Source organism: Primulina tabacum, chromosome 8, assembly GCF_025594145.1.
Source record: "Primulina tabacum isolate GXHZ01 chromosome 8, ASM2559414v2, whole genome shotgun sequence".
Classification (NCBI taxonomy): Eukaryota; Viridiplantae; Streptophyta; class Magnoliopsida; order Lamiales; family Gesneriaceae; genus Primulina; species Primulina tabacum.
Window position 1 is genome coordinate 70052 of NC_134557.1, and position 71087 is coordinate 141138.

Sequence of the window (71087 nt, forward strand, 5' to 3'; positions counted from 1 at the left end):
TCACTCGCCTTCGTCGGACGTTTGCTTCAATTCCGGCGCCGACACTTCTCTAAAATTCAATTCCTTTGGCCAGAGCTCTAATCAAGGGATGGGCAATCGTTCCATGTTGCCAATTTTGGAAAATTATTCAGAGATCGAAAACGCCCAATTTGGTGTTCTTGGCTCGAGTTCATCACCGATTTCGTCCCGAGTCACAATCGTTCCGGCCGGTTCGGGTAGTGGTATGGCCGGTTCCGGCTTCGCATTCTCCTCTCCGGCATTAGGTGGTGCTCAGTTTGGTGACTCTCCGGTGAACTCGGTCGGCTCTCTGAGTTCACTCGGCCGAGTTGGACCGGCAGTTCCTCCTTCGCGGATTGCTGCCTCGGTTGTTCCATCGGCTGTTTTTGATCGTTCTTCGAAGGTTTCTTGTCCTCCGTCAGTCTCTTTTAAGGATATTTTGAATCGTACGTCTCCGGTTTTGCCGAGTCAGAGTTTTGTTGACATAGTTGACTCGATGGAAGAAGTGCCAGCTCCGATTGTTCGAGATGGGATTCCCGGTATTTTGTTCCCGGATCAGGTTATTTCGTCCCTCTCTGCTTCTTTTAAGTTTGCTTTGGTAGGGCGAATCACTGGGAACCGGGGTTTGACTCCTAATTCTGATATTTTATCTGCTTTGTCTTGTGTTGGTTTGTTGGGTTCTCATACTGTTCGTTTTCTTCCTCGGGGATATATGGTTCTCACCCTTTCCTGTGAGGAGGATTATTTGAGGTTTTGGACTCAGCCTCTTGTTTCGATTCAGTCTGTAGTGATTCGTTTTTCGAAATGGACTCCCGAATTCAAGTTTGAGGCAGATTCTCCTATTGCTCCTGTTTGGGTCAGATTTATTGATTTGCCCTTGCATCTTTATGCTAAACAGAGCTTGTTTCCTATTGCTAAGATTTTAGGTAATCCAGTTAAGATAGATGAGATTACCGCCGATGGGACTAGAGGATCTTTTGCTAGAGTTTGTGTTGAGATTGATGTTCTTCAGGCTCGTCCGGAGCGTATCTGGGTGGGTTGGGGTGATCATAGTCAGGTTGTGGAGGTGGTCTATGAGCAAGTTCCCCATTATTGTTCTCATTGCCAGTTGTTGGGCCATTCACTTGATTTTTGCTCTCGTAATGGAAAGTCTTCTCGCCCGCGCCGGACCCGACCTCATGGTAAGGGTGTTGCATCGGATTCCCCGCTTCCGGCTCCTTCCGAGCAGCCTCAGGGTGTTGCGTCTGATCCGCCACAGTCCGGTGATACTGATTTTATAGGACATGTTTCCAAGCGTCCCCGACGCCGACCTGTTGTGAGGAAAGATCCGGCTCGGCCCATTTCGACGAAGAATTACTATGAGATACTGCAAGATTTACCCACTGCTTCAGGTCCTGGTGAGACTTCGGGTACCGTTAAACCCCGTCCCCAGAGGTTTAAGTCCCTTCTTAGTAAGCTTGCGGCAGAGCAGAATGCTGCGGTGAGTAGTCTGTCTCACGATGATTTGGATCCGATTATCTCGTCTCAGGCCACGGATATCGTTGAGGTGGCATCTACTTCTGGAGCAGTTGTTACTGCACCTGTGGTTATTACTGTTCCGGTTGTTGAGATTGCCCCTGCTGTTCCGGATCCTGTGGGTGATACTCCTGTTTCTACTGCTCTGCCAGAGTTTGAGATGGGTTCAGTGAGTGAAGGATGTTTATCTCTACCACTTCCGGGCCGTACGCGATCTCAGCAGCGGCGTTATTATAGGCAGAAGGCCGCTCAGGCGAGTTTGCCCTATGGGCGACCTCTTGATCCAGGCTGATTTCGTTTTCCGCATTTTTGGCGGTATGTGGTGGGCGTTCACTGCAGAGTTCTCCTTGCTCACCATTTTGTTCTATTTGTGTGATGTATTCCGGGGCACTCGCTGGTTTGTTTGTATTTTGTTGTGCTTTATTTCAGGTTGCCCTGTTGTAGTATGTCTTTATTTCTGTTTTTATGTTATGATTGTGATATAGCCTTTCCGGAGGTCTTGGTCTAGTCCCCCTCCGTTAGGTTTTATTTGTTAATAAATAAACTTTTTAGCTAAAAAAAAAAAAAAAAAAAAAAAAAAAACCCTAAACCCTAAACCCTAAACCCTAAATAAACTTTTTAGCTAAAAAAAAAAAAACCCTAAACCCTAAACCCTAAACCCTAAATAAACTTTTTAGCTAAAAAAAAAAAACCCTAAACCCTAAACCCTAAACCCTAAACCCAAAACCCAAAACCCTAAACCCTAAACCCTAAACCGTAAACCGGAAAAAAAAAAAAACCCTAAACCCTAAACCCTAAACCCTAAACCAAAACCAACCAGTTACAAACGCTCTCAAAAAAAAAAAAAAAAAAAAAAAACCCAAAAATTTCCTAAAATAGTACTATTCACGCTCAACCGCCGCCATGTCACTGCCGCCGGATCCCGGCCGGCCACCTACACCATTAGAACCGTCTTTCCCTGCCGATCATCATACTAAAATTTCAGAGTCATCGGAGTCCGGCAACCTTCCTATTTTACCGACTGAAATCGCGCAATTTCCGTTCAAATTCGCTACTTCGCCGTCCACTGTTCATATCGGCGTCGGGTACCTACCGGTAGATGCGCCTCGACCAGACGAAGAGATTGGTACCAGCCTCACCTCAAACAACTCCGTAGAACCGCCGCAATCGGTGTTCAAAGTGCCGCCTGCACTGTTTTCAAACTCGCCGGAATTTATTTCTTCGATTCCGGCCGATTCGTCCAACATAACTTCAATCCAAGGCCCGATCTGTAATCTACATTCCAAAGCGAGTTCAATGGCACCGGTTTCATCCAAAGTGCCGTTCGTAATCGACGGCAATTTCAGATCTGAGATTTCCGCACCGGCCGACGCTGTTTCGTCACATTCATCTCCGATTTCCGGCGTCGTGCCACCGTCTTTCTTCAATTCCTCTGGCCATTGTGATCGTCCAGTCATGGGTCGGGTTCTACCCTGGTCAATTTCAGGTTTCCGGCCACCGGTCGGAAACCCCCAATTTCTTGAGCCAACTCGGTTTTCTTCATCTTTTGTAGTCCAATCGATCCCTCCATTGCCCGGTTCTAGCTCAATTGGTCCCGGTTCTGGGCTCCCCTCACCGTCGCCGGTCCATGGTGGTGCTCCGGTAGGTGACTCACGAGTCAACTCGGTCGAGTCGAATCACCGTGAAGGACGAGTTGACTCGGCAGTCAACCCTTGTGCTGAAACGGTCAAACCAGGTACGCGTGTTCCTATTCCGCTTACTGTCTCATTTCGTGATATCCTGACTCCACCATCCCCTCGGACGGCCAAAAAAAGCTTTGATGAGTTGCACAACTCTATGAATGACATGCCTGTGCCGACTCTTCGAAATGGAAAACCGGGTATTCTCTTCCCGGATGAGGTTATTTCTACCCTCGCAGAACCTTTCAAATTTGCTTTGGTTGGAAAAATTTCAGGGAATCGATCTCTAGTTCCAAATTCTGGTATTTCTGCGGCTTTTGCTAAATTGGGACTAGTTAGATCTTTTGACTTAAAGTTCATGCCTCGGGGTTTTCTTGTTCTCACACTTGCTTGTGAAGAAGACTATGCGTTCTTTTGGACTAAGGGGGTTATGCAGGTTGGACCTCTGTCGGTCCGCTTCTCTAAGTGGACGCCAGAGTTTAATCTTCAGGAGGAGTCACCCATTGCCCCTGTTTGGATCCGCTTCCAAGGTCTTCCCCTTCATTTGTTTTCTAAGCAAAGTCTCTTTGCTTTGGCCAAAATTGTGGGGAAACCGGTGAAGATGGATGATCATACTGCAGATTCTTCTCGAGGCGCTTTTGCTCGCGTTTGTGTTGAAATTAATGTGCTCGAACCGCCAGTCAAAGAGATTTGGGTGGGTTGGGGTGATCATGCTCAAGAAATTGAAGTCATTTATGAGCGAATCCCCGGGTACTGCATGGATTGCAAAATGCTGGGTCATTCGACCAGTGTTTGTTATTCCCATGGAAAAAATCCCAAACCTGTTCGTCCTAAGCCTGCTGACCGTGCTTCTGGCCAGTCTCCCCCATCTACAGAGTCTGCCCCTCCAGGGGGTGTTAATTCTGGTTTTAATTTGGGGACCCAGCCTCAGCTTCAGAAAACTGGCACGGGTCCCAGACGTAGAGGGAGAAAGAGGCCAGTTCGGCAGGTTCTTCCAAGAAAGAATCCTCTTGAGTTGAATCCTTTTGAGGTGCTCTCGCATGGACAGGATGCGGAGCCTGATCCTGTTGGATTAGATTGTGTTGATATGGACCCTCCATGTGGTAATCTGGAGGATGCCGGTGTTGGGTCTTCTGGAAAGGATCCTTTGGAGTCTGTTCTTGTTGAGGGTGTGATCCTCACTGATGAGGTTATTGATGGAGGGTTACAGTTGGATGATTGTGTGGATGGTATTGGGGTCCCGTCTACTAGTGAGTTGCCTGTGTTTGGTTCTCTGGGGCCTTGTACTTTGAATCACAGTAGTCATTCCATCCCCTCTGTTCCTTTGTCTCCTGATGATGCTTCCTCTACGGTAGAGGAATTGGTTGCTAGGCAGGGTCCTTCTGTCAGTGAGCTGGTCTTCCGGCTGGAATCTGCTGGAGATACTGATCAGGAATTCGATCGGCATTCTGAGTCGGGTGATGGCTGTAGGTCTGAAGGTCGTATTCTGGATGCTGATATGGGGGATATTAAGAAAAGGAAGGAGAATGCTTTTCATAGGTCGCGTAAAAAGCGACAGGGCGGTTCTGGTGCCCATTCTCCATGAATTTTCTCATATGGAATGTCAGGGGGCTCCGGAGCTCGGAGTCTCAACAAAGGCTACATGCCCACGTTAAAGATAAGAGAGTCAAGATCTTGGCTATTTTGGAACCCATGATTGATCTGGATGTTCGTTTTATGACTCGTCGTTTTGGTTTTTCTCGAGTTATATCGAACTCCTCGGGTCATATCTGGGTTTTCTTTGCTGAGGATGTCATGGTTGAGTGTCTTTTTGATCACACTCAATTCCTTCACTTCCGGGTTTCTGCTACTTTTTTGCCGACCACTGTCTTTTGTTCCTTTGTTTATGCTAAGTGTGACTACATTGAGCGCAGACAGCTTTGGACTTCTTTGCTTCAGGTTAAGCCTGCTCAGGGTCCTTGGCTTGTTGGTGGCGACTTTAATGTAGTCAGGAATTCGTCGGAGTGTTTGGGTTCTTCTGGTGGGCGGTTGCTTCCCATGGAAGAATTTAATCACTTTATTTTGGATTCTGGGTTAGTAGATGCTGGTTTTGAGGGGTCTTCGTTCACGTGGACGAACAAGACCATTTGGAAGCGTCTTGATCGGGTTTTTGTGTCTGTTGATTGGGGTGACCATTTTCATTCTATTCGTGTGGAGCACCTCATTCGTACGGTCTCTGACCATTGTCCTCTTTTTGTGTCAGTCCCGGTCTTTGCTAGTGGGCCGAGTTCTTTTCGCTTTCAGAGCATGTGGCTCAGGCACCATGGTTTTTTGCAGACGGTGAGGCTTAATTGGATATTACCGTGTCATTTGAACGGTATGCCCCGTCTTTTTGTGAAATTGAAGCGCCTCAAAAGCCATCTGAAGTGGTGGAATAAGAGTGTTTTTGGTGATCTTTTTGCCAAACTTGCTGAGGCGGAGCAGGCTGTCCGGATTGCTGAGGCAGATTGCGAGGCTGCTCCTTCGGATTTGCATTGGACTAGTTTGTCCAATTGCAATGCAGATCTTGCTAGGGTTACCGCCATGGAGGCGGATTTTTGGCGGCAAAAAGCCGCTTGTAGGTGGTTAGAGGATGGTGAGAGGAACACCAAACTCTTCCACAATATGGTCAAGAAAAAAAGGGTGGCTAATAAAATCTTTCGTATTTGGGATAATGGCTCTTGCATTACTTCCCCTGAGCTTATTCAGCAGTCTGGGGCCGCCTTTTTTCAAAACCTGCTTACTGGGGATCCTTGTGTGCTTTCTTGCCCAGATTTTTCTGATTTCCCCTTGGTGATCTCGGATTTGGAGAACGCAAATATTGCTGCCCCTCCTTCTTTGGAGGAGGTGCGGGCGACTGTTTTCTCCATTCATCGTGATAGTGTGGCGGGGCCTGATGGATTCTCTTCGGCCTTCTTTCAGCATTGCTGGGAGATTGTCCATCAGGATGTTTTTGATGCGGTCCTGGATTTCTTTCGGGGTAGTCCCTTGCCACAGGGGTTTACTGCCACCACGATCACATTGATTCCCAAAGTCATGGGTGCTCAGGCTTGGTCGGACTTTCGTCCTATCAGCTTGTGTAATGTGACTAATAAGATAATTTCCAAACTTTTATATTCTCGGCTGAAGGAGGTGGCGGAGAGGCTGGTTTCGTGGAATCAGAGTGGCTTTGTTCCAGGGCGGGTGATTTCGGATAATATCCTCCTAGCTCAAGAGCTCACTCATAGTCTTTCTCTCCCCACCCGTGGTGGCAATGTTATTTTGAAACTGGATATGGCTAAAGCTTATGATAGGGTCCAATGGTCTTTTCTGTTGGATGTCTTGAGGCATTATGGCTTTTCAGAGCAGGTAGTGTCGATGATATCTGCCTGCATTTCTCATTGCCAATTTTCAGTTAATATCAATGGTTCACTCACTGGATTCTTTGGATCCACTAGGGGTCTCCGGCAGGGCGACCCTTTGTCCCCACTTCTTTTCATTTTGGGGGCAGAGTACCTTTCGCGTGGTCTTGATCGTCTTTATCGTCAGTATCCTGCGATTAGGTACCGATCTGGTTGTGATCTCCTTCTTTCCCACCTGGCCTATGCTGATGATATCATTATTTTTGCCAATGGTGGGACTCGTGAGATGAACAGTCTCATGGATTTTTTGCATCACTATGAAAACTGCTCGGGGCAGTTGGTGAATGCAGTTAAGAGTGTCATTATTTTGCCTCCGAGGTGTTCTGGTCGTACTCGTTCCCGTCTCCTTCGTATCACTGGGTTTGGGGAGGGTTGTTTTCCTATCAAATACCTCGGAGTTCCTTTGTTTCGTGGGAATAGAGTTTGCTCTCTTTTTGATCCCCTTGTGCAGATGGTGAGTAAGAAGTTGGAGGGTTGGGAGCTTAAAACTCTTTCCCCGGGGAGCCGTATGACTCTCCTTAGGAGTGTCCTCCTTTCGGTTCCCATTTACATGTTCCAGGTAGTCCAGCCACCTCTGGCAGTTATGGAGAGGCTTGAGAATGTTTTCAATGGTTTCCTGTGGGGATCCAGATCCTTGGATAAGAAATGGCATTGGGCGAGGTGGTCTCGTGCATGTCTTCCTGTCTCTGAAGGGGATCTTGGATTTCGCAGGCTCAAAGATATTGTGGATAGCTTCTCCATTAAATTATGGTTTCGTTTTCGTCAAGGTTCATCCCTATGGGCCAAATTCATGATGAGAAAATACTGCCAGTTGGTGCATCCAGCTTATGTTTCATCTGCTGGGTTCATTTCTCCCACTTGGCGTCGTTTGCTTAAGATTAGGGCTCGTGCTGAATCTGGCATTCGATGGAGAATTGGGGTGGGAGATGTTGCTTTTTGGGATGACATCTGGTGTGGGGATGTTCCCTTGTCTAGTCAGGTCCTGCTTAGGGGGGATCGGGGTGTCCGTGTTTCTCACTTTCTTTCAGATGGGGCTTGGGATTTTGACCTCCTCTGCTCAGTTGTCCCACCCTCTGTTGCTGAGACTATTACTCTGATCCCTATTGCATCGGGGGAGCCCGATTCGGCTATTTGGGTGCATAGTTCTGACGGTGTTTTTTTCGCTGAAATCCGCATGGGAGCTTGTCCGCTTGAGAGACCAAGTTTCTGATATCTTCACTCCTTGCTGGGGCAGTTGGCTGAGGCCTACTATGTCTTTCTTCCTCTGGAGGTTTTGGCATCAATGGCTTCCAGTTGACGATGTGCTCCAGCGTCGTGGTTTCGAGCTGGCGTCTAAATGTCAGTGTTGTGAGATGCCTGAGACATTCACGCACATTTTCATTGATAGCCCTCTTGCCAGGTCTGTATGGCATTACTTTGGGGCTGTTTTTCATGTCCGTATTCCCCTTACCAGTGATTTCAGACTCTTCCTCAGTGCTTGGAAGAGGCATCCGGGGTGGACTCCTAGGGGCCACGTGAAGGAGTTTTTGCCTTTCATTGTTTTATGGTTTCTCTGGACGGCTCGTAACGATGCGAAACACCGTCATTTGCACATTTCCGCGGAGACTGTTAAGTCTCAGATTTTGTCTTATTTGCGCCTCGCTCACGCTGCGTCTACTGTTAAGCCCATGCACTGGCGGGGTGTTTTGCAGGCTGCGAGGGCTATGGGGATTTTTGTTCAGTTGCGTAGGGCTCGTAAACTGACGATTGTTCGTTGGTTGCGCCCGCCGTTCGGGTGTTTTAAATTGAATGTAGATGGGAGTTCGAGAGGTAGTCCTGGGGCCTCTACTGTTGGTGGGGTTGTTCGTGACTCTTCTGGGCATGTGGTGGTTTCTTTCAGTGAGTTCATTGGAGTTGGGACCAATGTCCGGGCAGAATTATGGGCTATTTGGAGGGGTCTTCTCATTTCTTCTGATCTTCATCTCTTCCCTCTTTGGATTGAGACTGACTCTTGGATTTCCATTCTTTTACTTCGTTCTCGTCGGTGCTGCTGGGATCTTGAACATTTTGTTACACGGATTCTTTTGTTGATGAGGGGGCGATCTGTTCATTTATCGCATATTTACCGGGAAGGGAATTCTGTGGCGGATGCCTTGGCGGCGAGGGCTCATACTTTAAGGCAGTACACCTTAGAGTTAGGTCCTTCCCTACCTCCAGACATCTCCACCCTTGCTAGATCTGATCATTCTGGGCTTCCATACCTCAGAAACAGATCCTCTTAGCCATTTGCAGCCCCTTCTTCTTTTTTGGATCTCTTTCTTTATGGTCTCTGGCTCTATATCTATTTATATCTATATACATATATATATATATATATATTTTATTGCAGGATAGTGTACTTGGAGGTTGTTTTTCACTTCCGTATGGTCTGTGCAAGTGGGTCCAGACACTTGCACATGATGTGTGTATTCTTGTTTGTTCTGAGTGGGTCTCTGCCCTATTTCTGTTGGTGCTTTCCTTTGGCACATTCATGGTTCCTGGAGGGCGTTTACTGCTGGTTCTCCTTGGCCGCCGTATCAGTTATTGCAGAGGTGTTTGCTGGATGTCATGGTGGATTCATGGGGTGCTTTCTAAAGGATCCTCTGCTTCTTATGACATGTTCGTCAGACTCCTACTTCATGGGATCGAGATCTCTGCTCTTTTGATTCAGATGCTAGATATCTTTTGTTCTGGCGGGATTGCGATCTATATATTACTCTGTGATCGCCATTGTATAGTGGCTTCCTGGCCAGATTTTCTTTTGACTAGTGGGTTTGGTACAGTTGACAGCTACCAGATTATATTTATATTGACAGATTGGACTCTCCAGGATGATAGCTCCGGGATGAGAGCTTTTGCACGGACTCTGCGATCATCTCGCCATTATCATTTTGTCTTCCTCAGCATGTGGTTCATAGCGCTTCTCCTTTTTGATTAGTTGTTGCCGCTTATTTGGTAGTCTTCTAGGGTTCGTTTTGCTTTTGTAATTCCTTCCCTAGGTTGCTTTGTATTTATGTTTCTACTGCTTTAGCCTTTTTGAGGAGGTTATGGTTTTATCCACCTCCTCTTTTAGGTTTTTTTCCTGTATTCTGTATTTTGTTACTGTTTATTTTGTGGATATATACAGGTAGGGGTCTGCCTAACCCCCCCGCATCCGGCGGTGTTTTCCGGAAAAAAAAAAAAAAAAAAAACCCTAAACCCTAAACCCTAAACCCTAAACCCTAACCCCTAACCCCTAAACCCTAAACCCTAACCCCTAACCCCTAAACCCTAAACCCTAACCCCTAACCCCTAAACCCTAAACCCTAAACCCTAAACCCTAACCCCCCCGCTTCCGGCGGTGTTTTCCGGAAAAAAAAAACCCTAAACCCTAAACCCTAAACCCGAGAAAAAAAAACCCTAAACCCTAAACCCTAAACCCAACCCCTAAACCCCAACACCTAACCCCTAAACCCTAAAAAAACCCTAAAAACCCTAAACCCTAAACCCTAAACCAAAAAACCATTTGCCCCCAAAAAAATTTCTCTGAAAAAACACACAGTAAAAGGTGAGAAAAAACACACTAAACCCGTCACTATTCACGCCCTACCCACCGTCATGCCACCGCCGCAGAATCCCGGCCGGCCAACCACCCCATCTGAACCGCCACCTCACGGCGACCCTCCCTACAAAATTTCATCTCAAATGGAGTCCGATTACCCACTCATTTCTCCGGTCAAAATCGCGGCGGTTTCTTCCCCTTCGTCGGCGCCGGCAACCGTCGCTCCTCCTGGTACTGGCCATACATCATTCTCTTCGCCTCACCCTCCCCTTTCATTTCCGGCACCTGCGCGACCGTCTAGTTTCCCCGTTCCGGCGTCATCTCCGTTCAAAGCTCCGCAGTCACTGTTCACTGCGCAGCCGTCGCTTGTTTCGTCGATTCCGCCCAACTCCGACATCCAATGTTCCATCCCGACCCCGATCTGTGACCCTCTGGTCCAGACGATTCCAATGGTTCATGAATCACTCCAATCGGAGTTCAAATCAGCCGTGAATTTCAGATCTAAGAACTCGCCGTTGGACGCCTCACTGCCGTCTTTCTCACCGCCGATTTCAGGCACTATTCCGGCTTCTTTCTTCAATTCCTCTTTAGGGGTTGATCCGTCCAGGTATGGGTCGCATTTTGCCATCTTCAATTTCTGGTTTCCGGCCACCGGTCGGAAACGCCCAATTTCTAGGGCAAAATCGAGTTTCTTCAAATACTTTGGTTAAATCGGACCCTCCAATGCCCGAGTCTGCACGAATTGGTCCCGGTTCTGGACTCCCCTCACCGTCGCCGGTCCATGGTGGTGCTCCGGTAGGTGACTCACGAATCAACTCGGTCGAGTCGAATCACCGTGTAGGACGAGTTGACTCGACAGTCAACCCTTGTGCTGAAACGGTCAAACCAGGTACGCGTGTTCCTATTCCGCTTACTGTGTCATTTCGTGATATCCTGACTCCACCGTCCCCTCGGACGGCCAAAAAAAGCTTTGATGAGTTGCACAACTCTATGAATGACATGCCTGTGCCGACTCTTCGAAATGGAAAACCGGGTATTCTCTTCCCGGATGAGGTTATTTCTACCCTCGCAGAACCTTTCAAATTTGCTTTGGTTGGAAAAATTTCAGGGAATCGATCTCTAGTTCCAAATTCTGGTATTTCTGCGGCTTTTGCTAAATTGGGACTAGTTAGATCTTTTGACTTAAAGTTCATGCCTCGGGGTTTTCTTGTTCTCACACTTGCTTGTGAAGAAGACTATGCGTTCTTTTGGACTAAGGGGGTTATGCAGGTTGGTCCTCTGTCGGTCCGCTTCTCTAAGTGGACGCCAGAGTTTAATCTTCAGGAGGAGTCACCCATTGCCCCTGTTTGGATCCGCTTCCAAGGTCTTCCCCTTCATTTGTTTTCTAAGCAAAGTCTCTTTGCTTTGGCCAAAATTGTGGGGAAACCGGTGAAGATGGATGATCATACTGCAGATTCTTCTCGAGGCGCTTTTGCTCGCGTCTGTGTTGAAATTAATGTGCTCGAACCGCCAGTCAAAGAGATTTGGGTGGGTTGGGGTGATGATGCTCAAGAAATTGAAGTCATTTATGAGCGAATCCCCGGGTACTGCATGGATTGCAAAATGCTGGGTCATTCGACCAGTGTTTGTTATTCCCATGGAAAAAATCCCAAACCTGTTCGTCCTAAGCCTGCTGACCGTGCTTCTGGCCAGTCTCCCCCATCTACAGAGTCTTCCCCTCCAGGGGGTGTTAATTCTGGTTTTAATTTGGGGACCCAGCCTCAGCTTCAGAAAACTGGCACGAGTCCCAGACGTAGAGGGAGAAAGAGGCCAGCTCGGCAGGCTCTTCCAAGAAATAATCCTCTTGAGTTGAATCCTTTTGAGGTGCTCTCGCATGGGCAGGATGCGGAGCCTGATCCTGTTGGATTAGATTGTGTTGATATGGACCCTCCATGTGGTAATCTGGAGGATGCCGGTGTTGGGTCTTCTGGAAAGGATCAATTGGAGTCTGTCCTTGTTGAGGGTGTGATCCTCACTGATGAGGTTATTGATGGAGGGTTACAGTTGGATGATTGTGTGGATGGTATTGGGGTCCCGTCTACTAGTGAGTTGCCTGTGTTTGGTTCTCTGGGGCCTTGTACTTTGAATCACAGTAGTCATTCCATCCCCTCTGTTCCTTTGTCTCCTGATGATGCTTCCTCTACGGTAGAGGAATTGGTTGCTAGGCAGGGTCCTTCTGTCAGTGAGCTGGTCTTCCGGCTGGAATCTGCTGGAGATACTGATCAGGAATTCGATCGGCATTCTGAGTCGGGTGATGGCTGTAGGTCTGAAGGTCGTATTCTGGATGCTGATATGGGGGATATTAAGAAAAGGAAGGAGAATGCTTTTCATAGGTCGCGTAAAAAGCGACAGGGCGGTTCTGGTGCCCATTCTCCATGAATTTTCTCATATGGAATGTCAGGGGGCTCCGGAGCTCGGAGTCTCAACAAAGGCTACATGCCCACGTTAAAGATAAGAGAGTCAAGATCTTGGCTATTTTGGAACCCATGATTGATCTGGATGTTCGTTTTATGACTCGTCGTTTTGGTTTTTCTCGAGTTATATCGAACTCCTCGGGTCATATCTGGGTTTTCTTTGCTGAGGATGTCATGGTTGAGTGTCTTTTTGATCACACTCAATTCCTTCACTTCCGGGTTTCTGCTACTTTTTTGCCGACCACTGTCTTTTGTTCCTTTGTTTATGCTAAGTGTGACTACATTGAGCGCAGACAGCTTTGGACTTCTTTGCTTCAGGTTAAGCCTGCTCAGGGTCCTTGGCTTGTTGGTGGCGACTTTAATGTAGTCAGTAATTCGTCGGAGTGTTTGGGTTCTTCTGGTGGGCGGTTGCTTCCCATGGAAGAATTTAATCACTTTATTTTGGATTCTGGGTTAGTGGATGCTGGTTTTGAGGGGTCTTCGTTCACGTGGACGAACAAGACCATTTGGAAGCGTCTTGATCGGGTTTTTGTGTCTGTTGATTGGGGTGACCATTTTCATTCTATTCGTGTGGAGCACCTCATTCGTACGGTCTCTGACCATTGTCCTCTTTTTGTGTCAGTCCCGGTCTTTGCTAGTGGGCCGAGTTCTTTTCGCTTTCAGAGCATGTGGCTCAGGCACCTTGGTTTTTTGAAGACGGTGAGGCTTAATTGGAATTTACCGTGTCATTTGCACGGTATGCACCGTCTTTTTGTGAAATTGAAGCGCCTCAAAAGCCATCTGAAGTGAATAAGAGTGTTTTTGGTGATCTTTTTGCCAAACTTGCTGAGGCGGAGCAGGCTGTCCGGATTGCTGAGGCTGATTGCGAGGCTGCTCCTTCGGATTTGCATTGGACTAGTTTGTCCAATTGCAATGCAGATCTTGCTAGGGTTACCGCCATGGAGGCGGATTTTTGGCGGCAAAAAGCCGCTTGTAGGTGGTTAGAGGATGGTGAGAGGAACACCAAACTCTTCCACAATATGGTCAAGAAAAAAAGGATGGCTAATAAAATCTTCCGTATTTGGGATAATGGCTCTTGCATTACTTCCCCTGAGCTTATTCAGCAGTCTGGGGCCGCCTTTTTTCAAAACCTGCTTACTGGGGATCCTTTTGTGCTTTCTTGCCCAGATTTTTCTGATTTCCCCTTGGTGATCTCGGATTTGGAGAACGCAAATATTGTTGCCCCTCCTTCTTTGGAGGAGGTGCGGGCGACTGTTTTTTCCATTCATCGTGATAGTGTGGCGGGGCCTGATGGATTCTCTTCGGCCTTCTTTCAGCATTGCTGGGAGATTGTCCATCAGGATGTTTTTGATGCGGTCCTGGATTTCTTTCGGGGTAGTCCCTTGCCACAGGGGTTTACTGCCACCACGATCACATTGATTCCCAAAGTCATGGGTGCTTAGGCTTGGTCGGACTTTCGTCCTATCAGCTTGTGTAATGTGACTAATAAGATAATTTCCAAACTTTTATATTCTCGGCTAAAGGAGGTGGCGGAGAGGCTGGTTTCGTGGAATCAGAGTGGCTTTGTTCCAGGGCGGGTGATTTCGGATAATATCCTCCTTGCTCAAGAGCTCACTCAAAGTCTTTCTCTCCCCACCCGTGGTGGCAATGTTATTTTGAAACTGGATATGGCTAAAGCTTATGATAGGGTCCAATGGTCTTTTCTGTTGGATGTCTTGAGGCATTATGGCTTTTCAGAGCAGGTAGTGTCGATGATATCTGCCTGCATTTCTCATTGTCAATTTTCAGTTAATATCAATGGTTCACTCACTGGATTCTTTGGATCCACTAGGGGTCTCCGGCAGGGCGACCCTTTGTCCCCACTTCTTTTCATTTTGGGGGCAGAGTACCTTTCGCGTGGTCTTGATCGTCTTTATAGTCAGTATCCTGCGATTAGGTACCGATCTGGTTGTGATCTCCTTCTTTCCCACCTGGCCTATGCTGATGATATCATTATTTTTGCCAATAGTGGGACTCGTGAGATGAACAGTCTCATGGATTTTTTGCATCACTATGAAAACTGCTCGGGGCAGTTGGTGAATGCAGTTAAGAGTGTCATTATTTTGCCTCCGAGGTGTTCTGGTCGTACTCGTTCCCGTCTCCTTCGTATCACTGGGTTTGGGGAGGGTTGTTTTCCTATCAAATACCTCGGAGTTCCTTTGTTTCGTGGGAATAGAGTTTGCTCTCTTTTTGATCCCCTTGTGCAGATGGTGAGTAAGAAGTTGGAGGGTTGGGAGCTTAAAACTCTTTCCCCGGGGAGCCGTATGACTCTCCTTAGGAGTGTCCTCCTTTCGATTCCCATTTACATGTTCCAGGTAGTCCAGCCACCTCTGGCAGTTATGGAGAGGCTTGAGAATGTTTTCAATGGTTTTCTGTGGGGATCCAGATCCTTGGATAAGAAATGGCATTGGGCGAGGTGGTCTCGTGCATGTCTTCCTGTCTCTGAAGGGGGTCTTGGATTTCGCAGGCTCAAAGATATTGTGGATAGCTTCTCCATTAAATTATGGTTTCGTTTTCGTCAAGGTTCATCCCTATGGGCCAAATTCATGATGAGAAAATACTGCCAGTTGGTGCATCCAGCTTATGTTTCATCTGCTGGGTTCATTTCTCCCACTTGGCGTCATTTGCTTAAGATTAGGGCTCGTGCTGAATCTGGCATTCGATGGAGAATTGGGGTGGGAGATGTTGCTTTTTGGGATGACATCTGGTGTGGGGATGTTCCCTTGTCTAGTCAGGTCCTGCTTAGGGGGGATCGGGGTGTCCGTGTTTCTCACTTTCTTTCAGATGGGGCTTGGGATTTTGACCTCCTCTGCTCAGTTGTCCCACCCTCTGTTGCTGAGACTATTACTCTGATCCCTATTGCATCGGGGGAGCACGATTCGGCTATTTGGGTGCATAGTTCTGACGGTGTTTTTTCGCTGAAATCCGCATGGGAGCTTGTCCGCTTGAGAGACCAGGTTTATGATATCTTCACTCCTTGCTGGGGAAGTTGGCTGAGGCCTACTATGTCTTTCTTCCTCTGGAGGTTTTGGCATCAATGGCTTCCAGTTGACGATGTGCTCCAGCGTCGTGGTTTCGAGCTGGCGTCTAAATGTCAGTGTTGTGAGATGCCTGAGACATTCACGCACATTTTCATTGATAGCCCTCTTGCCAGGTCTGTATGGCATTACTTTGGGGCTGTTTTTCATGTCCGTATTCCCCTTACCAGTGATTTCAGACTCTTCCTCAGTGCTTGGAAGAGGCATCCGGGGTGGACTCCTAGGGGCCACGTGAAGGAGTTTTTGCCTTTCATTGTTTTATGGTTTCTCTGGACGGCTCGTAACGATGCGAAACACCGTCATTTGCACATTTCCGCGGAGACTGTTAAGTCTCAGATTTCGTCTTATTTGCGCCTCGCTCACGCTGCGTCTACTGTTAAGCCCATGCACTGGCGGGGTGTTTTGCAGGCTGCGAGGGCTATGGGGATTTTTGTTCAGTTGCGTAGGGCTCCTAAACTGACGATTGTTCGTTGGTTGCGGCCGCCGTTCGGGTGTTTTAAATTGAATGTAGATGGGAGTTCGAGAGGTAGTCTTGGGGCCTCTACTGTTGGTGGTGTTGTTCGTGACTCTTCTGGGCATGTGGTGGTTTCTTTCAGTGAGTTCATTGGAGTTGGGACCAATGTCCGGGCAGAATTATGGGCTATTTGGAGGGGTCTTCTCATTTCTTCTGATCTTCATCTCTTCCCTCTTTGGATTGAGACTGACTCTTGGATTTCCATTCTTTTACTTCGTTCTCGTCGGTGCTGCTGGGATCTTGAACATTTTGTTACACGGATTCTTTTGTTGATGAGGGGGCGATCTGTTCATTTATCGCATATTTACCGGGAAGGGAATTCTGTGGCGGATGCCTTGGCGGCGAGGGCTCATACTTTTAGGCAGTATACCTTAGAGTTAGGTCCTTCCCTACCTCCAGACATCTCCACCCTTGCTAGATCTGGTCATTCTGGGCTTCCATACCTCAGAAACAGATCCTCTTAGCCATTTGCAGCCACTTCTTCTTTTTTGGATCTCTTTCTTTATGGTCTCTGGCTCTATATCTATTTATATCTATATACATATATATATATATATATATTTTATTGCAGGTTAGTTTACTTGGAGGTTGTTTTTCACTTCCGTATGGTCTGTGCAAGTGGGTCCAGACACTTGCACATGATATGTGTATTCTTGTTTGTTCTGAGTGGGTTTCTGCCCTATTTCTGTTGGTGCTTTCCTTTGGCACATTCATGGTTCCTGGAGGGCGTTTACTGCTGGTTCTCCTTGGCCGCAGTATCAGTTATTGTAGAGGTGTTTGCTGGATGTCATGGTGGATTCATGGGGTGCTTTCTAAAGGATCCTCTGCTTTTTATGACATGTTCGTCAGACTCCTACTTCATGGGATCGAGCTCTCTGCTCTTTTGATTCAGATGCTAGATATCTTTTGTTCTGACGGGATTGCGATCTATATATTGCTCTGTGATCGCCATTGTATAGTGACTTCCTGGCCAGATTTTCTTTTGACTAGTGGGTTTGGTACAGTTGCCAGCTACTAGATTATATTTATATTGACAGATTGGACTCTCCAGGATGATAGCTCCGGGATGAGAGCTTTTGCATGAACTCTGCGATCATCTTGCCGTTATCATTTTGTCTTCCTCAGCATGTGGTTCATAGCGCTTCTCGTTTTTGATTAGTTGTTGCCGCTTATTTGGTAGTCTTCTAGGGTTCGTTTTGCTTTTGTAATTCCTTCCCTAGGTTGCTTTGTATTTATGTTTCTACTGCAAAGTTCCGACTGCACTGTGTATAAATTCGCCGGAGTTGCCGCCTTCGATTCCGGTGGATTCTTGCAATCTCGTTTCAATCCAAGCCCCGATCTGTGATACCCACTCTCAGACGATCCCAATCGTACCGGTTTCGTGCCCAACGCCGTTCACTGTCGCCGGCAATTTCAAATCTAATATTTCAGCGGCGGACGGTACTTTTCCGTCATCTTCTTCGTTAGATTCCGGCGCCGTTCCGGGGTATTTCTTCAATTCCTCTTCACACTATGATCGTCCAGTCATGGGTAGAGTTTTGCCTCCATCAATTTCTGGTTTCCGGCCACCGGTCGGAAACCCCCAATTTTTAGGGCAAACTCGATTTTTTTCTCACTCTTTGGTGCAATCGGCCCCTCTTTTGCCCGGTTCTAGTGGATTGAAGACCGGTTCTGTGATCTCCTCGCCGTCGCCGATCGTGGGTAACTCTACGGTGGTCAACTCGGCGGTCAACTCGGCCGGGTCAACTCAGCGAGTTGACCGTGTTCACTCGGCAGTCAACAACTCTGGTTCGGCTTCTAAATCTGATCCTCGGGCGACTAAGACGTTTCCGGTGTCATTTAGGGATGCTCTGGCTCCTACTTCCCCTCGCTCGGGTAAGAATGGCTTTGGAGATGTAGTGAATGCTATGGATGAAATGCCCCTGCCGACTCTTAAGAATGGGAAACCGGGTATTTTATTCCCGGATGAGGTAATGTCCTCTCTGACCGAGCCTTTTAAGTTTTCTTTAGTTGGGAAGATTTCTGGTAATAGATCCTTAGTCCCAAACTCGGGAATTTCTACGGCTTTTGCTCGTTTGGGATTGAAGCGATCTTTTGATTTGAGGTTCTTGCCTCGGGGTTTTCTGATCCTTTCACTTCATTGTGAGGAGGATTATGCGTTCTTTTGGACGCGTGGGCAGATGATGGTGGGCCCTCTCGGGATCCGTTTCTCCAAATGGACCCCGGAATTCAATCTTCAGGAAGAATCTCCCATCGCCCCTGTTTGGGTGCGTTTCCCGGGTTTGCCCATTCACCTGTTTAACAAGAAAAGTCTTTTTGCCCTTGCCAAGATTTTGGGCAACCCGGTGAAGATGGATGACTTTACTGCTGACTCCTCTCGGAGCGCTTTTGCTCGGGTCTGTGTGGAGTTGAATGTGTTGGAACCACCCGTTAAGCAAATTTGGGTGGGCTGGGGTGATCATACCCAGGAGATTGATGTTGTTTATGAAAAAATCCCTGGGTATTGCTTGGATTGCAAGATGTTGGGTCATTCGACCAGTGTTTGCTATTCCCATGGGAAAAATCCAAAACCTGCTCGACCCAAGCCTGCTGATCGAGGGTCGCCTCAGCCGGAGGCACCTCCTGCTCAGGCACCACCTGAGGGTGCAGCCCCTGTCATTGTCCCGGGACCACAGCCCCAGCTTCATGTCAATGGCCATGGTCCCCGGCGTAGACAGAGACGGAGGCCTGTTCGTCAGCCTCTCCCGAGGGATGATCCTGTTGCTTCGAACTCTTTTGGAGTTCTTTCTCATTTGCAGGAGACAGAGGTAGGCTCTGAGGAGCTTGGATTAGGTGTTCCTGATCCCTCTGTCGGTTTGAGTTCTCATCAGGAGGCCCCTATTTCTGGCCGCCCTGTGGTCACGGTGGCTGAGGACGATGAGAGTGTCCATTATGTGGATTGCGTGGATGACCTTGGATCTCCACGCCCGGATGTGGTGACTGTGTTTGCCACCCAGGAGGTTTGTATTGAAAATCATAGCAGTCACTCGGTCCCATCCTTTCCTGCATCCCCTGCTGATGCCTCCTCTATGTTGCACGAGTTGATTGCTCGACAGGGACCCCCCATTCTTGAGATGATTCCTAGTCACATGTCGACTGATGATCCTGATCAGGATTTGATCGACATTCTGTGTCTGGGGTTAGCTGTGGGTCTGAGTGTAGTATTCTGGACACTGACATGTCCAATCCCAGGAAAAGATCTCAGGATGATGGTCGGCGATCGCGTAAAAAGCGATCGGATCCTTCTTCCACCCGTTCCCCATGAATTGCTTAATCTGGAATATCCGGGGACTTCGAGGTTCGGAGTCCCAGCAGAGGCTGCATGCCTTTGTGAAGGAGAAACAGATTAAGGTTTTGGCTGTTTTGGAGCCCATGATTGATCTGGATCCGAGATACATGACTCGCCGTTTGGGGTTTTCTGGAGTCATCTCTAATCTCTCCGGTCATATCTGGGTTTTTTTTGCTGCTGATGTGAGGGCGGAGTGTGTTTTTGATCATGCTCAGTTCCTTCACATCACAGTCTCTGCCTATTTCTTGCCGACAGAGATATTTTGTTCTTTTGTCTATGCTAGATGTGATTATGTTCAGCGTAGGGAGCTTTGGGCTTCTTTGCTTTTGGTTAAGCCTGTTTTGGGTCCCTGGCTGGTTGGGGGAGACTTTAATGTCGTCAGGGATGCGTCTGAGTGCTTGGGCTCCCGTGGTGGTAGGTTGCTGCCCATGGAGGAGTTCAACACTTTTATTCTTGATTCTGGCCTGATCGATGCTGGTTTTGAGGGGTCTTCGTTCACTTGGACGAATAAGACCATTTGGAAGCGGTTGGACAGGGTCTTGGTTTCTGTTGATTGGGGAGATCATTTCAGCTCGATTCGGGTTGAACATCTCGCTCGTACTGTCTCGGATCACTGTCCGCTTTTGGTTACCGCTCCTGTTTTTGCCCGTGGGCCGAGCTCGTTTCGCTTCCAGCGTATGTGGGTTAGGCACCATGGTTTTTTGCAGACTGTGAGGCTTAATTGGAATCTGCCTTGCAGTCTGAGCGGCAAGCCTCGGCTTTTTGCCAAGATGAAGCGTCTCAAGCATCACCTCCGGTGGTGGAATCGGGATGTTTTTGGTAACATCTTTGATAGACTCACTGAGGCCGAGAGGGCTGTTCGTTCAGCCGAGGCTGTGTGTGAGGCCGACCCTTCTGACGTGAATTGGACTTCGTTGTCCGATCGCAATGAGGATCTGGCCCGTATCACCGCCATGGAGGCGGATTTTTGGAAACAGAAAGCGGCATGCCATTGGCTTGAGGATGGTGAGCGGAACACCAGACTCTTCCATAATATGGTGAGGAAAAAGCGCGTTGCGAATAAAATTTTCCGCATATGGGAGAATGGGGTCTGCCTGACGTCTCAGGATTTGATTCAGCAGTCAGGAGCCTTGTTTTTCCAGGATCTTCTTACCGGGGAGCCCTCTGCGCTCGATTGCCCTGATTTTTTGGGTTTTCCCTCGGTTATCTCTGACGTGGAGAATGATGGTTTTGCTGCGATTCCCTCTTTGGAGGAGGTCCGCGCGACCATCTTCTCCATTCACCCTGATAGCGTTGCTGGCCCTGATGGATTTTCTTCGGCGTTCTTTCAGCATTGCTGGGAGATTGTCCATCAGGATGTTTTTGGTGCTGTTCTTGATTTTTTTCAGGGATCTCTTATGCCTCAGGGTTTTACCGCCACCACGATCACTCTAATTCCCAAAGTCGAGGGTGCACGCGCCTGGTCGGACTTCCGTCCGATCAGTCTGTGCAATGTCACGAACAAAATCATCTCGAAGCTGTTGTACTCTCGGTTGAGGGATGTGGTGGAGAGACTTGTTTCCCCGAATCAGAGTGGCTTCGTTCCGGGTCGGATGATCTCTGATAATATTCTTCTTGCCCAGGAGCTCACTCACAGCATTACTCTCCCCACTCGTGGTGGTAATGTCATCTTGAAGTTGGATATGGCCAAGGCTTATGATAGGGTCCAGTGGCCTTTCCTTTTTGATGTTTTGAGACATTTTGGTTTTTCCGAGCGTGTTGTGGCTTTGGTCTCGGCCTGTATTTCCCATTGTCATTTCTCCGTGAACATCAATGGTTCTCTATCGGGGTTTTTTGGTTCCACCAGAGGCCTCCGGCAGGGCGATCCATTGTCTCCCCTTCTATTCATTTTGGGGGCGGAGTATCTTTCTCGTGGCCTTGACCGCCTCTACCTGCAGCATCCTGCGCTGAGGTATCGTTCTGATTGTGATATTTTGATTTCCCACCTGGCTTACGCTGATGATGTCATTATTTTCGCCAGTGGTGGGTCTCGTGGTATGCAGCGCCTTGTCGATTTTCTGCATCACTACGAGAACTGTTCGGGGCAGCGTGTGAATGCTGCCAAGAGTTCTTTGATTTTGCCTCCGAGGTGCTCTGGGCGCCTCCGCTCCCAGCTTTTGCGCATCACTGGGTTCGCCGAGGGTCATCTGCCCCTCAAGTACCTCGGAGTTCCCCTTTATCGGGGTAACCGCACATGCTCCCTTTTTGAGCCCCTCCTACAGTCTGTTCGTAGGAAGTTAGAGGGTTGGGAGATTCGGACCCTCTCCCCGGGTAGCCGCATGACCCTGATACGTAGCGTGCTCCTCTCCATGCCGATTTATCTGTTTCAGGTGGTTCAGCCACCCCTGGCTGTCATGGAGAAGCTTGAGCGGGCCTTTAATGCCTTCCTCTGGGGGTCGAGACCCTTGGAAAGGAAGTGGCACTGGGCCCGGTGGTCCCGGGCTTGCCTCCCCGTGCTTGAGGGGGGCCTTGGATTCCGCAGATTGAAAGATCTCGTGGAATGTTTTTCTATAAAATTATGGTTCCGATTTCGACAGGGCTCCTCTCTTTGGGCGAGATTCCTTTTCCGGAAATATTGTCGGCTGGATGCTCCTGCCTGTGTCCCCGCCCGTGGTTCTATATCCCCCATTTGGCGTCGTCTCCTTAGGATCCGCCCTCGTGCGGAGCCTGGCATTCGCTGGCGCGTTGGTCTTGGAGATGTATCCTTTTGGGATGACACTTGGCTCGGGGATGCTCCCTTGTCCTCCCGGTGTGTGGTCCGCGGGGGCCGTGATGTCCGGTTATCTCAGTTTTTGTCTGAGGGGTCCTGGGATTTTGATCGCCTGTGTGCGGTAGTTGCTCCTTCGGTAGCCGAGGAGATCGTTTTGATTCCTGTTCTTTCGGGAGAGCCCGATCTGGCACGCTGGATCCATAGCTCTGATGGTGCTTTTTCTGCGAGATCTGCTTGGGAGCTGATCCGTCAGCGTGCTCCGTCTGTTGATATCTTCCGCCCGTGTTGGGGGAGCTGGTTGAGGCCTACCATGTCGTTCTTTCTCTGGAGATTCTGGCATCAATGGCTCCCAGTTGATGAGGTACTCCAGCGCCGGGGTTTTGCGTTAGCTTCGAGATGTCAGTGTTGTGATATGTACGAGACATTCACACACATATTCCTTCGCAGCCCGGTTGCTCGGTCTGTTTGGCGTTTCTTTGGCGCTGTTTTTCGGGTCCGTATTCCCGACACTGAGGATTTCAGTTTGTTCCTCAGTGCGTGGAAAAGAGGCTTGGTCTGGTCCCAGGGGGGCCATGTGCGGGAGTTTCTCCCCTGCATCGTTCTGTGGTTCCTCTGGACTGCGCGGAACGATGCTAAGCACCGTCATCTTCCCATCTCTGGGGAGACGGTGAAGTACCAGATTTTGTCTTACCTTCGCCTCGCCCACTCTGCGCGTATTGTCAAGCCCAGACATTGGCTGGGTGTGTTTCATGTGGCGAGATCGATGGGTATTTCGGTTGCTCTCCACAGATTACATAGGACGGCGATTGTTCGCTGGCTGCGACCGCCGTCCGGGTGCTTCAAGCTTAATGTGGATGGGAGCTCGCGTGGTTTATTAGGGGACTCTGCTGCTGGTGGCGTTGTTCGGGATGATTCCGGGAGGGCTGTGCTCTCATTCAGCGAGTTCATTGGAGCTGGGTCTTCTCTCCGGGCTGAGCTTTGGGCGGTTTGGAGGGGTCTTCTCCTTTGTTCCGATCATTCTTTTTTCCCTCTTTGGATTGAGCTTGATTCTCTGACTTCTATTCAGCTCATTCGTTCCCGTCGATGTTGCTGGGATCTTGATCACATTGTATCCAGGATTCTAGTCCTTTTGAGGGGGCGGTCTGTTCATATTTCGCATATATTCCGGGAGGGTAATTCGGTGGCAGATGCGTTGGCGGCGAGGGCCCATACCCTTAGGCACTTTACCTTAGAGTTAGGTCCTTCCCTCCCTAGGCACATTTCCACACTTGCTCGCTCGGATACATCCGGGCTTCCCTACCTGAGATATAGATCTTCTTAGCTGTTTGCAGCCCTTCCCTTCACTTGGATCCATTTCTTATGTCTTTCTATATGTATATGTATATTTTTTCTATGCAGGTACTGTTATTTCGGGGGTTTCTTTATTTCCCCGTTTTGCTAGTCTTGTGTGAGTGGGCCCAGACACTTGCACCCTCCTTGTTTTGCTCCATTGGGTTGGGGTGGGTCCCAGCACTTGCCTCGTTGGTGCTTTTCTATGGACTACCCCTGTTATCTGGCGGGCGTTCTCTGCAGGCTTCTCCTTGTCCGCCGACTTCTATTCTTATGTTTTTGCCGAGTGATATGGAGTTTCTGGATATTTTCTCTCAGTGGTTTATCTGGCCTAGAGTTCCATTCATTCACGTGACTCATGATGTGACTTTCCAGCTGTTTATTTTTTTGATTGCGGGATCCTATGCAGCTGCCCGTTCTTGGATTAGGATGTACTTTTCAGATTGGCATTACATCGACAGACGGCTCAGAGATGGGTACCATAGATGGTCTTTTGCACCTACTTCTGAGCTGGATCACTACTGTTTAGATATGTTTCGATTTGTTTACATGTATTTAGCGCTGATCACTTGTGTTTATTTGTATTATGCATTTTACTTAGGGATTAGTTTTTGGCTTGTGTATTTGCCACCCTAGGTTTCTGTTTTTTCTATTTGTATGACTAGCCTTTTGAGAGGTGTTGATTTTATCCTCCTCTCTTTAGGTTTTATCTTGTATTTTATGTTTGATGATATATACAGGTAGGGGTCTGCCTAACTCCCCCGCTTCCGGCGGTGTTTATTTCAAAAAAAAAAAAAAAAAAAAAAAACCCCAACCCCCCCGCTTCCGGCGGTATTTATTTCAAAAAAAAAAAAAAAAACCCTAAACCCTAAACCCGGAACCCTAAAACCCGGAACCCTAAACCCTAAAACCCGGAACCCCGAACCCCGAACCCCGACCCCTAAAACCCTAAAACCCTAAACCCCGAACCCCTTCGTCCTCTCGGACGACCAAGAACAGTTTCGAGGATGTTCTTGGGTCGATGGATGAGATGCCCGCACCGTCCTTTAGGGACGGTAAACCGGGTATTCGCTTTCCGGATGAGATCATCTCATCTTTATCTGCACCATTTAAGTTTGCTTTGGTCGGTAAAATTTCTGGCAACCGATCGATTGTGCCCAATCATGCTATTTCTACGGCTTTTGCCAACTTTGGGTTTGTGCGTCCGTATACCTTGAAATTCTTGCCACGGGGCTTTCTTGTGATTGTTCTCTCTTGTGAGGAGGACTATGCCCGTCTTTGGATTAGGGGCAGTCTGTTTATTGGTCCACTGGGTATCAGACTCTCCAAGTGGACCCCGGAATTCAATTTCCAGGCGGAGTCTCCTCTAGCCCCGGTTTGGGTCAGACTTCCGGAGTTACCGCTCCATCTTTATGATAAGAAGAGCCTTTGCGCTCTTGCTAAGCTTTTGGGCAACCCCATTAAGATTGATGATTACACTGCTGATGGGACTAGAGGGCATTTGCCCGCATTTGTGTTGAGATCAATGTCTTGGAGCCCCCTGTCCAGTCCCTCTGGGTGTCCTGGGGCGATCATCTTCAGGAGATCGAGGTAGTTTATGAGAAGATTCCAGCTTATTGTACTGATTGCAAGATGCTGGGGCATGCGAACACTTGTTTGTTATTCACATGGGAAGAATCCCCGTCCAGTCCGGACCCGACCTGCTGGTTCTGTTCCCCCGACTCAGGGGGAGTCTGTGCAATGTCACGAACAAAATCATCTCGAAGCTGTTGTACTCTCGGTTGAGGGATGTGGTGGAGAGACTTGTTTCCCCGAATCAGAGTGACTTCGTTCCGGGCCGGATGATCTCTGATAATATTCTCCTTGCCCAGGAGCTCACTCACAGTCTCACTCTCCCCACTCGTGGTGGTAATGTCATCTTGAAGTTGGATATGGCCAAGGCCTATGATAGGGTCCAGTGGCATTTCCTATTTGACGTTTTGAGACATTTTGGTTTTTCAGAGAGTGTCGTGGCTTTGGTCTCGGCCTGTATTTCCCATTGTCATTTCTCCGTGAACATCAATGGCTCTCTATCGGGGTTTTTTGGTTCCACCAGAGGCCTCCGGCAGGGCGATCCATTGTCTCCCCTTCTCTTCGTTTTGGGGCCGGAGTATCTTTCTCGTTGCCTTGACCGCCTCTACCTGCAGCATCCTACGCTCAGGTACCGTTCTGATTGTGATATTTTGATTTCCCATCTGGCTTACGCGGATGATGTCATTATTTTTGCCAGTGGTGGGTCTCGTGGTATGCAGCGCCTTGTAGATTTTCTGCATCACTACGAGAACTGTTCGAGGCAGCGCGTGAATGCTGCCAAGAGTTCTTTGATTTTGCCTCCGAGGTGCTCTGGGAGCCTCCGCTCCCGGCTTTTGCGCATCACCGGGTTTGCTGAGGGTCATCTGCCCCTCAAGTACCTCGGAGTTCCCCTTTATCGGGGTAATCGCACATGCTCCCTTTTTGAGCCCCTCCTACAGTCTGTGCGTAGGAAGTTAGAGGGTTGGGAGATTCGGACCCTATCCCCGGGTAGCCGCATGACCCTGATACGTAGCGTACTCCTCTCCATGCCGATTTATCTGTTTTAGGTGGTTCAGCCACCTCTGGCTGTCATGGAGAAGCTTGAGCGGGTCTTCAATGCCTTCCTCTGGGAGTCGAGACCCTTGGATAGGAAGTGGCATTGGGCCCGGTGGTCCCGGGCTTGCCTCCCCGTGCTTGAGGGGGGCCTTGGATTCCGCAGATTGAAAGATCTCGTGAAATGTTTTTCTGTAAAATTATGGTTCAGATTTCGACAGGGCTCCTCTATATGGGCGAGATTCCTTTTCCGGAAGTATTGCCGGCTGGATGCTCCTGCCTGTGTCCCCGCCCGTGGTTCTATATCCCCCATTTGGCGTCGTCTCCTTAGGATCCGCCCTCGTGCGGAGCCTGGAATTCGCTGGTGTGTTGGTCTTGGAGATGTATCCTTTTGGGATGACACTTGGTTCGGGGACGCTCCCTTGTCCTCCCGGTGTGTGGTCCGCGGGGGCCGTGATGTCCGGATATCTCAGTTTTTGTCTGAGGGGTCCTGGGATTTTGATCGCCTGTGTGCGGTAGTTGCTCCTTCGGTTGCCGAGGAGATCGTTTTGATTCCTGTTCTTTCGGGAGAGCCCGATCTGGCACGCTGGATCCATAGCTCTGATGGTGCTTTTTCAGCGAGATCTGCTTGGGAGCTGATCCGTCAGCGTGCTCCGTCTTCTGATATCTTCCGCCCGTGTTGGGGAAGCTGGTTGAGGCCTACCATGTCGTTCTTCCTCTGGAGATTCTGGCATCAGTGGCTCCCAGTTGATGAGGTACTCCAGCGCCAGGGTTTTGCGTTAGCTTCGAGATGTTAGTGTTGTGATATGTACGAGACATTTACACACATATTCCTTCGCAGCCCGGTAGCTCGGTCTGTTTGGCGTTTCTTTGGCGCCGTTTTTCGGGTCCGTATTCCTGACACTGAGGATTTCAGTTTGTTCCTCAGTGCGTGGAAAAGAGACTTGGTCTGGTCCCACGGGGGGCATGTGCGGGAGTTTCTCCCCTGCATTGTTCTGTGGTTCCTCTGGACTGCGCGGAACGATGCTAAGCACCGTCATCTTCCCATCTCTGGGGAGACGGTGAAGTACCAGATTTTGTCTTATCTGCGTCTCGGCTACTCTGCGCGTACTGTCAAGCCCAGACATTGGCTGGGTGTGTTTCATGTGGCGAGATCGATGGGTATTTCGGTTGTTTTCCACATATTACATAGGACAGCGATTGTTCGCTGGCTGCGACCGCCGTCCGGGTGCTTCAAGCTTAATGTGGATGGGAGCTCGCGTGGTATATCTGGGGACTCTGCTGCTGGTGGCGTTGTTCAGGATGATTCCGGGAGGGTTGTGCTCTCATTCAGCGAGTTCATTGGAGCCGGGTCTTCTCTCCGGGCTGAGCTTTGGGCGGTTTGGAGGGGTCTTCTCCTTTGTTCCGATCATTCTTTTTTCCCTCTTTGGATCGAGCTTGATTCTCTGACTTCTATTCAGCTCATTCGTTCCCGTCGATGTTGCTGGGGTCTTGACCACATTGTATCTAGGATTCTGGTCTTTTTGAGGGGGCGGTCTGTTCATATTTCACATATATTCCGGGAGGGTAATTCGGTGGCGGATGCGTTGGCGGCGAGGGCCCATGACCTTAGGCACTTTACCTTAGAGTTAGGTCCTTCCTTACCCAGTCAAATCTCCATCCTAGCCCGCTCTGATCGTTCAGGGCTGCCATACCTCCGATACAGATATTCTTAGCCATTTGCAGCCCCTCCTTTCTTTTTGATCTCTTTCTTTTTATCTCATGTTATATATGTATGTATGTATTTTTTATTGCAGGTCTTTATTTCTTGGAGGTTGTTCTATACTCATATTTGTTCTGTGCAAGTGGGTCCAGACACTTGCACCCTCCTTGTTTTGTTCATTTGGGTTTGGGTGGGTCCCAGCACTTTCTCCGTTGGTGCTTTTCTTTGGACTACCCTGTTATCTGGCAGGCGTTCACTGCAGGCTTCTCCTTGCCCGCCGATTTCTTACCTTATGTTTTGCCGACTGCTATGGTGCATCTGGATGTTGTATCTCAGTGATTTCTCTGGCCTGGAGCTCCATTTATAGTTACAGTCCTGTGATTCATGCTTGCATTTCTGACGTGATGAGCTCCGACAGTTTTCTCTCTCCTCTTGGGATTTGGAGCTTTTATGACTTGAGCTGCATTGCGGTCCTCCTTCCGTGCTTCAACCGTTTTTGCACAGTCACTTCCCAGCTGTTTACTATTTTGACTGCGCGATCCTGTACAGCAGTCAGATCTTGGACTATGATGCATTTTTCAGTTTGGCCTTACATTGATAGACGGCTCAGAGATGGGTATCATCGGTAGTCTTTTGCACCTACTTCCGAGCTGGATTTTTATTGGTTAGATCGGTTTGGATTTATTTTCATGTATCTAGCGCTGCTGTTAGGCGTTCATTTGTATTATTCGCTTTCCCTAGGGATTAGTTTCTGGCTTATGTATTTGCCACCCTAGGTTTTTGTTTTTATGTTTAGTTTCACTAGCCTTTTGAAAGGTCTTGGTGTTGTCATCCTATCTTTAGGTTTTATCTTGTATTTCTGTGATTGATGTTATATACAGGTAGCGGTCTGCCTAACCCCCCTGCTTCAGGCGGTGTTTTATTAAAAAAAAAAAAAACCTAAACCCTGAACCCACAACTGACTGGGATTGGATCTCCCACATGCCCTAACTGATCCAAAGTGCAAGGCCCAGCTGTTGCTGAAACCTTCTCTCCAGAACTGTCGATCGCCACTGATGTAATGCTCAAGAATATAATGTCAACTTTGACGGATCTGGGTCTAAAGTTTCTCGAGTTAATTCGGCACAGCTGTTTCATTCTTTAAGTCTCGATACCCGCAAGGACCATACAATGAAATACTTGAAGAAGCTAACCAAAGAAGCGTCTGCTCCATTCACAACTGTTGAAAGGATGAAATGAGAAGCAATCATTGCTCCCAAACTGGTCACCTCCTAAGAACTACTCAACCAACGGATTGATTTTGTGCACTCGATCTTGTCCAAGAAAATTTATATTGTGCAAATCAACTAGCTGAGGTATCTGCACAGGTCAGTTCAACATTCCTCCTATTTTTCAATATGGCGGGTGTTGACAAAAATAAGGAAGAGCAGAAGAAAGCATCATAATCCAGCAAGAAATGGAGTGAACCAAATAGTACAACTGATAAAAGACAAGCAGAAAAGAAAGCCAAGAAATAAACAGGGTTTGATATCAGTTATACAGTCTTTTGGAGCTTTATTATTTGAACTTTTTATTTTGAAATGTGTTGGATGCAATAATTAGTCCATGTTTGATAGAACAATCGAACCGTGGTGCTTGAGCTACTGTGCGGTTTAAAAGATTTGAGTTGCACCATTACCACCAGCTATAACTTTTGGTAAAATGGCAAGTGCTCGGTCCTACAATTGGTATCAGAGCTAAGGTCACGGGTTTAATTCTCATTGATTACAAGGAGTACAATTATTGAGAAGGAGATTGTTGGGTACAATAATTGTCCATGCTTGATAGAACGATCGAACCGTGGTGCTTGAGCTGCTGTACGGTTTAAAAGATTTGAGTTGCACCATTACTACCAGCTATAGTTTTTGGTAAAACGATAAACGTTCGGTCCTACAAAATGTTTGTACGAATATGTACTTACATTTTTCGAAATTAATGAAAATTTTATTCTTATTTATGTACGAATCTCTACATCTCAGAAGATTTATTTTATCTACACATCAGTTTCAGAAAATCAGATAATCTAAATATTTTCAGATAATGCATATAAAAAGTTTAGAACTTCAAGTTTTGTCAAACACAAAAAAATGGGAAATTGTTGAAAATTATTAGTTTCAGAGTTTGACAAACTGATCAGTAATAGAACCGAAGACCTAAATTGAACAGTAACTAAACTGAAAGAACGTATCTGGTCTTATAATTGAAAGAGACTTATCGGACTGAAATGGAAAAAGTAGAACTGAAGTAAATAAACTAAAAGCTCTCAAAAGTATTAATAAGTCTCAAAACTAATAATTTAGACTAGCTGAACTGATCAGTCAACAAGTTTGACTCCTGATCAGTTGGTCACGTCATCAGCCACAGTTTTGAATCTTAGCAAGCAAACTGCCACTCCGTACCAAAACAGAACAGAGGAAACGTGACAGTGTGATACATAGTACATTTGTCAGAAAAAGATGTCTACGTGGACTAAAAGACGATTCAACAGATATTAATCATTAAATGCATTCAATTACATTCAGCCAATGTCGGTGAATTCCCACCACAACCATTTCCGCACAAGAAAAAAATTGATGTCCGACATCAATACCTACCATCGTGAATGGATAACAAGTCCTAGTATATCAAATTTTACTTGAGGAGCTGATAACAAGTCCTGAAGACCATCCCCGAAAATAAATTAAATTGACATCAATACCTACCATCGTGAATGGATAACAAGTCCTAGTATATCAAATTTTACTTGAGGAGCTGATGACAAGTCCTGAAGACCATACCAGAAAATAAATTAAATTTGATTATACTGAATTAATCATCAACAAGTAATCTTTTGAAGGATCGAGTACACATGAAACAGATTTCTAAGTCACATATATATGGATGTGGATAACTAATATAGACACGTCGAAATTCTCATTACGAAAATTCTCTGGTGGTTTAGAACTAGTTTAAGTTACATAGAAATCAGTAGGACACAAGTCCACAATACCTGGAATTGAACCGACTCTCTTCTCGGAGTTTAAGGTAGCATGAGTCCTCATAATCTGGTAATTCAATAGCCGCGGTTTTTTAACAAAACACAAAGAGGAAGCATATGAGTGAACTGTAGAGTAGAAAACTATGACTCAAAACAGTTACATATAAGTAAGAGCAAGAACAACGGGTGTAATTGACATGGATAATGTATGAAATGTCGCTAAGGTTGTTCAAAACGGTTAGAACAATTAACTTCCCCCTTCATAAATTGTTTCGTTTGATACACATGGAAAAGTGGTTTTAATACATCCCATTCAGGCTATGTGAATTATAAATGACATGCCTCGGAAATGGCCTTCAAATCAGGTCGCTTGGCAGGCTTTTTAGAGTAATCGTCAGCAGCGTTCTCTGTCTGCACTTGTTTTAACATCATAAGTTAATAGCAAATCAAAAACTGAACAAATAATCGATGGGATTGCTGGAAAGGGAAGCCATTAGTTTTAGAACAATATGACAAAATGACTCCTCGAGTGATTAATCAATTGCTTACAAAATATTAAATGAAAATTTTTAATGAATCCATTCATGAAATAGTTAATCTCGACATTTAAATATCCCCATCATGCCTTGAATTGGGAAACTGATCTTTTTGCGCTTCCCTTGTCATCAGCTTCTTGCCTTGCACACCTCTTCCCTTCTTCCTATAATTTGAATGAAAACACATAGCGCTAAGTGGAAAAAACAGCAATCAATCTGAGTTTGAGGTAGAGTTGAGATAACAGCACACCAAACAGTAATAAACCAAGAAAAGGGTGGAGTGAAGTCATTTGCCTGAATGCATTGAAGTTATAGTTTATTGAAAGTACGGAGAGTTTAGGTGACCATGGTGTATATTGGTGGAGTCAGCAATGACATTGCGAACCACATGAGCAGGGTCTGGCATTTGGAGCTTTCATTTCTCATGAGGGATCTTGCTCATTTTGTTTCGTGGAGGCTCCACCTTCTTCCCAACGTCTCGCGCAGTGGTTTTTCTCAAAGGATATCTTCTGGAGCTGGCAGAGGCTGGCGCTGGGTCGGAAAGCTCATCGTTGCAAAGGAGCACCATGGTGGCGGAGGGGATGTTTGAAATTTCTCAAGGTTTTCTGAAAATTTTCGGAGTCATCTCCTCACTCTCTCTCACTCAATTGCAGTCATAAATGCTTTGCTTTCTTGGGAACGGCGATCCATTTTCCTTTTTTAATTAAACATAAACATTTCTTTTATGTGCACAATGTGTTTATTTAAGTAGTAAAATTAATTTATGTATTATTGATTAAATGGTAAATTGATACATAAATTTTTGTTAATGGTCTAACTAATTACGATATTTATTAACTAAAAACTGTATTTTTTTTCTTTTATCATACAAAATGCACATATAATTCTTGTTTTAAATTAATTACATTTTTATATTATATTTTAGAAGTAACAAAATTTGGTTAAAATTTTGATTTATACATAGTTTTTATTATATTAGATTAGATAGATTAAATAGATTTTACATTTTTGAAAAGATTATTTTTCAAGTATTGTTAAACAAATAAATTGCTAATACAAAATAAATTTTTTATTTATATATGAGAGTTGATATTTACACGCTATTTTATGTGTAAAATATATGTCTGATTTTTCAGAAATTGAGCACAAATAAAAAAGAATGAATGGAAAATATCAACTTTTTATAAGGGTTATTTATGTATATATTTGTGATAGTCAAACTTGTTGTATCAATTTTATTTATATGGACTTATACGTGAATAAGTATGCGCTTGTGGATTGTTTATCAATTTAAGTTCAAAATAAAGTGATCAGCTAAGGTTTCGAGATATTGGGCTTTAATGTATCTAATAGGTTATAACATTTAATGTATAGAGACATAAGTGTAATTTATAACATTTGATGTATAGAGACATAAGTGTAATTTTTCTTTCCCATTAAGAAAATAATTGGAAGATCAAGAAACGTTCTAAATAATTCAAGATTATGGCTTCAGTTACGCTTCCGCTTAAGTTTTCAATCAAATTCTTAATGATTTAGCATGATGGATTCTGCGATTTATGGGTTTTCCACAACAAATAGTATCAGAGTTACTCATGATTGAATCTTTGAGATCTATTTAAAGTTTTGGATATTATTTGGATCAAGATCTGAAAAAGAAAATTTTGTTTAAAAATTTTTTGATATGGTTTCAAATCTGGAAAATATTTTGGATGAATTATCTATTAATACCATGTACATTGGTGCTATGACCAAACTCAAGATTTTTGTGCATCCTGATGCATTCATGAACAAGGATTCATCCCCTTTTGCCTGTGTTTATTTTGGATGAATTATCAATTAATACCATGTACATTAGTCTACCATTTACCCCAGCTATGACCAAACTCAAGATTTTTGTGTATCCTGATGCATTCATGAACAAGGATTCATCCCCTTTTGCCAGTGTTTTTCTTCCCCATCCAAACCCCCTGGATCCAAAAATTGGGAATTATTTCAGTGAACATGCTTTTGAGCTGGCTCTTCTCAAGAGTTCACTCATTACTCAACGTCCTGAGGAAGCTCACTTTTTCTTCATGCCCTTTTCCATCAACGCTATGCGTAATCGTGCCCTTCTGCATTCAAAGTCAGCCATTTCCAATTTTATTGCATAATATATTCTGAGGATCAGCTCCGAGTTTGAGTTTTGGAATGCTTCTGGAGGTTCCTGCCACTTTTTTATCTGCTGTCATTCAGTTGGGCGGGAGGCTGCATCCAACAATTTTGCTTCGCATAATAATGTCATCCAGATTACTTGCTCATGCAACTATTTTCAAAGGCTCTACTCTGCTCACAAAGATATAGCATTGCCTCAAGTTTGGCCACATTCCCACAATCAATCAATTCTTGATTCCTCTAAATGATAGTTATGCTTTTTACACATTCATAGAAAAATTCGATTCACCATTGCATTGCCTGGTTGGGTTCTTAGAAGTTATTTACATATTGAAAAAAAGCTTCTTCTTTACAAATACGAGTCAAGGAATAGATTCATAATTCTGCTTATAATTACTACCCCTTATTATCATTTGTGTTTGTGGTTATTAAACGTAAACAAGAAGGTTGGGAGAGATCTAAAGATAGAGGTGGAAAATAATTTTCTATTGCAAATCCCTGTAGCATTAATGGAATGGAGAATTCTAGTATGCCAATTATCCTTTATTCCCCTGCTCGATGACCTATATTAAGAATGATACCAATTACCAACAGTTCTGAGTTTCACCTTGCCTTTTTGCATCTTTCTTAATTTGCCTCAATGAAATTGGGCTCTGCCAGATTTTAATGATAAGGTTTGTGCATCCGATTATAACTGTTTCTTATACATTTTTGTAAAAGAAAGTGGATATATATGTTTCAAAGGAAAAAAAATGGATATATCAAGCAAACTAGCTGGCTCAATCTTAGGAGCTATGTTGTTGTGATTTTGTAAAGGCCCCGCCCCTATAGAAATAGAAAGAAAAATCGAATGAATGAAAAGGTGACATTGTTGTGGGGGTGTGTATATTGCAGAGACAAACTTGTGTTCTTTGCCGGTCGAGTGCAGAACTCTGGTATACAAAAAGAGATACTAAGTTTGTGGACGAATGATACTTCTTTTAGTATATTTTCAGGGCATCAATCTTTCCCGTACGAGGAAGGGTTCAGGAGAAGCAAATACTGCCTGGATGTAAAGGGTTACGAGGTAAATACGGAAATGGTTAGTGATTCTATGCATTACGGTTGTATTCCGGTTCTTATATCTGATCATTATGACCTCCCTTTGCGAATGTCCTGGATTGGATCTAGTTTTCAATTATAATTAGCCAAAGAAATATTGGCCTTTTGAAAAACATCTGGACCTCAGTTGTATCTCAGCAAATGTATATGAATCTGTATCAAAATTTATGCTTGGTTAGGAATCACTTCAGGTGGTATATAAATGCAAATGCGATGCCTACCACTTATGATTCATTTCATATGACGACTTACCAACGGTGGCTGAGAAGAGGATTCCAAAGGTTGGCAACATGAATCATATATGATCTACGCAGTGGTCTTAATTACTAATTGATTTGTGCATTATCGGTGTTCCATTATTTGAATGCTGTGTAATTTTTTCTCATTATTCATCGGATTACATGTTATTTGAGTATCCATTTAATTTAAGCTTGATACGTGCATGCAATGAGTTATTTTCCTTGCTTCTATGAGAAAAATATGTTAACTTTTATATGGATTTATATATTGTAGAATCTACATAACATCTAGACAATTGAAAATAAATAAGGTTTGTTGGCTAAAATTTACTGTATGGTCTATGGTTTTGCATAAACATATGAAAATATTTTTTATATTTTTATTTTGGTGCGGAATTTTTTTATCTATGCAGGTTTTGCATAATCTGTCGCTAAATGGTGTGTGTTAAAATGAATCGAATGTGCGGATATTTATAGTCAATTTGCGATGGTTTTTGGTCAAAGTAGCGACGGTTTGTCCAGAAACCGTCGCATTTTTAAAATTTCCGACAGTTTTGCTCTTAACCGTAGCTATATTTCACGACGGTTTTGCTAAAACCGTCGTGAAATTAAGAAAAATCGTCGCTAATTTAAAACATGCAACGGTTTTAAGTAAAACCACTTAAAACCGTCACATCAGTTTTCTAAAACCGTTGTCGATTGTCCAAAAAACACGCTAATAGATAACGGTTCTATAAAACCGTTGTCTTTGACCCCCAAAAGACAACGGTTTTCTTAAAAACGCACATACGACAACGGTTTTCACTAAAACCGTTGTTAAAAAGCATACGACAACGGTTTTAGTAAAAATCGTTGTCGTATGTGCGTTGTTGTTTGGTATTTTTCTTGCACTAAAACCGTTGTTAAAAAACATACAACAACGATTTTAGTAAAAATCGTTGTCGTATGTGCGTTGTTGTTTGGTATTTTTCTTGTAGTGATGACTTCAAAGGCAACAAAACACAAAAACAAAGAAAATAAAAATATTCTTATATTTTATTAACGTGAGAATCTTGGAGTTTTGGAGGAAAATTTGTGCAAATCTTGATAGAGGCTAAGTCTCACTTTTTAAAAATAAAATATCTACAATCTTATCAACAATTTGAACTTGACATGAGCTTCAAACGCGGTTGAATCTTATTAAATTCAGTTAGAAAAAATTAGACTGTTAGATTTAATTAGGATTACTAATTCGAGAAATCGTTTAATAAATAATTTTGAAAATTTTGTCGTGAATTAAATAATTAATTTATTGAATTTGATACATATATTATAACTTGTCTCGATACCTTTATACACCTTAGTCATTTTTTAGAATTTGAATTTCCATATAAATTAACCTTCTCTTGTCTCTAATTTGGATTTTCTTAGCTTTAGTTAATTTATTTTAAGTTTTTAATTTATTTTAATTAATTTATCTTATCTCACTTGAATTTGTTATAGCCTAAATTAGATTAAATAATTCATATTCTAGTAATTTTAACAAACTACTATGTCAAATAATAATAATTAGATGGTGAGTCCAAGTATCGTACTCACGGAGATCAACTTTAAATACAAGAATATGATCATTATTTCCTAATTCAGGCTATTCAAATTAAGGTCGTTGATAAGATTGTAGATATTTTATTTTTAAAAAAGTGAGACTTTATCTCTGTCAAGATTTACCCACATTTTTTTCCTAAACTCTAAGATTTTCACATTAATAAAATATAAGAATATTTTATTTACTTTCTTTTGGTATTGTGTTGCCTTTGAAGTCTTATACAATCATCTTATCTCCAAAATTAAGTTTTTTTCCTTTTTTGTTCAAATCTAAAAATATTATAAAACTAATTCAAATAAATACAAGATAAAAGATAACGACTCCAGATATATACAAAATAAGAGATAACAATATCATATACGCATAAATATGATGATGGACACTTTCCTAGTTCAATCCTAATGTAACTTTCCAGGTTTTGTCCCAAATATTTCAAAAAAACTCCAAAATTAATTTTTCTATCTATTTGATAGATAAAACTCATAGGAATAGCTTACAGTGTAATGCATATGATATATATACGTAGAATGGTAAGCGAAAATAATAATTGAGAAAGAATGAGTAAGCAAAAGCAGCTTGATGGAACAAACTTTTGGGCTATACTTCACTTCTTTGCCTTAATCTTATGCTTAATTGCACTCCTACTCCTACATAATAATCTGATGCGCGATCTCTAATGTGAGTCCATTGGCTACCTGTTTCTTCAATGTGGGGTTAGGGGTAAGAGTAGGTTTTTTGTGAGACGGATCTCACGAATCTTTATCTGTGAGACGGGTCAACCCTACCGATATTCACAATAAAAATAATACTCATATTATAAAAAGTAATATTTTTTCATTGATGACCCAAATAAGATATATGTCTCACAAATACGATCCGTGAGACCGTCTCACATAAATTTTTGCCTAAAGGCGATTAAGGTTTCGACACGCGCAGAGGAAGCTAACAGGGTTGCACGTTTAGATGAAGACATCCTTGCTCTTTTTTCTTTATCGTGTTCTTCTCAAGTTTCTATGAGTTTTTTAAATGGTTTTTAATGTGTTTAATTTAATTTTTATTATTAAGTGGCCAAATTTTCTTTCAAAAGCAGATAGCTTGAAGGTTTATTTAATACTTTGGCTGGGGTGTGACATTCATAATTAGACTACATAAAAATTTTATTAATATTTCATGATGGTAGGCCTCGAGTTCACCAGTGCTTTTGCAGGTGTCCATGCTTCACCCTCATTTTTTGGATAAGAGTAATTGATCTAAATTGAATTATTAGTTATATAGAATTTGTGTGTAGTTCACTATAATGCGTGATTTCATTGATGAGAAAACTTTACATTAAGTCATGAATTGTTTTTTACTGAAATTTTTGTAATTTACTGCCACCGGAAAGAAAAAATAAATATTTTGTTAGGTGCATGCAATATGGTGGGGATGCTGAAAGAGGCCGATGATAAAGGAGGAGGTGATATTTATGGAGGTTGATATGGTGATGTGTCTATAGGCACGAGATGTTTTTATTGACGATCGAGAATGTGATCGAAATGGAAAGGATAAAGACGAAAAGCAAAGATATGGGTCTTCATATGCTACCAATATCTTGATTAATTGTTGATGTTTGATATGGGTCTCTCTTTGTTCTAAATGGGATGTCTGTGTTTGCTTATGTTCATATCATCTTTCGATTTTTATTCTCTGAAAATTGAGCGTACAATTGGAGATAATATATTTATTACGAGCTTCAAGATCTTATGATCTAATCTCTCACATATTCTCAACATATCCACTAAATCATTATATTATGACTTCTTAGACATTGTTTTATTATAATTTTTACAGACTAATTTATATTTTGGTTGGTAGATTTTAAACTCAAATGTTTCAAGATCTAGCAGAGTTCTCATAATTTTTAGATGATTTTTTAAATATTTTTTTACTTTTTTTACATTGAAGTTTATCATTATTTGATATTACTGTTTCAAAAGAATATTATTTTTTATGATCAATACATATATCATGTGAGGTAACAAATTGAGTTTAACATATTTATTTGAGTTTTGAAATCTCTTGTTTTTCATGGATCAAGTACAAAAAATCTTATTATCATGGTGTCGTAGAATCACGAAGGTTTAATATATTAGCATCGGGCACACAAGTATACATGATAAGCCAGGGCCAAACAAGCAAATGTCAAACACCCCGTTCGTTTTTGGTTTCTTGAAACCTCCAGCGCCACCCCACCCTTCTTCCTCCAATTACTCTCCCAAAAAAAATGTACATGTCTGAAAAACCCCCACAACAAGACTCCATCGATTTCTACAACAATAAACAAGAATCCCACCCCACTAACAACATGATCATTCAACTCCCCCCTCACCTGCACCTCCTCACCGATGGACCCGACACCACCGCCGCCACCATTTCCAGCGGCGGGGATGACACAATCAATACGCCGGCTGCCGCCAATAACCCATCGTCCTCATCTGCTCCCAAGAAAAGAGCCGAGACTTGGATTCAAGAAGAAACCCGGGCCCTTATATCTCTCCGTAGAGAGATTGACTCTCTGTTCAATACCTCCAAATCTAATAAGCATTTGTGGGATAATATATCCTTGAAGATGAGGGAAAAAGGGTTTGACAGATCCCCCACTATGTGTACAGATAAATGGAGGAATTTACTGAAAGAGTTTAAGAAAGCTAAGCAGAATCATGACGGAAACGGAAACGGAAATGGATCTGCTAAGATGTCTTATTATAAGGAAATTGAAGATATTTTGAGGGAAAGGAGCAAGAATGGTCCTACCTGGAAAAATCCCATACCTCATACTAACACCGCCGCTGCTGCTGCTGCTGCTGGTGGTTCTAAAGTTGATTCTTTTATGCAGTTTGCTGATAAAAGTATTATTTGTCGTTTCCTTGATATTAAACTCCTCTTGTTAATTTTTATGCTAAATGTTTTAGAAATGGAAACATGGAATGTGCTATTCTACCATTTTTAGGGCTTGTTGTTTGACCTACTTTGCAGTGTTTTCGATAATGTGGACTTTGTTTATATTTATGGAGTTCCTAGTCGCAAAGGTGTCTGCTCTTGGTGGCATTGTTTGCCACAACAAGAATTTAGTTTTGTGAGTAGTATCGTTCAAGTGATGTACTCGGCACTTTCTTTGGGTGTGTTATATACATATTCTGTTTATCTGTATCCTTCACCTGCGTATTTTATGGGAAGATCATGTTTAGTAATCTCTTATTTTCAAGTTTCTGCTGCTACGCACAGTTGGAAAATTTCTAAAAGACATGATTTGATGTAATTTTTTTGGAAATTATCCTATTGTGTGTTTATGAAAGAAATGAATGGATTCGGGCATTTCAAGTGGTAGGTATGTGTATGCTCGAGATCGAGCCCATGCATACAATTCTGTTTCTTATGGGACTTTTTTTGGTTGTTACAATTTTGGCATAAATTAATTCTTGGAAACCAGTTTATGTTGCATCCTTTTGATTTTATTTCATAACCTTTTGATAATGCACTGTCTGGTTTTCATAGTTGGGAGTCATGGAAACGGGTATGAAATAATTCTCCAATATTTTCTAGAATAATTTGCAAGTGTCCATATGTGGAATAATTTATCCATGTATATTTTGACAATTCCCTACCTTCAACAATAGTACAATATATGTGTTGAATCTTGGTATTGAATTTGGTTGGCAATCTTTTTTGCCTTTCCATGGATGTGTTGTCCTCGATTGTACATTTTATATTTATTATTCATGAATTTGTTTCTTATTTAACAAAATAACGTCCAGGCTATTTGGGGTGTGTCCTTGATTTCTTCGTATCCATATTTTAATGTTAAATACCCTTTGTTAAAGACATGTTTCCTATAAAGTCAGATGTTTCTATATCTGGGCGAATTGATCCAACTTATTTGGCTACTGCAGGTATTGATGATAACAATCTTACTTTTGGACCTATGGAAGGTGTGTTTACCAATCAAAGGCTTTAGTTTAACGCGTTTAAAAAATTACTTGTAGTTTAATTTTTGTGGTTAATCATATATGATATCTGCATGTTTGGCGTTAAGACATGCAAAAAGTTCCATGTAATTTGATTGTTTAACAAAGTCTGTAGTAATTGTGTGGTTTTATCACACAAGATGACTAACTCTGTTTGAAGGATGCTATCGTAATGATTTGGATTCCAACTTAGCTTACTTTACTTCATGAGTTATTGAGATTTGTTTGATGATGCAAGGAGTCAGGTTCATCTCTTTCCTGTGAGAGCATATTCATTAAAATGTAGACTTTAGTAAAAAAAATTGACTGACTTTGCCAAAAAGAAGGGGTTGATTGTTTGTCTTGTCTCATGACATTCTTCCCCATAGGTGGCTGAAGTGTTTTGGGTTTAATGCACTTCCTGACATTGTCAAACCCTACCCTAGAATAAAGTGACAATTTTCAATTATTCCATGATCATTGTATTATATGTCATGTTTCATTTTCCTCATGATTATTAAAGTATGCAAATTTTTTTATGAATACTGAAAAAAAATTTGAACTGTTAAAGAATTAGCACAGATTTGTTACTAAGTAATGCTCTTTTAACTTGTTTTAACATATTGACAGCGTAGATATGTTATTTTCATCAAGGTTGTCTGTTGAGACAATTCCTATTATAAATGGAAGAAATTTAGGTAGACCTTTTGTATACAGCTAATGGCAGGTCAACCCTCAATTTAGAAAGACGTTTAGATCATGATGGACACCCTCTCGCGATCACGACGACGGATGCTGTTGGAGCAAGTGGTGTTTCTCCTTGGAATTGGAGAGAGACTCCTGGAAATGGTTAGTCAGCAAAAAGAATTTGCATAACCTCTGAACGTTATAGATATTAGAAGTTGTGTGTCCATTTATAGTTCTATGTGTTTTTAGTTACAGTTCCTTGACAGTAAAATTGGAAGTTGAGTGTCCATTTATAGTTAGGATTTTTTTGCTGTCTGATTATTATATTTTTCGGCAGGTGAACAGAGTAACACTTATGACGGGAGGGTTATAACAATAAAGTTGGGGGATTATTCTAAGAGGATAGGGATTGATGGGACTGCAGATGCCATCAAAGAAGCCATCAAATCTGCTTTCAGGTTAAGGACGAAACGTGCGTTTTGGTTAGAGGATGATGATAATGTAGTTCGAACGCTTGACAGAGACATGCCTTTGGGAAACTACACTCTTCATGTTGATGAAGGCCAGTTGTGTGCAACATTTACTTGTAGCTCTTGAATCGTGTCACAGTTATAGTACTGTTTAATATACACTCACAAAATATATTCCTGACTTTGCAGGTCTCACAATAAAAGTTTGTTTGTACGAAGAGTCGGATCACTTGCCAGTACACACTGAGGACAAAACATTTTACACTGAAGATGATTTTCGTGACTTCCTGTCCCGCCGTCGATGGACCTGTTTGAGAGATTTCAATGGCTACCGGAATATTGATACACTGGATGAGCTTTGTCCGGGAGCTGTATACCGTGGTGTCAATTAAGGACTGACCACAAACTGTTGTGGCCCTTAGATAACAAATGGATGAGAGGTGTGATTGACTGTGTGTGATTTGCTAAGAAACTCTAGGCTAGTAGTCATGTTTTACAAAAACACATTTGCAACTGTTTGTCCCATCCCAAGGATTTGTACAAATATTTCTTACAAGCTGCATGCAGCATATGCCGACCACCGTACCCACTGCTCCAAAAAGCGGATATACATGCATGTCATACTAATTGTGCAGCTAGCATATACCATCTATCTACGAAGAAATAACTGCAAAACCAAGATTACCTCAGGCCTCGTACATCCACCCATTTTCTTGAGAATAACACGCACATCCTTTTATTTACACGGAAAATGTGTGTTCTCTTAAATATGTGCCCAAGAAAATGGGATGCAGAATTTTTGTCTAGTTTCGTTGGTCCATTCCATATGTTTATTGTTTGAATCCCGCTATGAGAGAATTTTCTTGCACCCAAAATGTGACGATTATTGGTCGTTAGTATATTTTTTTTCTGCAGTAGCTCTCATTTTATTTATTTCTTGTAAGGGTTTCTAGCTGTAAAATTTCAGTTAATAAATGACATTCACTGGCACAAATGTTGCAAGGGTGTTGTTATTTACACTCAATTTGTTGTTATTTGCACTCCGTTTGTGAATAAATTTTACGCAATGGAGTGTAGATATCACAAATTATATTCACATAGATTTTCGCACATTCCATGTTGCTGGGGAAATTATAAAAAATCATGGTTTTTTTTTATAAAAAAAGTCTTGATAGTTTAAAAGTTTGTAAAATGAGTTATCATATTGAAAAAGTTTATTCCTACCTAACTGATTTTTTTTAGTGTTAATGTAATTCCATTATCAAAATAACATGTCTACATGGACACCTTTGGTCAAAAATAATGGAATTACATTATGATACACTAAATTCCTCCTAAGCTACGTACATCTACAAGCCATAGCATACACTACTTGGTTAGCTGTTTTGGGGAAATATTAAATCTTGATCCTTATTGGTTGGAGAAAGGGATGATGAAAGTTGGTTGGAGAAGTGGATTCTAATTTTCTCAGCAATGAGTTCCTCAAAACTACTAGTATTATAAATTGATCGTCCAGTTTCAAAAATATCTTCATTATGTTTTTTATATTTATGAACACAATTTTATTTTAATGCATTTCAAAAGTTAAATCCGTTTTCTTTATGAATATTTTTGTTGATTAGTGAATAAAAATATCTTATACCTTGACGATCTATTTTATTTATTTAAACCATTATTATATGACCTATTTGAAGTTGAGTCATGGTATGTACATTATGCATTATTATTTTCGTACATAAAGGGTAGACCTAGCCAAGGGTCGGGTCAAACCCAGACCAAGATCGGAACTGGTCTGTGGTCAAGGGGTTTGATCCAGAACCGTGGCCCGAACCGTCCTAAGACAGTCTAGTTACGGTTTATGGTTGTAGAACCCATCGACATGTCGGTTGGATGGGTTTGACCCGACAGGTCGGTCAAATTTTATATATATGTATGTATGTATTTTAAATGAACGACCAAGATCGGTTATTCATATGACAGTTGAAGATCTACGGTTACGATTACGTGATCGTTATCTGCTCGGCTGATGGACCGTTCATTTTTCTTTTTAAAAAAAATCGTTTGAAATCAAAAGCCAAGATTTTGTGGCCGTTGTGCAATGGTAGACCAAGGTGGGTCGGGTCGAACCAAGACCAATTTGTTGACCATTGCACTTTTTTTGTTCGAAACTTTTTCTATAAATACCCCACCCCATTCATATTTTCCACACAATTTCATCTCAATATCTCATTCTCAATTGTTTATTGATTATCAAAATATCAAGTCTCGATTATTTGTTTATTGTCACTTCTTGATTTATTTTCATAATTACTTCAATATCATATTTATACAAATGGTCAGAGCCGATCAAGACGTATGGGTGGCAAAGGAATGGAAAAAGACATCATGACACCCGAGTTTGAGCATCGCTATTTTTCTTCATTCAATATCGATGACTATTATCTCTAATTTTTCCGATGAGGAACGTCAAGAACGTGGACAAGAAGGTCAACAAATATGTCATCATCAAAGTCAAGAAAATATGAGCAATCGGATGGTGCCTAAAAGTAAAACTCGAGCGGTGCCTCGCAAGACATCCGATGTCTTCCCTCAGGTGATATGCATGCCAAATGCAATTGTTGTTCAAAACTTTCAAATGTCAATAAAGAGGTGGTTACTGAAACTTTGACGTCATAAACAGAGAAAATAATCCAACGGAAATTGGTATTGATCATCCTCAAACTCAAATTTCGGCATTATGATTCTCAACTTGTGAGACCCCGAGAATAAACAATAGTCCAATATGATTCTCAACTTGAGCTATGATCGTTGGATACCTTGATATGATTGAATTTGATTCTGAGGTTTGTGAACACGATGCCATGTTTGGCATTATGTGGCCCTTAAATCATAGTCATTAGTGGCCCCCACTGATTGATTGAGATTTGGGATTTGATAGCGCTTTGTCGACGTTATCATACGAGTATCCCTGATTGAGGTCGGTGTGCCAGCTCGAGCATTGATTTGATAGCGATTCGATTGATTCTGATATATACTCAGTGGATGAGCATTTGACCTGATACATCCACGACATACATGCATTGCATACCATATATCATTGTTTAGATACTTGTGGTATATATTGTGGTTGTTTCAGACTGAGCTTTGCTCACCCCAGAGGGGGCTGTTGTTGCATTTGTATGTGGACAATGACAGGTACTCCAGGATATCAGGAGACCAGAGAGGGTGCTTCTGGAGGGAGTCACAGTTTGAGCTGAGGTTTTATGTTTTGTTTCTCAATATATATATATGTATGTATGTATGTATGTATGTATATACCATGGCATGTCCCGAGGATATAAGTTTGTTTGTATGTAGTTGGTTTTGATTATGTATGGGCATATTTTATGATGTGAGATAAAAAATATTATTTTTATTATTCAAATAATATATTTTGAGATCATTGTAAAGAAAATTTAAACTTGTTTTCCGCTGTAATTAATTAACCCTAATCAGATTGCATTGTAATAACGATTATGAGCTAAGGGCCCCACACAACTTTTTAAATTTGACGAATCTAAATTTAGAGAAGAAACAGCTACATTTTGTACGATTGAACAACTTTCTTTTAGTTTTAGTGATAAATTATCTTTTGAAATTTGGCTTTCTACAAGTCCTAATCCTTCTATAGACGTATCCCAGGAAAAATTTCAAACGCACAATTAAAAAATCAGTCGTTGGTAAAAAAATAATTAAAAAATTTTCTAGTTTAGTTATTTGTGTTTCGATATTTGGAGTGATCACTAGTAAATTTATTCATGAGTAGTACATAATATTGGATTGAAAATTCTTGGATTGTTAAAAAAAAAAGATTGCTTGCATATAGATATTTTAACAAAACGCACACGACATAATATTTCTCAACTTATATTTGTTATTTTAGCAGAATGTGGTCTAACTTTTCAAGTTTTTTCAATTTTTTTTAATAATGCTAGTACACATACTTCTAGTATTAGTTGGCTTATTGAAATATGTAAATCATCACTATGTGGTAAAATTTTTCATATTACGTACACATGTTATATTTTAAATTTGCGTGTTTAAGATTAACTAAAAAATTTATCATCACATATTCAACCAATTAGGAATGAGATTCATTATCTATGGACACATCCCCAAGTTATGAAACATTGAGACAAATTTTTCAAAATAAATGGTATGAGATCTAAACGGTTTTCACGAGACGTTCCAACTAGTTGAAATTCATCATATAAATTGTTATTATCGTCTTTTGAATATAAAAATTTTATGTATATTTTTCATCAACATGTTCAAACTCGTTTTTAGCTCAGGAGATGTTTGTGCCAAATAAGATATATCTCATTGGCCATTTGCAATTTTATACCACTCGAAAACCGAAGAATTTGTTCGGGCCGAATTATTAATTTACAACACGATCAATATAAAAAAATAATCAAATTACAATTTATAAATATGATATTTGTCTTTTTTAATAACATGAGGTTGATAGAGAACTCCAATGAGAAATCCAACGCATATCAGCAGCTCACTATAAAGTACATATCTGATTAAGTCCAAGCCCTGTCTCGAGTTCATTAATAGCAATCAAATGTTGCAATATCATCCGCATGAGCATTCTTCAATTCATCGTTGTGTTTACACGAAGAACCAACAATATTAACTATAAAATTAAATTTATCAAAAAAATGTTGAATAGATGTCACATTTTTTTATGTTGCAACTAAAGCCAATTGTAACCGATGAGCAAAGCAATGAACATTATAAACACTTTATAATCTTTTACAATCAAAGCTTGTAATCCATTAAACTCCCCCTCATATTACTAGTATCATCATGACCTTGACCTTTAATAATTTGAACATCCAAATTGTAGTGACATAAAACAGAATATACATCATTCTTTAAAGTCAAAGCAACAATATCAGATACGTGAACAAGCCCAAAAAAGACGTTCTTGAATGAATCCATTAGTATCCACATACCTCAATATTTTAGATATTTGCTCTTTTTTTACTTATCTTCGGCTTCATCCACAATTATGCAATACTTTACAACTCCAATTTGTTCACGAATTGCATTTTTTACTCTCATTGAGAGCACATGAAGTTTTTGTTTTTGAATATCATGACTTGTATACTTGGCATTTTTTGAGGCTCTCGCAATTGCCTTTGAAAGATCGTCATTATACATGGTTAGCACATCCAATAATTCAACAAAATTACCACGATTAGACGAACTAGATTTCTCATCATGGCATCTAAATGGAATTCCCTGAAGTCCAAGCAATCTTACCACATGTATGTGAGCCTTTAACTGAAGACGATTATTTGCAACTTGTTCAACATTAAAGTTATTGAATATCTTGATATATGTTGTGGCTAGTTCATCGAATCACCACATGCCTTTTCAGCATTACGATGGGGTGAAGATACATTATCTTTCTCTATATGATCTAAGAAAGCACAAGCTTTTCCATTTCTAACTTTCTTCCAATTATCAAACTCATCAACAGTAAATGCGTTTTGATTTGAGCATCCTAAAGGCTTGTTGAAAATAGAACATGGAAAACAATATAACTTATCTTTAGCATATGAATACTCCAGCCAAAGAAATTGCTCATACCAAGCATACTAAAATATTCGAGGGTGCTAAATATTTTATTTAGTGGATATTCTCCAACATTAGGTTGATATGCCTTTAGGTTCAAATAAGTTTGACCAATCTCTTCTCGTTGGTTATGATGATATTCCCAAATTTATCGACGCAATGCTGGATCACGCTCCAAAGAATTGAGATCAGCCTTCTCACTTTCTATATTTTGAATCTTTTAGGAGAAATTTCAAATGAAAAATCATTGTTATTTGATCTGGTTGATGAGGTCATAACAGTAGTTGTATCTAGTTCATTTGTTTCATTTCTTTGAAAAAAACTTATCAATTGTAAGTGATTTTCTCATTTGATGTATACGAAGATCCTAACAATGAAAAACTTGAATTCAGCTATTAAAATCTGTGGAAGCTCATCAAAAATTCAAACTTGCAATCCAAATCACATCATTCAAGCAAAAATCCATATAAACATCACAACTCCATTGAGTAAACACAAAACTAAACCCAAAATACATAGCTTTTCATTCAGACACATCGCACATGGTTATTTGAATGAGCACAACAAGAAACATTTTCATACACAAACACAAATGTGCAAAAAAAAAAAAAAAAAAACAGACACAAATTCTTAAGAGATAAAATCAAACCCAAACAAAAGACATAAATTTCTATGGCATCATTAAAGCAAAATAGATGAATTCAAAACAAAAACAAAAACAATCCAATTCAATTTCCGAAAATTATAGTATGAACTTTGATTATTGATTAACCATTCTTACTTACAAACTACAAATTTATGATTAGAACTTAGAACCAAGAAAAGATATCTTGATGGCGAACACGTTTAATTTCTTTTCCTTCAGTGTTCTTTACAAAGCCGATATGATGGTTGTTATTTTTTAAATTATTTAACATCAGATTTTAAGTTTCTTAAAAAAAAAGTGGGTGGCAAATAATATATATACTAAATAAAAAAATACATCACTACACTTATAAATTCCTTAAATTTCAAAAATCAAATACAACATAGTAGCAAAATTACTACCTCAAAAATCTACGTTCAGTAATCTCATATTATTATGGACCATATTTAAAATTTGCAAAGTGTTTCAAAAGATGTCAATTAATTTTTGTAAACATAAAATTTTCAGTAAATATACTTTAAGCTTTGGAATATATTTGCTTCTATACATAAGTAAACATTAAACTGTTATGTTAGTTAAAATGATTTCATTTTAATATGTGCTACGAATATGAAGGAATGTAAAAACAGCTGCAATAAAAATAAATATGGCTTCATGCAAAAAATAATAATCTGGCTATTTTATTCGGTTGACTAAATCAGTTCTTAAATAAATCTTTTGCGAATGACAACGCAATTTAGACAAAAATGGAATTGTGATGTTGATATATATGTGTGTGTACATGTGCATTTTTTTCAACTTTAAACTTTCAAGGTTTACAAATTTGTAAACTTATGGATTTTCATACCTGAAATGTCATATTATACACAAACACATCATTCATGTGTAAGCCTACTCACATTATCTTTTGCATATTATAACTTGACATCTACCATTACCTACCTAATGCTAAACTTGTCGACCATAACATACCAACAAAACAAGTAAATAAATTGTTGACTAAATTTTTATAGTTCAAATATCAAATTCTACTACATGTTTTGAATAATATAATTTCATATTGACAGTTTTTCTTCCCTCTAAAAAACTTCGTTATTCTTAGTTATATGACATTAATATCTTTTCATACCTAATTGCTGTTAAATTCTATGTATAAAAGATTTATATAATTCTATTATTTTTAGCTTCTTCTAAAGTCCATAGATTGTTATCAATCTTTTTTTTTGTTAACCACACAAGTATTATCATTTTTAAAATTGGCTAAGAACATGAAATCTTTTCATTATGAAAATATATATACGTCTTCAGAATTGTTTTACTGTTATAACAATGTTCATTTTACTGACACATATGATGAACATACGATGACTAGCTTTTTTAGTACATCACGTGTGGTAGAAATAAACTAAATAATGTGATGAGTAATGTTTCTAATTTAAAATAATAAATTGTGACTTAACACATGTCAATAGTTAGAGGTGACTAACCTATTTTTATTGAAGTTGACAAAAACACTCACAACATTTGTTATAAATTATACATGATTCAACTTATTTCATATAATATATGAAAATTCACTTAGCTTCCTCTATCTTACATATACATATATATATATACCGAAATGCTTATTTACTTGAAGTCTAACATACTTACTGTATTATAATTTTTTTCTCAATACCTATCCTTTGCTAACTACAAATTCAGTGTATAAACAAAATCAAATGGAAAGCAATCCTTACTGTATATGTATTGCTCATGCTGGACTACGCAACTAGCATTGAAACATACCTAAATATCAACGAGCTCCAAACAACTTCGATTCGTATACTCTAATTTCTCTTATTAATCCCTTATTGTGGTTATCTATTCGGTTGTCTTACGAATTAAATTAAATCTCATATATAAATATATTAAAAAATTGAGGTTAACAATTCACAAATATGTCGAACAAATTCTTAAATAAAAAAAACATTATATTTGTTGAGATCCTTTCTATGTTAACAGGCTTTCAAAATTCTTTTATTAAACTAAGGTTTTAAGTGTTCTTACGGATTGTTTAAGGGATCATATTACAGTTAATATTTAGATAAAATTTACCAAATTCATAAATCCACCAGCATCAATAATGTTATCAAGTGTAAGTACTATCATGAATTAAATATGGATGCTCTATTTTTAAATCTATAATACCATATTTATGGAGTAGATATCTTATTAGATTTTAAGATGAACATATATTTTATGGCCAATTTAAGTGAGGTTGTTAAACTTCTTCCATTTTAATCCCTGTTCAATCTTTTTTCCAAGCTATTTTCACTTCTATAGGTTCCTTCTACTCTCGTGTTTTATATTTTCTTAAGCAAAATTCCAAAATAAAATAATAATCGTATAAATACAAATATAAAAGAAAATAAAAAAATCATTGTAATCATAAGACATGGCTTTAACCAAAAAATTGAAAATATTCAAATCATTCGTTCTGGCTAAATTAGTTTTAAAAATATAAACAATAAATCTTTTATACATTACATTATGCATGTACAACTTTAACAAGATTAGACTGTCAAAATTTACAAACTCTTAAATTTATAAATTTATACACATGACATATCATCTTATAGCCAAACATATCACACATAAATAAATTCATTTACCTCCATTTGTTGATATATTACAATATCCACTTCACTTTATCATAGTTAACATTGATATTAGTTATTTCCCAATTTCTGTTTCTTTAACATCTATATCTGTCACAATTAATTTTGATTAATATTTTTAAAACTTGAATTATTTATTGTTAACTGTATCAATTAATTATGAGAAAATCAATAATTGTTTTTTAGTTCATATTTAATTATTTATTACAAGTTAAAAAATAATTTATTAAATAAGACCTACACAAATAAAAACACATGTTTAAATCCTAGATTTAAAAAATTATAAATGATCATATATTGAACTACAAACCTAGACACCTCCCGTCTAGTTTAATGAAATAAGTTAATATATTAATAAATATATTTTTTATAGCAATTTTTTTGAATTTTTAAAAATGACAAAAATTTTATATACGAATCTTCCCTAAAAAAACAGAATCAAATAATCAATCAATGGTCCTTATCCCCAAAATCTCAATTTAGGGTTCCCAAATGTTCGGAGCGCAGTCCTCGTCCTCCGCCACCACGGCCTTCGGCACTCCTGGATTTGGGACATCGCTCTTTTCGACACCTTTCTCTCAGCAATCTCATCCTCAGCACCAGCAGACTCCTTCGATATTTCAGACTCCTCAACTGCAGCAACAGCTGCAAACTCCTTCGATTTTCCAGACCCCTCAGCCACAGCAAAGCTCCGGCACCCCTTTCGGATTGGAGAATCCATTTAACACCGCCGCTCAATCGCAGGTTACTCCTTTTACTAATGCTTCGCCTGCATTTCAGTTTTCTAATTCGCAGCTTACTACGCAAATGGCCCCCGTCGCCCCTCTCCCATTCTCACTCCCTGATCGTGATATCCAAGTGAGGATTTTCCTATTTATCATAGTTCATCTACTGTATTAATTTGTTCCATAGCTATTCATTATACTTCCCTTTTTCCCTCTTTGCGATGTGCCTTAAATTTTAGGCCATTGTGGATGCGTACAAGGAAGAACACGGGAACCCCAAGTATGCCTTTAAGGTATTGTTTTGTCTGAGAATAGTGGTTTTTATCAACATTCCCAGAAGTTCTAGTGCAGTTTTTGTGTAATTATATTGGCATCAGACTTTTATGTGTAAATGCTAAGTTGGAGTTGTCTAGCTTTGCAGCTGATCATTTCACTTGTAAAAGATGCATTTTGTTGCTTGAAATCGTATCCTCGAAGTAAAGTGGAGTTAATTTGTACTGATATTTTGAACGTGCATTTCTATAGCACAGATAATATTCCAGCCTTACGTTTAATTTTCCACTTTTAATGTCTTTTAGGTGAAAAATTGACATTAGGTTGACCATTTTTTTAATTAAACGGTTCTTGTTGATTTTGCAGCATCTATTGTATAGTGTGACTGAACCTCAGCAAAGGATAAAGCCTGCAGGTGTATCAGATGTAAGTGTTGTTTAATCACTAAACTTTTAGATATTTTATACTTCATTGATTATTTCAAACATATATTTACATATGAAAGCTATACCCAGAGTTTAGTAAATTGTTTGGGCTGGATGCCAGATTTTGTGGGCAGATGCAATGGGGAAGCTGGAAGGCATGGAAAGTTCCCTATGGCCCCAGCTTGTGCAGGGGTTTAAAGATCTTTCCAACCGTCTCAAGGTACTTGAACTGGTCTTGATTAATCTTGGATTTGAAATTAGTTTCGTAGGGTGCATTTAGTGACATGGCTCACAGGTCTGAATAGCAAGCTCGATTCATACTCAATCAAAGTTGAAATTTTTTGAACTCGAATTTTGTTATAGTTGGATCAGATATAACTATCCTATTCATCCTACTTTTGGTTTGATATTTAAGAGTCTAAGACCCTGCTTTAATACTCAAGCTATTACACCTCCCATTTTACTTATCACACCCTGCCGATGTGACAATTCATTCTCTTCCTTCAATTTCCCGACATACCCTCACTTTTTTTGCTATTTAAATAACCAGGCTTCAAAAATCTGGACAAAACTCTAGATTTTGCTATTTGAAAGTTTTTTGAACCTGAATTTAGCAAGTGAGATTCTTCAATAATCAATACAGATGGAATCTTGAATTCTGGCTGTAAGGAAGGATTTTTTCCTTACAATATTTATGAAATTGAGCCAAGGCAACTCGTTCTTGCTGCCCTTTACAGTCTCCTTTGAACAACTCGTTCTTCCACAGGGATTTTTTGTGCTTGCAGATTTCATGAAGGTAAACTGGGCAATGGTTCTACGGTGGAAGTGATGGACATTCTTGATTTAGCCCTGGGATCTTGGAGATGAAATTATTCTTGTAAACCGCAAAAAATTCACCATTGTTGCAAGTTTCACAAGAAAAAATGGAGGATGAGGTATAAGGATGAACTTTGCAGAGGAGAAACCAAGAAAAAAAGATGGTTGGTGGGAGACAAGTAGGTTGAAAAAAATCTTGTGTTATACCATTGCGGAGAACCAGTGTGCTTTTATTAAAGGAAGACAGATACTGGATTGTTGCCTCCTCGCGAATGAGATTGTGGAAGTACCGACAAAAGAAAAAGAAAGGTTGGGTGCTCAAAATCGTCTTGGAAAAGGCATATGACAACGTTGACTGGCGATTTCTAGACTTTGTGTTACTCAAAAAAAGATTTGGTGAGAGATGGAGGAGGTGGATCAGGGGATGTGTTTCTAGTGTATCTTTCTTAATCTTTATTAATGGAAGACCGTGTGGGAAAATAAAAGGGGGGAGATGATTAAGACAAGGGGATCCACTTTCACCGTTTCTATTCAATTTAGTCGTCGATGGGTTGGGGAGGATGGTGGATAAGGCAAGGGCAGTTAATGAAGTAAGGGGGCTCGAAGTAGGGAAAGAAAAAATCGAAATCTCGCATTTACAGTTTGCTGATGATACCCTGTTCTTCGCAAAATCACAAAAGGATGTGTTGGCAGTAGTGGACATACTCAAACTGTTTGGCACCAATTCAGGGTTGAAAATTAATCTGGGTAAAAGTGTTGGGATTGAATTGTTCAGAAGAGGAAGTCGATGATATGTCGATAACTTTTGGGTGCAAAAAAGAGAGATGGCCTATTAAGAATCTTGGGGTACTGTTGGGAGGTAATCCCACAAAAATGGAATTCTGGGAACCAGTGCTTTCGAAAATGTCCAAGAAATTAGTAAGTTGGAAAAAGTCGTTCCGTTCGAGGGGAGGACGCCTTACTTTGATAAAGACCGTGCTTTGTGCGTTGCCATCTTATTTCATGTCCCTTTTCAAAGTTCCAATCAGGATGGCTACAAGAGTGGAAAAATTGATGAGGGATTTTTTGTGGGATGGTGATGATGGGGAGAATCACTGCCATGTGGTTGGATGGAAGCAGGTGTGTAAACCAAAGGATAAAGGAGGTTTGGGATTGGGGAATATATGTCTCAGGAATAAGGCTCTTCTTGGTAAATGGTGGTGGAGATGTTCGGTGGAAAGGGGGTCGTGGTGGAAAAAAGTTAGTAAGAGCATCTATGGGACACAGGAAAACGGGTGAGACTTGGGGTTGGCGGAGAAAACGACATTCAGAAGTCCTTGGAAGTTCATCTCTCGGTCTTACCAGGCTTTTCATCAACTTACTAAGGTGGTGCCAAAACAGGGAAATCTTATTCGTTTTTGGGAGGATGTTTGGGAGGGTGGGGTCTCGTTTAAATTCAGATTTCCGTCCTTGTTTTGTATTTGCAGTTCTACTAACAAACCTATCAGTCACTTCATAGAAGTCGTCAATAGTGGGGGTAGATCTTCTATCATTTGGGATTTGAGGTTTAGAAGAGATCTTACTGAGGGTGAGTTAGGGGAGTTCACTAATCTGTTGGGTTACGGGTGTTCCATACAGAAAAAGTTCAGCAAATTCTGGTATTTGATAATTCACTACTCATTTAGGTCCCTATGGTTGGAAAGGAATAGAAGAATATTTGAAGATGTTTCGGAGTCCGTCGATCAAGTATGGGAGAGAATAAAATTTGGAGTCGCATCTTGGACAACAAACTTGCAAGAGTACAATCATTTATGCATTTCGGATTTAGTTAGGGACTGGAAATCTGTTTGGTCGTGAATATTGTGTGATGATGTCATAGAATTGTGCTTATTGAGAATTGTGTGATGATGTCATAGAGTTGTGTTCTAAGTTAGTCTTCTTCTAACGTTGTTGCGGATTACTCATCCGCGCAATTGGTGTAACATCAATTATTATAATAAATTTAGTTTTCTATCAAAAAAAAAATTCTATATTTCAATTTCTTATCTATCTTTCAGTTATCATATCCTCCAAACCAAACTGTACCTAAATGGATAATAATACATATCTATTTGTGTACTAATAAATCTCATTTCTTACCAAAAAGAAATGTAGAATAGAATATGTGAATGGATCATGAGGAGAAACATGCAAGCGCCAAGTGTAAAGATGAAAGATATTTTCCTTTGAAATCTATTGTATTTGATTGGATGGAAATACTTCATAAACACAAATGTTCTCTGGTTTGTGATTTCATACATGGTTTACCAAATTTATTTGCTTGTGCGTCATGTTGTTTGTTCTTTGGTTATATCGTAATTATGACCTTTCATCATTGAATCTCATTTTATGATGGTGCAGCTTCAAGACGAAGTCATTCTTTCGGATTCAGAGAGACTGAGGATGACTCAGAACAATGTCAAGATGGTGATATCTTGTGTCCTCTCTCTCACCCCTCCCCCCTCTCAGTGTGAATCTCTCTAATTATATTTACACAGCTCCAAAGGCATTTTCAAGCTGACACCCTTCCTTGGATTCAAAGGATGCAACAAAAAGAGCAAGGTCTACAGAGGCGCCTTTTGAGGGTGGGAATAATTTTGTGGAGCTCTATTCAATAGTAGTATTATTTTTTAACAGCATTTCATTGCAGCCTGGACTGTTTCTAATTGTCATCATATTTTGAAAGTCTGGTGTGCTGAAATAAAGAAACTCGCTTCTTAACACTAAAAAAGTTGCTTCATGTTTTCTCATTTAATTGCTTGGTTAATACTGTTATTTCCCTGGGACAATCCAAGCCAACTGAAACTAGTTTGTACTTCAAAGGATTGTGTCAGATACCTTTAGGTTTCATACTGTAATATGCTTTGCATCTGGTCTATGCAGTTAATGAGAATAATCGAGTCACTTGAGGGTAAAGGCTGTAGATTGCCTCTAATGAAAGGGGAAGCAGAATTGGCAGAGAAGCTGGCTATGATTACAAGACAGGTTATCTATCTACCTATCTACCTATCTATCTACCTAGCTATCTATCTATCTATCGATCTATCTACCTCTATCTGTCGATCGATCTATCGATCCATCCACACACACACACACATGTATATGCGCGCGAACATCAGGAAGGGCTCGTCTATGTAGATTCTCCTACACACACACATATGTATACGCGCGCGAACATCAGGAAGGGCTCGTCTATGTAGATTCTCCTACCATACTGTTCTATCTCCAACTATATCATCATCTATGATCTATCTATCTATCTACATAAATATATTCTGATTTTAATCGAATGTTTTCTGTTTTAGAATGAATGTGAAGATTTATCTTTCTGACTAATGAATGTAACCCACCAGTTAAAGGGATCTGGAGCAGAACTAGTGAGAAGAGTCCAGAATCTGCTTGCTTTATCCCGCCTTCAAGCGGATGGCCTAAATGGTGGCTCGCTTTATTTTCCAGGATCAACCAAAATTCATGAACAAAGTCTTGCCGAGATGCAGGAGGTTCGCTGGCTAATATTCTATGCTGATGTCCAGCTCGTTTTTTTTTCTGTTGGGCTGAAATTTAACGTGGATTTATATTTTTGACAATCTAAAGAGTATTATCTTGTTGGTGTTCATTATTCTTTTTGAATATAAATTTATATTATTTTGTATTTGTTTTTTGTGGGATAGATGTTGCAACAGCAGATTGTGGCTATTGCTGGGCTTGGCAACGTGCTAAAGCGTGACATACGAGATACGGAGATTATAATGGCTGAAGATACAGAAATGTCTCAGGACTAACGCATTCCCCTTGAAAGTTACGTTTGTATTTGCTCGGATTGACAAGACCATTATTTCTATAAGAGGTTGCGAGTTACTTGACGTGTATGGAATTATATTACATCCTTTCAAATTGCCCTATCGAATATTGAGGTTCAACATACTTACATTGTGTTTAGTACAAGGGAATGAGGAATAAAATAGACGCTCATAACTCGTTCTCTTTACTCAGTATGTCATGGGTCTCATGTGAATGCCTATTTTCATGTCAATGAATATTTCAAATCCATGGGATTTGTCATTTAATGTGTTTTGTTCCCGCTCCCCATTCTTTTCAATCTACACAATTGTGTTTTTTTATCAACCTAAATTTTAGCATGTGGTCTTTTTGTTATCAAATAAATAAATAAATAATAATAATCATAATATAATAATTAACATGATCTATATTTATTTGTAAAATAAAAAATTTATTTGAGTACTAGATTTTTAGATTTAATATAAGGATTTTGGTTAAAACAAAAAAGTAAAAAAATGAACCAAGAAATAGTAAACACAAGGTTCGAGTTTAACCAGGAAATATTAAATTCATGTTGTAGTTTTTCAGCTTGCTTAGCCGAGAGATGACTTTTAAAGCGTTTATGAGTGATTTTTATGAATTTATGTTTCTGAGATAGACCTCGGTAAAATCCTCTGTTATTTAATTTCTTTAGTATATATTTTATAAATCTTTTTATGTTTTGTAAAAATTCCATAGATAAACCTTATATTAATACTCATTCCGAGACTTAAATATCTTCTTTTCTTAGCTCAATTTTGTTCTAAGCCTGAGATCGTATCTGAATATGATATATAGGCTAAAAACCTTATGAAACTGTATGTCTTTAGGCTATATGCCTTTAAGAATAAGTTCGATAGGTCTAACAATGTCATGTATCACAATCATGAGATATTTTGAGTCACATATGGTAATTATCATAATAGTAATACAATAATAATAGTAATAAAAAAATAGTAATATAAACAATAAAACAACAATAAATATTTTTAAAATGATGTCGTGGTTATTGAAAAATATGTTCGAATTGATTTATAGTGGGGTATAATAGATTTTATTAGCAATTTGAGTTGTTCACATAAAGCAAAGACAAAGTAAGTTTGTTGTTATAAAAACTCATTGTACACTCGACTTTGTATTGTAATGCTCAAGAATGATGTTATTGTAATCTGAAATGATTTGTTGATAATTGATATGATTAGAGACGTAAAGGAACAGATCGGAAAAGACGAAAAGAAGACGTGAATTATGTGCGAGGAATGAGCCTCGCGCATATGCGCGACCCAGCCAGGCGCATATGCGCGAGGTAGACAGAGAACCTCGCGCATATGCGCGACAGGACCCGCCCATATGCGCGAGTATGGCAGAGAACCTTGCGCATATGCGTCGGGAGAGGGCTCGCATATGCACAGCTGCCGAGAAAACAAGTGCCGAGATAGAATGTCTCGCGCATATGCGTCGAGGAGAGTCGCGCATATGCGCGAGACGTGCTGCCCATAGAAGGAGCCACCTATCCTTCACCATGCAACATATATATAAATTACCTTCATTCCTTTCAGAGAAAACAAGAAAACGGAGGAAAGATACAAAGAAGATTCAAGTGTTTCTTCGAAGACTAGAAGTTGATTTGCGAGAAATCCAACCGTCTGATTTTCAATCCGATTTCAGTACTGTGTTCCTCTCGACAAAGGCTTCAACTGGACGTAAGTTTTATTATGTTCTGATATGATTTAAAAATCTGAGATTGGGGAAATCATGATATGATTGTTATTATGTGTTCCTGTGATTGTTGTCATCGTATAATTGAAATCAGATCGAAGAACGAATATCGTATGGAATTGTTATGATTTTCAGAATTGATTTGATTGAGATTATACAGATTTGGTATTAGATTATGTTTATTGATTGATTATGAGTTATTGGGATTGGTATATACTGATTTTGTATTACCGGTATTTCAAGATTGTGATGTTATGCCGTTGAAACAGAATTAGACTGAGTTCTGATTATATCGGGTATTGATTGGGGTATATGTTGATATTGTATTCCTCGATTATGTTATGCCAGATTGATATTGAAGATTTGAAAGATAGATCAGAGCCGAACCCCAACAAAAGAAAGGTATAGACCAATGTTGAACCGGGAAGATACGACTCGAGTTTGATTTGACTTGAGTTTCCCAAAATCACATACTTTATTTTATTGCATTGATATTTGCAATTCATGATATTGATATGCTTAGTCTATTGATGTATAGCAAAGCATATGTCGAGTCATGGGCGGATGTGCCTAGTCATTGGCGGAGGTGCCAAGTTTTTGGCGGATGTGCCAAGACACTGGATGTTTGGTTTATATCGATGTTGCGTAGGAGCGGACTGACTTCTATTGCGGAGATTCTATATAGTATGCCAATATCCAGGAACCGGGATCCCTAGATTAGAGATGAGTCGAGTATGAGATGACGAGTCCAGAGTTTATTTACAGCTTTATATCGATTCATGTCTTTCAGATTTTGATACATGTTATTGATATCTGTTTCATGCTTTTATAGCTGTTTATATGATTGCATGTATATATTGTTTATACTGAGATTACATTCTCACCGGAGTTATCCGGCTGTTGTTGTGTTTGTATGTGTGCATGACAACAGGTGAGACATGATCAGGGTCACGAAGAGGATGAGATATTCAAGTTTAGCGTGGAGATCCGGACTTAGGAGCAGATTTAGTTTTCAGCACTTGATGTAGTTGTTGAACCCTAGTGGATCTGAATATCTGTTGTACAAGACTTGTACTTTATGTTGATATTTATATCAGACTGATTTCATTATGTTCCGCATTTATGTATTTAAAAAAAAAATAGACTCAGATTAATTAAATGATCCTAATAATGATTAAGAAGACGAATTAGGTTCGGGTCCCCACATATATGGTCCGGGTTGGCCATGACAGAATCATATATCCTACAAGAACACAAGGAATTAGTGTTTATGCAAGGCAATGTGTTATATCATATGTGTATAAAATCGCTTTTTAAACCTATGAGTCAATGTGATACTTTCACTAGAGTTAACTCTTGAACATGTAAAAGCGAACTCTAGGTTATCAATGTTGATGGATCAAGGGATTAGGTGGTGACGAGAACATCAGAAAAGATAGATTATTGTGATGCTCGTGTCCCACATGTGTTATAAAAAACATTTTTAAATTGATTAATAATGAGTAACAATAGACTATTTTAACTACTTGAGGTAACAACTTTGTTAAGCAATGATGAGACAATGTATTTTTATAAAGAGTTTATCGTACAATTGTGTTTGTACAAGTCTGAGCCCATTATGTGACAATAATAAAAAGAATATTATTATTATAATTTAATATTAACAACAACAACAATAATAAAAATAACAATTCGGTTATTCCTACCAACATTTTATCGGGTGTGTCTGTCGCATAGGGTTTGGCTAATACGGTTTATCTGACTAGCATGGTTTGCAAACTATGTACTAATCCGGAGTTTAAACAGTGCGCATCGAAAGTAACGACCGCGGGTTCTCACATCATAAAATAATATTATTTTTAGAGAAAAATAAAATTTTGGTTTGATATATCTGTTTTTTTTTTTCGATTTTGGTTCTATATCTTTTAATTTTTATTGTTGTTGTTGTAATTTAGTCATTTTTCATCAAAGTGCTAACATGGTACTGTACACTGTTAGCGTCATGTCGGTGTCACGTAATCGACACATCAGCGTTATGCCGGAAAAATGACTAAAATTGCAGAAGAAACAAAGATAGCAAACTAAATAACAACAACAATAAAATTAACAATTCGACTCTTCCTATCAACATTTTATCGGGTTAGTCTGTCACACAGGGTTTTTTCCAGTACGGCTTACCTAACTAGCATGGTTTGCACACTATTGCACTAGTATAAAGTTTATCCAGTGCGCATTGAAGGTAACGACTACGGATTCTAATATTATAAAATAATAATATTTTTAGGGAAAATGAAATTTTGGTTTGATATATATATTTTTTCGATTTTGGTCCTATATCTTTAATTTTTGTTGTTGTCGTAATTTATTCATTTTTTTCATCAAAGTGCTAACATAATACTGCACATGTCAGCGTCATATCGGAATCACGTAATCGATACATCAATGTCATTCCGAAAAAAATGACTAAAATTGCAGAAGAAACAAAAATAGCAAACTAAAATTAAAATTGGGCAACACAATAGATTAAAAACAAGGTATCATGGATTTTAACGAGATTATTAATCTAGGAGCGGTACTAATTTGTTGAGGTTATGATGTATCTACATAGTACAATCTAACAAATGAACAGAGAGTCAAACATAGTAGTCATCGCCCTTAGCCTACCGTACCTAATTCACGGAGATTTCGAAGCAATTTTTTCGCCATCAGTAATATATTATTAACATTCTCCTTGCTCGTGCTCTTCACTCAGTGGCGACTCTAAGTTGTTCTCGTTTCCTTCTCCACTCCCCTTTATCCAACACACTCAGATCCATGGCTGCCTCCGTCGCCGGATCGGCTCTCGTCTGCTTCAATTCGGCCAGAATTTCTCACCGTAGAATCGCTCATTCCCACCAGGCATCCTCCCCGATGAAACTCCCAGGTTCATTTAACGTGCAAAGCAGATCCCTCAGCTCGTTTTCATCCACAGGTACTTTCCTCCGTAATACTGTGTTTGGTATGCGGGGTGCATTTTTTCTTGGAATTAGGAGGATGGTTTGGGGAATTTTCGGAAACATAGATATTATGCAAAAGATGTTTTAATCTTTGTGGCTTAATGTCGTCGACTGAAAAATACGGATGATTGCCCATTTTTCTTTCTAGTTGCCAATGCATAATTCAAGAAGTTTACGGGTTAGTGTTGTTAGGACCACGATATTATTGAAAAGAACACCGATGTAAGGTCGAGGCAAATAAAGATTTAATTTTGGTTAAACTGAATCAGAACACAACACGGAGGAAAACCGTGGTTAAATGTGCTGATGTAATATAATCGATGGTTTTCTATTTTTGATTTGTAAGACTCATAGTTGGCAAGTAGAGACTATGGTTGCTGCTGCGAGCACCGACTCCAGTTCCACGGCCATTTCATGGAATGGTCACCGCTCTTCCATGCAGTGCTGTAAAAGATAACTCTAAAATATCAAAAAAATATATATTACAATAAATACCAAAATTAAACATATTTTATGATGGATACAAAAATTAAAGAATCATATTCTAATCCCCAAAGATGGCACTGGCAATCCTTAAAGTAAATTCGTAATCATATTCATTCATGATGGCTATCACCTTGTGCTCTATTTTCCGTGATCATTATTACCTCAATCAACTATATTTATTATTTATGTTGAGACTAGATCTATAATCAAATACACAATAACTAAATTCCAGTTGTTGTGGATGAAAAAGCGATTGTCGTGAATTTTACCAGTTCGGCAGTTCCATACTGAACCTAATACCCATTTCGTCGGTTATATGACCTTCCATGTCAAATAATGGTAGTTCTGCTGTCTGCCGCACTCTGTTTTGTACATAAGCCTTTATGAGCATGGACTACGGAAGAGAAACATCTGTTCCCATTTTATGACCGCTATCTCGAACCATGGTAAGGCTCAGATATTGAGCATTCGTCTGTAAGCTGGAGGAAAAATAACTCATCCTCTAATCAGTAGACTATTTTATTGTACGTGATTCATCTATAATAGTTGCATGTTTAATTCTTTGTCCTGATCATTATGATTCATCTTTCAGCAGTGCACAGTTTTAATCCTCTGTCCTGATCAGTCAATATCTTTGTAGGTATAAAGGCGCAGGTTGCAACTGTCGAACAAGCGAGTACTGAAGCGACACAAAGTGTCGAAGCTCCTGTCGTTGTTGTCACTGGAGCTTCTAGGGGAATTGGAAGAGCTGTTGCCTTGGCAATGGGGAAAGCTGGCTGCAAGGTTGGATTCTCTACATCTATTATATACATAAAAGTTGGTGAATAGACGCACTATATCAGCTTTCAAACGGCAATATCTTGTGGCTATGTCATGATTTCATGTGCTGTGCTTTTACTTCACCTTTCTTAAAATCGACAATATATTATCTACCGCAGGTTCTTGTTAACTATGCAAGGTCATCAAAGGAAGCAGAAGAAGTTTTGAAAGAGGTGAAGCTGCCATCTATGTGTATGAACTGACATTTCGTTGATATTTTGTCTTTTTACAAATGATCTAAACATCTTTCTCATTGTTCCAAGTTAATTATATCGAAAATTACAAATATAAACACTGTGAACCTGGAATACTAAATTTCCCATCTCCACTTCTTATGATGTGCTCTCACACATGGCCACTGGAGTTATTAGTCGTATCGTACCCAAATTAACCCAACTCAAATCAAATTAATAAATATGTAGCAGCACTTTCCCATGGGGAGTTGTTAATTTTATTGTGCAAAAAAAAAATAAAAACAATGATATCATAATATCGACAGAAAGCCATCGAAGAGAGAAAATGTAACTTCCATTAATCTCCAGAACTGATACAATCGAGAAATTGAAATCTAGTTACAAGGAATGAATGAAGCTAATCCTTATATATGTGCGCTAATGTAAGCTGTCTGTCTAAGCTACTAAATAATTAACTCTTATGATCTCTAATACTCCCCCTCAAGATGAGGAGTGAATATTATGAACATCCATCTTGTTTGACAAAATTCATAACCAAATGGCAGCAATGACTTTGTAAGTAAATCTGCGAGCTGGAATTCTGAGGAAACATGCTGAATTTTGATGGTGCCATCTTGAAGTTTCTCAAGAACAAAATGACTGTCGAGTTGAATAGGCTTAGTTCTCTCGTGGAAAACTGGATCGGAGGCGATGTGAATGGCAGCTGGCAGCTATCACATAACAAAGTAGCAGGTTGAGGACTCATCTTAGTGCCAATTACAATGTCATTCACTAGACCAATAGAGCCATTAAAACATTGTCACGACTGCGAAGAACCAAAGAACTATCTACTTGACATGGGATAAACCCAAACCAAGTAGAGTAGTCGAAAATTTGGCAAACCATTGGCGAGACTCTTGCTTAAGGCCATACAAAGACTTTTGTAGTTTGTATACCGGATTTGGTGGTAAAGAGTCAAATACTTCCCTGTAGAAATGCATTATTCACATCGAGTTGAATGAGTGACCAATTATGGACAACACTTAAGCCAACAAAACCTTAGCGGTGACCTGCTTGGCCACATGGGAAAAGGTTTCAAGGTAATTGATGCCCTTTTGTTGTGTATAACCCTTCGCAACGAGGCGTGCCTTATAACGATGGAGTGCCATCGGCCATAAACTTAGCTTTGTAGACCCATTTACAAGCAACTGGAGGATAACCAACAAACACAGACTTAACGGTTGAGGGAGTGAAATTCAATCGAGAATGAACAAGTGTAGAATCGTAACATAAGCACCCAAAAATCTTCAAGTGTGCATAGTTCGGTCATAGGCGGTTTGGAAAACAAGGGGCGTAAAAGGTGTCCTACTGGGAAACGATGGGAGATGTGGTTCGATTTATCAAGTACACAACAGTCAACACACAATCAGGCCAGTAAACTAATGGAGTGTTGGATTGGAATAAGAGAGCACAAGCTACATTCAAAATATGTTGATGTTTGCGCTCCACAACAGAGTTTTGTTGTGTCCGTGCAACACATGAATGGTAAGAAACAACGTTGGCTGAATTAAACAAATCAGTAAAGTTCAATTCAGGTGCATTGTCTTACCGGACTGATTTAATGCAAGTTGCAAATTGTGTGTGCACCAACTGGCAGAAATTTGAGAACACTCTAGCTACCTCGGACTTGGTTTTCAACATATATACACCCTAGTAAAATGAGTGCAATCATCCACAATCGTCAAAAGGTATTTAAAACCTTCGACATTAATATGGGAGAATGGACCCCAAATGTCAATATGCACAAGCTCAAAAGGTTTCTAAGACGTGATTATGAAACGTCCTTTACTTTTTAACTTTAAAATTCTATTGATTTTTTGTAATCATAAAATTCGAAACACTCATTTAAAACAACTCAACCTTTAGAAATCTTAAATGCATAAAAATTCATAAACCGTCAACCACCAAAATCATATGTCAACTTTTAAAATAATCCAAAACTAGACTTCAAAATAAAGTATAAAATCTCTAAATAAATAATCCTAAAAATCTCTACGTAAAAACTTTAAATACTAAGTAAGTGCGGAAAATAAAGTCCCTCGGGAATGTACTGCCGGACCCGATCCACTTCAAGAGTCAGCGCCTCCATCAAAATCATCATCGCATGCGACCATCCAAACCTAGTGAATCTAATGACTCAGCACGTTCTAAACATACGTAACAAATAATACATATACATGCACATGCAGCTTTAAAATAAATCTTTTAAGAAAATAAGCTGGCGTAAAAGCTCGTAATCATATATCATATCATAAATCATTAATCATAAAGCTTTTCATCATCATATATCATTTTTGGATGAAATTTGATCTTTGAAAGTGACTAGCTGTAATCATATCATCATGTGGTCGACTGATCAGTCTTAGCTCAGTAAGTACATGGGGGTGGGGTGTCAGCAACTCTCGTCACTGGGCCGTGACAAAAAATAGAAATACGATCGTCGGGCTCCCTCTAGGGCCTTCTCCCATAAACGGGTTCTCTCTGGGGCCTTTTCCGCACGATATCCCCAATCATATCATATCATATTTGTCACGGTCAATTCACATCCTTCAAACTATTTTCCTTTCCTTTTATTTATAAAATATCGTATCCTTCAAAACTCGTAAAATAACAATTATCATGAAAAATCGTACAACCTTTGCATATAACAGAAAAATATCATATTTTCATCGTAAACATTTAAAATATAATTTAGCATGTATTATAATTTCTCGGGACACTGCGAGACCTTTCGTACTACCCGGGACGCAAAATAACCATTTTACGACTGGACTCAAAATTCGTGATTTTGACTTTTTCTCACTTTTATTGACTCGAGCCTATCCCAAATCATCATATAAGCTTAAATTTGACTTCTAACATTTTTCTTAGACGTAAACCCGATCCTTTCGATTTATTAACTTAATAACTAAATCGTGAGGCATCTTAAACCCGAATAAATTCAAAACTTAATATTTTCTTCTCAAATTTTAAACATAAGCTTTTCATTCCTAAACTACCCCCGTGAACCCACGATTCAATCCCTGTAGACCACAGTTCGAGCCTCATCTCCCTTCCTAGCCATTCTCGAACCTAACCCCAATCAAGGCACTTTATTCCCAAAACTCTCGAGCCACCTTGGACCAGCCCATTCCCAGACCACCAGCCTACCCTCTTGGACCACCCTGAACCGTCCTGGACCAGCCCACCAGCCTCTGGCACCCTGCAGCCCGGCCGCGCGCCCCTCTCCTCTAATCCCTAAAGTCGCGGCTAACACTAACCCGGGCCACCTTCGACCACGGCTGCACCAGCCTTCCTGGACCAGCCCTGACCCAGCGCACCAGCCCTAAGCCGAGCCACGCGCACCCCTGCGTGACAGACCCTCGATCGCACCCTTCTTTCATGACTTGCGGTTTCCTCCCTAGTTCGACCAGCAGAGTCCAGCCGTTCCAGGACTCTTCCTAGCCCCTCAACACAGCCCACACAGAGCCCTGACCAAGCCCCCCTCCTAACCTAGCCGTGAAACCCAAGTAAATCCACCAAACCCTAGCCTCTATCCCTCAACCATGCACGGCCCCTCTTGATCATGTCCAGCCCTCTTATCGTCCCTTAAACGACACTTTTCTTAGCCTCTTAACGTCATATATTGGCAGCGTACCCGTTAAAAATCATAACGCGATTCATATTTTTGTTGAAACGTCGAATCTTTGAAAAAATATACCTCTAACGTTAAATAATTTGATCTAAATAATTTTTCATGCTTCATAACAATATCATGCATATTATGATTTGAACGGCGCAAGAAAAAGGTTTAGAAACGTGCCTTTGCGTTTAGAATGCTCGAATATTTGATCGTTGGCGTGAGTTGCGAAAAAGAACGAACGGGCGACGAGAAAACTTTGAATTTTGCTCTTGGAATTTTTTAATTTTAGAGTGTGTGTAAATTTCGGCCACTAGAAGTCTAGGAGCGCTAGTTTTTGATTTATAAATTTCCAAATCCTAGTGTTAAAAGTTGGGGTTTTATGATTTTTGGTTTAGAAACAAATAGGCCATCAATCCGAGTTAAATTAGGCCCATTAAGCCCATTTAATTGTCAAATAAAAATTTGTTTTTAAAAATAATAATTTTTGGGTCTTTAAAAGTCTTTCTTTGATTAAAACCGGCTTCCCGCATAAAATCGGGCTCGTTTCCTGAAATAATTTGGACTCCAGCTTTTTGAGGAAATTTTTAGTTCTATTTTGTCATATTATCGAGCCTTAAAAACATTTATCGAAAAATATTTTCATCTTGGTCGTTCCCAGTCTCTTTTCCCCAGCCTATTAGCGAATATCTGGTTAAAATATTTAATTTTCATGAAATCATGCAAATAAACATTTAATCATATAATATGCATTATTTAGGCGTTTAAAATCAATTAAATAAAGCAATTTAAATAATTTGCATGCATGCGGTTTACGTGTGCTGATTTTTGGACGTTAGAGATTATTTGAAGGAAAAGGTAAATGTTTTTGCTTGGACAAATGACAAATAGTACGAATGTACTATGTTTTGAGTTTTCATTATCAGGTTGAAAATGCAATACATCTTTGATAATAGAAAGTTTGGTAAAGGATGGATGACAGGATGACCCATCCTAAAGTGCCACAAATCAGTCTTGGAATAAGAAACATTACAAACTGTTGGTGTAGGTGTAGAGTTAAAATCAAGGAGTACATAGAGATTGCCAAGTTTTATACCTATTCCAATCCTCTTGCTCCTGCGAGGTCCTGAATTTTACAAAAGGGGGAATTGAACATAACAGAACAAGGAGTGTGTTTGGTGAGGAAACTAATAGACAACAAATTGAACTGGAACTCGGGAACAAAAAGAACATTATTGAGGACTAAATCAACAGATAAGGACACCGTTCCAGCATGTGTGACAAGAACAGTCAAATCTTTTGGTAATTTAATTGTGGAAGATAAATGCTTGTTTGTGTGAAACAAAGACAGAGAACAACAAATATGGTACGTGGGTCTGGTATCTAAATCCAATGATTTCGGGATATATCAGTAGAAGATGGAAGAAATGAATTTATACCAGGAAAACTTGAGACAGAAGGCTCAGGCTGCTACGATTCCTGAATGGAGGAAGAAGTAAGATGCATCTGAGTTGTGAGGAACTGATGAGTTGTTTAAACTGATCCGAACTCAAGGTGGCTCCCAAAGGAACCTGCACCACTAGGGGAAGAATCAGCATTTTTACATGCATTCACTGCCCCTTGGCTGTGATTTGGCTCGTATTTGGGATGGCTGGGAGGATATCCATGCAACTTGTAGCATTTGTCCACTGTACGACCTGTGAATTCACAATGAGAACAAACAGGTTTGTCACGCTTACCTCCTCGGGAGTTCAATTGATGCTTCACGACAGCAACTGTCGAAGGAGGGGAAGAAAGAAGGTGTGAGGAGTAATTCATGGTCCTGGTAAGGTTGAGAGTGGTCGATCTCTGCCTCTCCTGCATAACCAAATAAAATATCTTCGAGATAGCTGCAAAAGGATCCAACATTAAGATTTGCCCTCTAGTTTGAGAGTAGGACTCATTTTAACCCACGAGGAACTGTATAATGCTTTCCTGGTTCTGAAATCCTCTCCATTCCTTCATAAATCCGCAATTACAGACGGATACGGGTCGGAAATCTTTCAACTCGCCCCAAAGCGTCCTTATCGAGTATAACATGCACTCACATCCATAGAACCTTGCTGGAGTGCGCTCAAGAGCTTCTTAATCTGGAATATGAGGCTACGAGAGGAACATTGCTTTGTTGGAATCGTTCGCAGAGATCTATCACGTTTCACGAGCAGTAGGAATGTATATTAGACAGTCTGCAATTTTGTGAGGCACCGAATTTATAATCCATGAGATCACAATGCTGTTACAATGCATCCAAGAACCAAACAACAAATCCTCCATCGAAGGCTTAGCAATTGTTCTAAGCAATCAACGCCATTGTCATTGCTTGAGACCAGGTATTGTAGTTACTACCAGAGAGCTAATGCGAGACAAGAACCAATCCTGGATGGTTGCAATTCAGAAGGTAGTAAGGACTACTGGAATCCTCAAAAACTGGCTGAGAAATCGGAAGAACCAGTGGATGATTTGCTTTAACCACGATCAAATATCAGATCGTAGACGGGGTAATTCAAAGCGAAGAGAATCAGAGTCACGGAGCGGATTGGCTCTCTGCCAAGAAAATGAAATCTAGTTACAAGGAATGAAATAAGCCAATCCTTGTGTATGTGTGCTAATGTAAGCAGTCTGTCTAAGCTACAAAATGACTAACTCTTCTAATTTCTAAAAAATAAAAATAAAGTGATTTTCTTGATTTAAATTCTAACAAAAAAATTTAAAAAAATTCTAACAAATAAACTAATCAGCGTGCAATCAAAAGTAAATCTATTAACTAAGTAAGAGGAAACTAACCGTGGTTTCGATCAACTCCACCATTCGATTGTGTTACTTGATCATCAATACAATAGTATTAATTTATATTTTAATATCCACTATCAGAAATTCAATTTCCATGTTGCTTTATTTTTTGTTAAATAGAAAACATGTGCTCTAATTAACGCTTATCAGTTAAACAATGCCATGCAAGGTATAAAGATTTAATTTAATAATAGCATAAAAAATTAGCAAAAATGATGAAGCTAACAACACAAACACAAGCAGTTGCATTTAATCTAGTCAATTGTTTTCCGTAATAAATAATAAATTCAAAAGCCAAAAATTGTTGATCGTTAGTTTCACAAATTAGAGTGATTAAACAATTATAGATTTAATATCTTATTTAGCAATAGATTAAACAAATAAAAACTAGTTAACTGGTTAGACAATCATACGAATAATCATATAAAACAGAAAAACAATTTGATATTCAAATATAAGTCAATCAGATTGTACGCAAACTTCAAATTCCACAGGTTAATAAAATTCCAAATTTTTGTGTTCCTCAACCAAAAATTAAAGTTTACCCATGCAAAGGCATAAACTCAAACTATAAAATATAATTATGAAAGCAAAATAACAACTCCAGAATAAAAGTGCAAAAGGTTCCTAGGTTCAAAGTAAATCCCTAGACTAAAAATAACCTTCTCCTTATATTTCTATTGCTTTCGGTATTTTCTGGTGCTTAAAGTCTTCGAAAATCAGGTAGAAGAATAAAATTCTTTAATGATGGCTTCCTAAAATATTGAGATTTTGTTGAGCCTTCCGATGTGCCGAACTCGTGCAAATGCATCTCTTCTTCCACTTTTTTGACTCGATTTCATCACTTTCACATGTACACATTCAAAATTCATGAATGAGAACTATAAAATCAATTTGAACAAGTACACTCCTCCAAATCTCAATAAATTAACTCAAATAAATATGTTGAAACATAAATCCATTAGCCACTTGCTTGTGCTGTCAATGTAAATTTCGTGTGTAACTGAATTTTAAATTGATATTATCAGCATGCAAATGATATTTTATATTTATGAATACAATTGTCTTATGGTGCACTTTTAACATGGAAGATGATGTTGATTGCAATTTCTTACAGATCGAGGCATCCGGTGGACATGCGATCACATTTGGTGGAGATGTCTCAAAAGAAGAAGATGTCGACTCTATGATTAAAACTGTGAGAGGAGCCTCCTATTCTGGACTCTTTATTTTATATTGTAGAAGGTCATTGTTCCAATGATATGTTATGGGATGTTTGCAGGCAATCGACGCATGGGGAACTGTTGATGTGTTGATTAACAATGCTGGTATTCAAAAGTTGAACTTTACTTTGCTGCAAACTATTGTTTTGTCTTTTCTTTTTTAGAAAAAAATTCTACAATTTCAGGTATTACTAGGGATTGTTTGTTGATGAGAATGAAGAAATCTCAGTGGCAGGAGGTCATTGATATAAATCTCACTGGGGTGTTCCTTTGTACACAGGTCAGATTTTATACTCTGACATGTGGATAGGGTGCCTATATTTTATATTAGTAAATAATCTGAGAATTTTAATATCTGCAGGCAGCTGCAAAAGTAATGATGAAAAAGAAAAAGGTATCTTTTATCATTTAGTGAGGGTTGTTTAGGGAGGGTGTAGGCCCAGAGGAAAGAAAGGCG

General features: G+C 40.3%; 4 protein-coding genes, 1 long non-coding RNA gene and 1 pseudogene across 7 annotated transcripts in view; 4 read left to right on the plus strand and 2 right to left on the minus strand.

Annotated features, from left to right (window-relative positions):
- Positions 1 to 30453: 30453 nt before the first annotated feature.
- LOC142554356 (uncharacterized) lies at positions 30454 to 32303 on the minus strand. Its single transcript, XR_012822168.1, has 3 exons — positions 31772 to 32303; positions 31567 to 31641; positions 30454 to 31348 (listed from the first exon to the last, which is right to left on the minus strand). It is a non-coding gene; the product is annotated as an uncharacterized LOC142554356 (long non-coding RNA).
- Positions 32304 to 33324: 1021 nt separating this feature from the next.
- On the plus strand, positions 33325 to 35167 carry LOC142554252 (putative glycosyltransferase At5g03795; annotated as a pseudogene).
- Positions 35168 to 38716: 3549 nt separating this feature from the next.
- Positions 38717 to 42389, plus strand: LOC142552581 (trihelix transcription factor GT-4-like). Of its 2 annotated transcripts, none has more exons than XM_075662264.1 (5): positions 38717 to 39444; positions 40486 to 40524; positions 41257 to 41388; positions 41564 to 41788; positions 41886 to 42389. In XM_075662264.1, exons 1-5 carry the CDS (start codon positions 38820 to 38822, stop codon positions 42086 to 42088), a joined length of 1224 nt encoding a protein of 407 aa, XP_075518379.1. In that variant the 5' UTR covers positions 38717 to 38819; the 3' UTR covers positions 42089 to 42389. The 2 variants fall into 2 exon arrangements, with proteins under 2 accessions (XP_075518379.1, XP_075518380.1); XM_075662265.1 differs by having other exon boundaries at positions 38718 to 39444; positions 41564 to 41792.
- Positions 42390 to 46727: 4338 nt separating this feature from the next.
- Positions 46728 to 48853, minus strand: LOC142554253 (uncharacterized). The gene is made up of 3 exons (XM_075664945.1): positions 48818 to 48853; positions 47120 to 47260; positions 46728 to 47030 (listed from the first exon to the last, which is right to left on the minus strand). Exons 1-3 carry the CDS (start codon positions 48851 to 48853, stop codon positions 46728 to 46730), a joined length of 480 nt encoding a protein of 159 aa, XP_075521060.1.
- A 2225-nt stretch (positions 48854 to 51078) lies between these two features.
- On the plus strand, positions 51079 to 56986 carry LOC142552582 (nuclear pore complex protein NUP54). Of its 2 annotated transcripts, none has more exons than XM_075662266.1 (9): positions 51079 to 51488; positions 51595 to 51648; positions 51995 to 52054; positions 52175 to 52273; positions 55249 to 55314; positions 55386 to 55472; positions 55771 to 55872; positions 56241 to 56387; positions 56559 to 56986. In XM_075662266.1, exons 1-9 carry the CDS (start codon positions 51123 to 51125, stop codon positions 56667 to 56669), a joined length of 1092 nt encoding a protein of 363 aa, XP_075518381.1. In that variant the 5' UTR covers positions 51079 to 51122; the 3' UTR covers positions 56670 to 56986. The 2 variants fall into 2 exon arrangements, with proteins under 2 accessions (XP_075518381.1, XP_075518382.1); XM_075662267.1 differs by having other exon boundaries at positions 51079 to 51374.
- A 4064-nt stretch (positions 56987 to 61050) lies between these two features.
- The window catches only part of LOC142552583 (3-oxoacyl-[acyl-carrier-protein] reductase 4), a 16503-nt gene continuing 6466 nt past the window's right edge, over positions 61051 to 71087 (plus strand). Inside the window, exons 1-7 of the mRNA XM_075662268.1 lie at positions 61051 to 61396; positions 62548 to 62690; positions 62846 to 62899; positions 70525 to 70605; positions 70690 to 70735; positions 70816 to 70910; positions 70992 to 71024. Coding sequence (XP_075518383.1) covers positions 61240 to 61396; positions 62548 to 62690; positions 62846 to 62899; positions 70525 to 70605; positions 70690 to 70735; positions 70816 to 70910; positions 70992 to 71024 — 609 coding nt within the window. The 5' untranslated portion in view covers positions 61051 to 61239. The remainder of the gene's footprint in view (positions 61397 to 62547; positions 62691 to 62845; positions 62900 to 70524; positions 70606 to 70689; positions 70736 to 70815; positions 70911 to 70991; positions 71025 to 71087) is intronic.

Excerpts from the sequence above, each read along its gene's own strand:
- LOC142552581 (XM_075662264.1), top strand. The coding sequence starts at position 38,820 with ATGTACATGTCTGAAAAACCCCCACAACAAGACTCCATCGATTTCTAC. Across the intron at positions 41,389-41,563 it reads GAGAGAGACTCCTGGAAATG|GTGAACAGAGTAACACTTAT; the intron begins GTTAGTCAGCAA and ends ATTTTTCGGCAG. Across the intron at positions 41,789-41,885 it reads CACTCTTCATGTTGATGAAG|GTCTCACAATAAAAGTTTGT; the intron begins GCCAGTTGTGTG and ends CTGACTTTGCAG.
- LOC142554253 (XM_075664945.1), bottom strand. The coding sequence starts at position 48,853 with ATGAATGATGTGTTTGTGTATAATATGACATTTCAG. Across the intron at positions 47,261-48,817 it reads TGTATAATATGACATTTCAG|CCTTTAGGATGCTCAAATCA; the intron begins GTATGAAAATCC and ends ATTTTCAACAAG. Across the intron at positions 47,031-47,119 it reads CCCATCGTAATGCTGAAAAG|TTAAAGGCTCACATACATGT; the intron begins GCATGTGGTGAT and ends AATCGTCTTCAG.
- LOC142552582 (XM_075662266.1), top strand. The coding sequence starts at position 51,123 with ATGTTCGGAGCGCAGTCCTCGTCCTCCGCCACCACGGCCTTCGGCACT. Across the intron at positions 55,473-55,770 it reads TACAGAGGCGCCTTTTGAGG|TTAATGAGAATAATCGAGTC; the intron begins GTGGGAATAATT and ends TGGTCTATGCAG. Across the intron at positions 56,388-56,558 it reads GTCTTGCCGAGATGCAGGAG|ATGTTGCAACAGCAGATTGT; the intron begins GTTCGCTGGCTA and ends TTTGTGGGATAG.